At 41.1% G+C, this 72089-nt stretch overlaps 2 protein-coding genes across 12 annotated transcripts; one reads left to right on the plus strand and one right to left on the minus strand.

Annotated features, from left to right (window-relative positions):
• Window positions 1-838: 838 nt before the first annotated feature.
• On the minus strand, window positions 839-41328 carry LYRM7 (LYR motif containing 7). Of its 11 annotated transcripts, none has more exons than XM_080373177.1 (7): window positions 41202-41253; window positions 39441-39532; window positions 39252-39361; window positions 38115-38187; window positions 37416-37486; window positions 27030-27132; window positions 839-17676 (listed from the first exon to the last, which is right to left on the minus strand). In XM_080373177.1, exons 3-7 carry the CDS (start codon window positions 39288-39290, stop codon window positions 17510-17512), a joined length of 453 nt encoding a protein of 150 aa, XP_080229303.1. In that variant the 5' UTR covers window positions 39291-39361; window positions 39441-39532; window positions 41202-41253; the 3' UTR covers window positions 839-17509. The 11 variants fall into 11 exon arrangements, with proteins under 11 accessions (XP_080229303.1, XP_080229301.1, XP_080229302.1 ...); XM_080373175.1 differs by lacking the exon at window positions 41202-41253 and adding an exon at window positions 40718-41182; XM_080373181.1 differs by adding an exon at window positions 21843-21903 and having other exon boundaries at window positions 17539-17676; window positions 39252-39532.
• A 5377-nt stretch (window positions 41329-46705) lies between these two features.
• HINT1 (histidine triad nucleotide binding protein 1) lies at window positions 46706-51028 on the plus strand. The gene is made up of 3 exons (XM_080373183.1): window positions 46706-46867; window positions 49824-49928; window positions 50693-51028. Exons 1-3 carry the CDS (start codon window positions 46757-46759, stop codon window positions 50855-50857), a joined length of 381 nt encoding a protein of 126 aa, XP_080229309.1. The 5' UTR covers window positions 46706-46756; the 3' UTR covers window positions 50858-51028.
• Window positions 51029-72089: the final 21061 nt, after the last annotated feature.

The following is a 72089-nucleotide window of genomic DNA, read 5'->3' on the forward strand; positions in this document are numbered from 1 at the left end:
ATCAAGGCAGTCAGTCTTGGGAAGGACAGGAAACAAAGAATGATGAAACAAAGATGGTGAAAAGAACACTGTTATCTTAAGTTATGCAGAAAGAAGCTTCCAAGTGAGGAAGTTCTGTCTGCAAGAGGAGACAAGTTGATGAAGTGTTGCAATCCCCAGAAAGTTGGTTGAGAATAGGACAAAGGTAATTGTGGCATGTGGGAAATCATGGTCTTTGACTCAAATAGCCCCACTGAAAGAGGGCAAACCCTCTCTTGGGGAGCATGAGTAGTTAGTAAAAAGCTTCAGCAGTGCTGTTGGAGGATGCATACTAGTCTGCATTAGAAGCAAGAAACTTGTAACCAGTCCTATACACGAATGAAAATGGATATGTAATACACTATGAATGTACAAGTACTCTGCTGTATATAATGTGTATCCTTGAGTAACTTGGTGAGCACACTTGGAGGAAACATTTCCCCACGCTCTCAGCACGGTAATAACAAATGCCTGCCTTCTCAAACTTCAAAACCAGTCTTGAGAGTCTTCCTCCATGAACAAATTTTACGGCGTCACTAAAATAATGCCTTGGAAATCATGCTGGGGTGGTGGGTGTGTGGGTGTGTGTTTGAGTTCGCCTGTATAAATTAATTGGTAAATTGCATTCTAAAAGATTATCAAGTATGACTTTCTGAGAAGTGTCAGAAGAAGTGGTTTTAGAGGTATGAGCCCTCAGTGGAAGTAGCTTGCTGCCACACCTTCAGGGTTTTACCTGGCAGCCAGCATCAGGAGCAGTGTAGTAGGTTGGTACTAGTGTAATGAGGGTGAGATGGACAAAGCTTCGTTTCCACCACAGGCCTCTATGATAAACTGGACTTTGAGTGGCACCGAAAGAATATTTAACTAAGGTTTATCGCTCTGTGTTGTACTTCACATATTCCTAGGACCTCAATTTTTGTGGGACAGCCACAGTAGCACAGCAGGAGGCGACTGCAGTGCAGAGAATCATCTAAACATCTTCCTTTGCAATCATTCAGAGAAATCTTGGGCCATTCAGAATTCACCACTTGTACTCAAGTCTTGCCTCCATCATGTTAGGGAACTGTTTAAGGGAAATATTTGAGGTAAAAGTAATTAAACAACCACACTACTTCATACAAGTAAGTTCCATGAAAAATTGCAGGAGTATACACCTGATTTTCCTCTGTAAATAGAAGCATACACCGCTGCTAAACGGCATACCCATGTCCTGCAATTTTAGTACAGTTTGATGGATTCTGAGTAATGGCAAAGGAAAAGCTGGCACTGCATGACAAAACCAAGTGGACAAACTTAAAAACAATCCAGGCTTTAAATGGATACTAAATATAATTCAGGTTCCAGATTAGGAGCCAGGTCTTGGAGGTGCTCCTGATACTGAACTCCCATTGAAATTTACAGCAACTTCAGCAATATCTCCTATTAAAATGCCATAGGACTTTCATTGTACCTGAGTAGATTTCAGCTATTCATTCCAGAACAGTTTATTCTGTAAATACTCTAGTGTAGGTAGTATTAATAAGCAAAGCAAGCATGTTACCAGACCAGGTTCAGGAGTTTGACAGGATAGCCCTTGCTAAATAATATAACTCTTTCTTTTCTAACATCCCAAAAGTAGTCCAAGCAAAATGTCGATGAATTGTTTTCCACTTTGAAAATGCCTGACAAAGAGCCTGATTACAGCATGCATAAACTTTTTTTTAAATAAAATATATAGTGAAAACGTGAAGGATGGCAGCAGGGAACAACTAGATAAAATGTTCTGCCCATTTATACATTTAGGAAAACATTCTAAGGATTTGTATGCTGAATACCTCACTGAAACTCTAAAGGATCTTTTCCTGAAACAACCCACAGCTGAGCAGTACCTGGCAATGGTATGCCACGTCCTAAATAGGACTGTGCCCTGGAGGGTAAAAGGATGTATAATTTTGAAAAGTCAGTAGGTACTTCAGTGCTTTGTGTCCACCACGTGACTGCTTCCCTTTCGGTTTCTCTATTTTTAGCCCTGCTGGTCCAAATACACATTTGGAAGCAGGTCAATCACCACTGGTTTCACTGGGACCATGTGCAGCCTACCTGCGTGACAAAACCAGAACCAGCTGAGACGTCCTGGTTGTCAAAACACTGCATTGCCCTAATCAGGGAGTGAGGAATTCAAAACAGGGAGTAACGTTAAGTGTATCATACAGGCCATTGTTCATTTAATTTCAGTAGCTTTATTGGGTAGAAGAGGGTCTGCAGGACAGCAAAAGCAAGTGACTTGCTTTGGCACGCAGAGGATTGGGAACAACATTCTGCTTCATGATTGCCCCAAATGTTTACAGTTTTGTCATCATCTGGATATATACAGTAGTTCTATGTTGACACCCTGTCCCTAAGGCACTTCAAGTGTTGATAGCCAGATCTGGGCTTAAACCAAAATCTTGCTGGAAAACAGCTAGCAGAACTTACTCACGCAATGTGGGATCGTGTTTAAAAACATTCAAATCCACACAAGCACTAAGCTTTTGTTTAAAGGTATTTTTTAACCTACACATTTGCCAGTGCTAGGACAACTTCAGTGATGTTAATAACAGAGGGAACAACAGCAAAGACACGCTGCTGGCAACCAATGCTGCTCAAACCTGTTCCACATAGCTGTCAGAGTTTTCCCTGTAATGCTTCACCAGGAGATTCCCAACACTGAGGAATGGTCGGAAATTTTTGACAAAATACTTTTGGTAGCCTCTAGCAAAAGTTTACAGATTGGTATCATAAGATACTTAATCTACAAGGTATTTGTAATGGCAAACTGGTTTTAATATGTAGGCATATGTCAACAGGGATTTAAATAAAAAAAATTACTAAGTCATTTGGGTCATAGAACAGATCTGGAGTGGTCATCCATGTTCTTTCCTCAATCTATTCTAGATCTGGGAAAAAAAGAGACTTTCTGGGCAGTGAAACTCTATCTATATCCAATGCCACTCCTTTACGAATGCAGAGGTACTTAAGATGACATAATCTGACCAAACACACACACAGAGCCCAACCAACTAAATAATAATGCAAGGATGTATCCTAGAGGCCTATTCATGTTTGCAGTGAAATTCATTTAAAAATTCCAACTGACTTGAATGGAAGCTGGATTAAGCTTAGTTAGTTTTAAAGGAACTTTAGTAGGAGAATAGATGCCTGTCTTGGGCAAAAAGAGAATGAGGGACTGTCAAAGTATCAAATTAGAGACATGAGACTCATGTTCCATTTATTATGTCCAGACAATATAGTGTGGGAACAGAACAACTAAATATGCTCTGGTCTTCCTTTACAGATTTCCTACTACTACTTCTCTCAAATGAGACTCGAAAACTACACACACAGACAAAACCCAAACCCTCCTCTTGAAGCTATAAAATTCATCCCTTCCTCCCCAAAACTCCCTCTGTATCAAACAGTTCTTCCAAGCATGCAAATGTATAACTCAGGAACAGGCCACATTCTGTCTCAGAACTCAGCTTTGCTGAAAACGTCATCTTTACCTGGTACCATCAAATCACATGCATTTCACTATGTATTATTAATTGAATCGTGACTGTCTTTACAGTGTCTCAATCTAGGAGTGCACACTTATGCCAGGATAGAGTTGGGATACAGACAGGGATATGGGAACACACCATACTTGCCCCTTGCTCATGGCTTGCTTGTTACACAGAGCTAACCAGGATTAGCAGTCTACTGGGCATTTGCAATGCGCCCCAGCAGGTCCTATGTTCAGTGTGTTGGTGGACCACAACATGGGATGTGCCACAAAGCACACACCCCACAGTAAAGACACAGCCTATTTGTCCCATACTAATGTTAGAAAATCTCACAACTGTCAAATTTCAGTTCAAAATTTTTAACTACTGATATCAATGTGCCTGAATAAGATACTAGTTTCTCTAGCTATTCTGTCCATTTGGAGTTCACCCATGTATGACTGCTACAATGTTTACAAGCACAGCAAACCAAATCTACAGAAGCAGGAAACAGCTATGTATTCATGCATTTCCCAAGGTGGACAACTGCTTTGAAAACAGGGAGCAGGAGCAGGCTGCAAATGTAACAGAAGCTCAGGATATTAAATGAGATTACTGTTAGTTTTGGGTTTGTCTACTGTTTGCCTTGGGCCAGCATCCAAAAGCCCCCCTATGTCCTATTTAAAATGAAGACAAGAAGACAAGAAAGTTCTCACCTATGTGGAAATAGATTTTACCTTGAGGAGCTCACAGGCAAGATGAAAAACAAGAAAGAACAAATAAGAAACAATCATGAAGGAGAAGATGAGGATGGTTAAATGACCAGTTGGGTGGCTATGGTACCACTCTGACAGTTCCAGGCTATCCAATAAAAGACAAATCTTTCCCCCCACGTTTTTATCAAAATGTTCTGTTTCAATGCGATTTGACACCGAAATAAAAATGCCTCTGCTGGTGCTCAGTTCATGCAGAACTATAATCCAAAGGAAAAAAAAAAATTGGCCACAGGTATATTTTCCAGAAGTTTCTTTTTTCCAGCTGTCTCTTTCGTTTATAATTATTTTTCTTTTAAAATACTGAGGATTCAGGAATTTAAAATTACTTCACACCTGTATTTGTCTTCCAAAGCCTCAAAAATGTGTGCAGTGTAGACACTGGGTCCTGTGCACCGAGTGCTTTGGTCTACTGCACTGCTGCTGCTGCACTGTGCTACTTGCTCACATTGAAACTGCCTTTCTGAACTGTTTCAGATTTAGAGTAAGCACATCACGCAGCAGACTGTTGCAACCCATGGACAAAACCTGGCTGGAGCGTGTTAGGCTTTCTGTCTCTTTTAAGCAATGCGGACATAGTGTGTATGCTGTTATAATGCCTCAGTATGGATTTACAGATGTAACTTTGTCATCAGAATTTGAAAGTGACTTCTAATCTGGCTCAAAACTCAGGACCTTTGGCTTCCCAACCTATACTCACCACATCTTATGATCCCACCCTGCACGTAGGATATTTATTTATTTTCTGTTTTACTCATTTCAGAAAGATAACTGCTGGATCCTCAGTTGGAAATACAGAAAACAAAACTGCATTTGTATGTACTTGTTTAAGTTTCAGGTAAATCTATAGTGACAGAGACATCAAAATGTAGAAATGCCTTAAAAATAAACTTAGGCCATCTGAATTCACTGATGTACAACAAAAGATGTAAACTGAACAGCTGAGCATAGAATGTTTCACTCCCATATTGTTCAAAAATTAGACTGTTGGACCCTGGCCACTCAAGGACAGTTTGATTGTTGTACTTGTATTCTCTACAGGGAATTAATTAACATTTACATAAAATGCACGTGCATGCATGGTTGACAGAGAGAGACAACCAGTTCCATGAGGCTCCAACAACTGTAAACTCCTGTGGGGCTGTAATAAATTGAGAAGTGCCTTACAAACTGAGTCACTGGTGTGTACTAGCAAGGGCAGATTTGCAAATAACAGTGTATAAATATAAACTAATCATAAAAATAACTTTTGAAAACTGCCTATAACAGGGCAAGTGGTTCATTAAAAACATCACCATCATTTTTCCTTATTCCCTTTTGTATCGGTGGTTCTGCTGTAATTTGTTTTGTATTCTTGAGTCATTGCCAATGGTGCTATCTGGACAGAAACAACTGAAGCAGCTTTAGAGATGCTGTCTTTATATGGCCACAAGACACTAATACTGCAAGGCTGCTAATTCTGCAAGCTGACTGTCTTTTATTTCATGCTTCTGTTATCCCAGATAAATAACTATTGCAGAAAATGTTGTGCATAGGTCTATAATTTCTCTTCAGGCTGCAGAAAACTGTGTTCTTAGCTGCTTGCTACTCCTACACAACTTTCTCAGTTGTCTCTTCGCTCCGCTGCCAATGATGAAGTGGGTTTGCAGTCATGAACAGTTACAGACCTCCTGCAGGCATGCAGAACTGAAAGGAAAAGAGCTACTGACAAGGATGAGTGAAAGTACCCATAGAAGAAGGGGACCCTTCTTCGGTGTCCTCTTCCAGCAAGGAAGTAATCTCCTTGGCTTGTGCTTTTGGCTGGGCTAGACTGAATGAATACCTGTTCTTTGACAATAGAAAGGGTCCCTGTTAATCACAAAAAGGGAATAAAGACACATTCCCTAACTCATTTGAAACACACAGGGTGGTGGACAAACAAAATGCCCACCAAGCACTCCCCTGTGATTCAGGTCTGCAAGTAACCTCAAGAAGATGGCATAGCACATTGCTTATGTTTGGATCTCAGGAGACTTCCGTAGGATTTAGCTTTCTTTTTAATTTTCCCCTGAAGATACCACTGCAATAACTCTAATACATTATTAAGGCCTTAGCCCTTCACACACCCATGTCAAACTTCACACAGACAAGTTGTGTTATTCCTTTAGCATGTCTGAAACTGCAAAGCTACTGGTATCTGACACTGCCTGTCACAGTGCTCTGCCTTGTGCTGCTTGCTCTGCTGGGTGCCTGTTCTGCCGGGAGTGCAGGTACCCAGCAGTTAAACCCTGCCTACACGACTGGGCAGTCAGCCTCCAGAGATACAATTTCACCAAATATATGACCTGTGGATATCTCCAGAATGGCAATCTGCCACACCAGTAAAAAAGACAGATTCTTCTTCTTTATCCCCTTGTATGGCAACAATCCGATTGCCTTCAGCGAGACTATTCACAAAGTTGCATGTAGACTGAAGTCCTGCCGTGCATGGAGGAGAAAATGTGACATGCTGATACCGCTCTAAGTTGTTTCACTTCCCTGTCTGATAGAAGAATTCAGATGTATGGTTTAGGTTTCTGTTGTTAAAAGCTTCAGTGCAAGAAGAAAGTGTGGAAAGATGGAGCATTCATTCCATTCAGAGTTAAACTAGTGGACATGACAGGAGGCTCAGGACATTGCATATGTTTTAAGTCTTAAAATGTCTTATTTCTAGCCAGAAACTTTCATTAAGCAAAGAAATACCTTTCCTGCCTCATGTAATCTGATGTAGTTTATTGACAGTCTAAGTTTAACAAAGCTATTTTTATTTTCAGGAAGTCATAGTTTATACGGTTTAAAACATGAATGCATGGAAGACAGCCCTGGGGAAGCTACGCCCATATCTGGAAATGCAGCAGAGGATCCCTTGTGCTAATTGCCAATTTAACAATGTCTGTTTGCAAAACTCAGAACGAATAGTATTCATGCTCCCAACTTACTCAACATCATACTCCTCTGGGCAGTAAACATCCTCCTCTTTTGTTAGTGATTTTAGCCTTATACTCACAATTGACCATTTCTTATAGTTCTCCTTTCCTGTAATAGGGATTAAGTATCTCTATTATATAAAAAAAAGCAGATGTGAGTAATAGGATGCCTTCCAAAGAAAGTGTCACTCAGGTCAAGGTCATGAGACTTAGTCTTCTTGAACTACACTCTCAGCTCTGCCACCTACTTCCTCTAAGATCTTTGATAAAACACTTCACCTCTCTGCATCCATTTCTCCACCTCTAAAATGAAAATGGCAGTACTTTCCAAGCTAACATTTTACAAGTACCTTCACAACTTGTGAGGACAGGATATCTTGCAAGAACCTGGTGTTACTCCTCAGGCTGTGACAACCTCGGCACGGTAGAAGGGACAGACACAGCCCTGGGCTGACCTGGGTGATTACATAGCTGGCTGGCCATGACTGCTTTGCGTGTTGGTAATAGTAGAGGCCTATCATCACTTTATTGCAGAGCTTGCTTTGTAGGTTTGTAGACCTGGAGGTTACTTAAAACGTCATTTTGTTAGCAGATGTCATATACTAACCTGGCAGAGAACAGTTCAAAACCCCAAAGTCAAAATATAAGCAATGTCCAACCCCCCACCCCCCACCCCTAGGATTTAGTCTGTGAAAATTGTCTTAAACTCATTTTTTGGTGCATCTTGATAATGAACATAATTTTTAGGACATAGGCAATCTGACTATCAATTTGAAGATTTTCTGGATTGGAGAAACATATAGAGATTTTGGGGAAAGTTTAGGATTAAAAGTGGATACTGATGCTGAGAAGAAGTACTTGTCACTCTGCCAATCTCCCCTGTCCCCCTGGCTTCCTTGGCTTACTCTTGTCTTTCCTTTCCCTTTCCCTCCCCAACCTCTTTCCCAAGAGCCATCCAATTGATGTCTCTGTTCCCATGCTTCTGCTAAAGCACTGCCAGCCTTCCGGCACTAGCAGAGAATGGGTTTCAGTTGTTCATCTGCTGTATTGTACCACTCTGTTGTAACACTAGGGGTTAAACAGCTCGTTGGACAAAGGGTAGTCTTAAATTTCACCAATATTTTAAAACAAAAAACCAATGTTGGTTTATATCAGGGCTGTTTTATGAAAAGGGGTCAGGAAAGGCAGAACTCCCTGGAGTTCTTAGAGATCCAGTGAAAGACAGAAACCCACCTACCTGAGAGGAACAGACTAACCTTGGTACTTTTCCCTGTTTCTCACTTATGTAGTCCCATACTGAGAACTTTCTAATGATGGCCTTTACAAGACCCATTCCTTAGCACACAGCTCATCTCAAGCACTGAAGAAAAAGCCGAGGGTACAAACTCTGTTACACTACTAAATTAGGTATCAGAAATATAGGGGATACAACATTCAGCAGTGTAATGACTTTCTCCTTCTGTGGAGATGCCTTCTAGTCTTTTCTCAAGTGACAACAGCTGGAACATTTCCATCACACAACTTAGGTCTTCTTTAGGTACCTCACGGTAAGGAAGGGAGGCAAGTTAGGAAAAAAAAAGAGAATCAGGAATCAGTCACTAGAATAATAGCTTTCATTTTTATAATCTATTTATTTTATTGATATTTATTACCACCAACTTCTATATCTGGAGGCTGCCTCTAGTTCCTTTAATGGGCTTATTTCACTCCTCTGCCCACATACTTCCTTCTCATCAATCAAGTCCTGGCAGTATTGATTATGAGTCAGTTTACTTCTGACAACTATTCTGAGTGCAGCTTTTAGAAGGCCATGAAATCCCTTCTTTCCCAAGGTGTTTCAGGCATAAAGAAAAGCTAATAATACAAAACTTAATGTTTTCTACAAGCTCAGCTATAGCGAACAAAGTGAAACTGCTTCATACTGTAGCCAAGGCAGAGTTATTTTTGTCTGATGGCGTTCACTTCACCACGGGATAACTAAAGAAATCTATACATGATAGATGTCCATAATAACTCACTGGGACCAGGGAGGCACAAGTCACAGAACAAGACACCAGCTTCACAAAAATAGGTGCTAAGACAACTTTAAATGGAGGTGTAGGCTGTGAGGGCTGCTAGGAGGGGGTAGATCTAACGTTCATTTGTTTTCCCTTATTCATTTTCCCTCAATAATGAGGATTTAACTCTGTCTGTGGTGGTACCAGTTTAGCCAAATTTTCCATAAAGACTACTAGCACCTTCAGAGGACTTGAAGCCAGCTGGCAAATGTCCTTAGCTGTAGCTGAAAGAAAAACAAGTGAGATTCAATCAAGAAGAGTCACATCCAATTCACTTAGGAAACGCAGAGGCATATTATTTTACCTGTGGCTTCTTAAGACTTTTGCATCCTAAAAGACAGGTGCCTCCTGAGAGAGGTCAGGAGCTGGTTTTGCCAGGAGCTCTGTTATCACCCCAAGAGAGAGCAGCAGCACTGAGCTGAACCAGGGGGAGATGTATGATGTATGATGTATGAGGGTATGGTTTCACTGTCACCCTGAGCCAATGTTAGCCCATGTTGCTGTTAAAGGAGCAGTCCTGCTCCTTCCATGACATCCAGTTGCTCAAGCTTGCTATGTGTTTGCACCAGTTGTAGCGATCCCTCAGCCATGAGATATGTCAGCTCTCTGATCTCATTGAAGGCCAATATTTCTTTCTTGAAGGCACAGTTTTCAACCAGATTTACAAGCAGATCTGACTTGCCAAACAATTCCTAGCTTCAGTAGGAAAAATGTAGCAAGAACATGTATCTGGGAGCCAGGTGTAATTACCCTTTACAGTAGCACCTCCATCTCAGACCAGCTTAACCCAACAATTATATTATGCTGAAAAAAAGTCTTGAACACATGCTTTGCTCCACCAGAGCCACCTGGGTTTATGCCTTCAGTGTTCCCTTGTTTAACTTCCATTAGCATTACATTTGTTGAAATACATTTTTTGTCAAACACACCTTGATAGCATCAGTATGTGGTTAAGCCAGCTTCAAACACCATTACACTGACATGAGAAACTTGCATGTAGCAGCAGGAAGCCTTTGGGTCTGTCCTTATGCCCCAGCAAAAGCACCAGTTAGTTCTACACAGCTGAGGTAGGGGCTAGCGTGTGCTATGGAGAAAGAAGCCCATGGAGACAGAGTTCAGATCCTGACCCGAGATCCACACTGACAAGTGCAGCTACACAGTGCCAAAGCATCACAAGCTGTTATTTTGTGATCAGCTCCTCTAAGTCTCACCTGATGGCTCAAGACATTCAAGAATTACCCCTATATGAATACGCAAGCACACACAGAGCATGTACCATAACCTAGGCATTTTATTAACAACAGAACCGTAACTTTCAGGGCTGCTTCTTGGAAAAGCCAACGACGAACATGCTGTGTTTCTTCTTTATGTCTATGTTGTAGAAGACGACGTTTTCTTCAGACAGTACATGCAAAAGAATCAAACAGCACACTCCAAACCTATTAAAGTAATTTACAAACTTCCAGCATGAAGTTTTTCATATAGTCATTGCTATCCTGTTGTGGGCACAGCAAATTGTCCCCAGCTTTATTCTGGATAGTGCATGTCTGCCAAATGGTTATTGCTCAGAAAGTAATTTCCATGTGAAATATTTATTTTGTAGCATAGTAAGGATGTATGTAATTCACCAGAGAATTGTGGTACTGCACCATATCTCACTGAATCAAATTTAACGAGTGATTGCTAACAAAAATTCCTGCTGTGAAAAGCAGAAAAATTAGAACTGTTGGGTCCCTGCAGATGTATTCTTCAGCTCCCAGATTTGCTATTCCAGATACAAAGCCCTAAAAATACTACTGCTTCACTGCTAAAAAACCCTTGAAAATAACCTTGTCAAGCCTAATATATGACAAGATGACAACACTGCTAATATCAAGACTTTTTACGCATATGTTTGTGAGTACATACACACACATGCAAAACACATACATGGTTATCAGTCTCCTCACATGAGGAGGGTACTAAAACTGGGGATTACAAGACAAGGTACAGGTTTTGTACAAAACTGGACAAAACCAACAGGGACATGACCTCAAGCACTGAAGCCTAATGAGAAGTACGAGTAGGACATTTCTCTCCCAACAATATTGTTACATCCTTCTCATATACACACTGTGAAAAAGGACTTGACCTCTATCCCATTGTCCCGAGTCCCAGACCTGTGCCTTTCCTGCAAGACCTTTCAACCAGGTCTTAGATCTGCTGACATATCAGAGGAATACCAGGTAAAGAGACAAAGGCAGGCGTTTTCTTCTCACTGAACCAGTGGGAAAAACCCACATTTCATGCAGCTTTCTCTTTGTGAGCAAAATAATTTAAAGATGAGAAATGAGAACTGCCTCTGCAGATACAGCTCTCCATCAGCTGTGTGGAGCAGGCCATCCAGATGCATGAGCAACTCCTACAGTGCCTACTGAAAACCAGGGGTTTTAAACAGGTAGCCTTAACCCACTCCACCTGAGGGCCAAGCTCTTGATTACTTTAATGAGGAAGAGATACTCCCTCCTAAGGAAAGTCTGTAGTGCCACCATAACCGTTTTCTTTGTCCTGGTCCACTGTCACAGGTCTGCTTGTGGCCAGCTGTGAGCAGGTGCTATCCTGCTTCTTTGGCTACCCATGCTGCATATTCTGTTCCATTTTAAGTGTCCTCTTGTGTGTTGTGCTTATGTGCACAGCTGCTGATCACTCATATTCACTTCTTCCATGGACCTATTCCCACCTCACCCCTTTGCCCTGACATTGTGCAGGGTACTCTGGCAAATAACACAGCAATCTCCTCTTACTCTGTGCAGCCACTGTACTAAGTGCACACTCATCATCCTGCTCATGTGCTGTGGATGCAAATGCGCTCCCATCACCGCCAAGTTTTATAGTGGTCCCATTCCTGCAGCTAAATGCAGAAGACAAAAGAGAGAGGTAGTCACTCTAAAATGTATGCAGCTGTGGTATCACCCTGCCAGCACAACCTGACTGCGGTTCTCTGGCTACCAACCCGGCTTCCTCTGCCTTTGGGAACTATAATGTGCCCTAGTCCTTTCTGCTGATAGCATCATTTTTTTACCCTCAGCTGTCATTAATGCATGGGTCATTAACGGGCTGTGGATACATAGCCAACATTCATCCCATCTGGTAGCTCAGCGGCATCTGACCTCTCCTTCGTTCTGGACCAGGCAGCGTGGGCAGCGTTCAGTACACTCCCCACACTGCCACACAGATGGACCCTCCAGATCCTGACGTGGATACCTCACTCCCCTCTTGGCTCCAGACATTTTCTTCAGACAGTACATGCAACAGAATCAACAGCTAATTTCAAGAAGGGAGGGAGGGGAGTTACTGCTATGAAAACAATTTTGTGCTTGCAGGGAAAATACTTTGAATATAAGAACTCCAAAGTAGGATAAGGGTGGTAAGAAAGAGATCTCAATCAAAGATTAATTTCCTGTTTTCTATTCAAAATAGTCCAATGTCACAACCAGTGCAGTATTTCCACCCTAGCACGGCCAGAGAGATTTTATCCTAAACACTTACCCATTGCTATAAGCAGAATACGAAGAAATAACAAAATACAAAGTATTTTTTCTGTAAAATATTTGAAGACCTGCTCTCTTTCTATTGTTCTGGTATCCAAACTGTAAGTATAAATTCCCACAACCTACTACCATGATTACTGAAACTTCTTTCCCTTTGGTTTCCCACTGTCGTTTAATCTATAATGCAGATCTTAAAACAGTTCTCCTTGGCTATAAACTTGACCTTGTCAACCCTCTTCATTACCTTTAGCTCAAGGCTGGTGTTCTGACCTTCCAGACAAGTGCAAGCCAGCTCCACTCCAGCAATTCAGCCTCTGCTGCATCTCACCCTCCACGACGCTGGGCTGCTGCCCTCATGTCGCAGTTTTCTCTTCCTGCAGCTGCCCTCAGCTGACCTCTTTCTGACTGTCTCTGGGCTTTTACTCCATGAAAATCTCTCCTTAGTTCCTGTTTCTGTCATACCTCAACCTCAGTTTATGTGTCTCTGTTAACAAAATATCCATACATGTCCTGAAATAAAATTTTCTGGTGATAGGCTGAGCAGCTAGGTCAAGTTTTTGTTGTACCCAGCTCAATTTCTCCCTTTGTTGCATCACCTTTTAAAGTAATTTATAATCTCTTATTTGCATTTTAAGGCCTCCTCCCCCTGGCATTTGTTTTTACTAATGTTAAAAATAATAAATAATTGTAATTTTTATTAATTTATACTGCAACTTTTGTCTTTGCCAAGTTTGGTCTAAACCACTAAATTAATCTGTTTGGAGCCTGTGAAGAAGCAGTCAAATGTCACTGAGAAATTAATTTCAGCAGACTACCATTTTGGAGACATTACACAGTTTCTTGTTACTTAATTTGTCCATTTCATAACTATAGCTCTACCCTCAACACCTGGCCTACCAAACTGAGACTAGGATAAAAATCCTTCTTTGAAGTACCCAGTTTAATTAGTTTTGCAACTGTGACATGCATAAGGACTAACAGACACACAATTGCTTTTCCTTCACTTATTGGTATTTACATTCAAAGTACAATACAGAGAACTCCTTCAGGAGTTTGCCTCCAGCAAAAAAAAAAATCCTGAAAATGACCCCCCCGACACACACCCCCCCCAAACCTAAACCCAAATGCAAACCCAAACCCATGTCCCCTTCCCTAAAATAATTTCTAGCCTGGAGTACTGCTTCTATGAGGAAGGAATAATAAAGAAATCTTCAGGGAAATCTGTACCTCATCCTCAGCCTGTAAACTGGCTTCGAAATGCAGAGATAAATCTGGGCTTCCTGAATTGCATGTGGCTTGCAAACAGTCCAGCTCTGGGCAGTACCTGCTGCTAATAGGTAGTGCAATGAGATGGGGCTGCACGGGCCCAGAGGCTGTTGGATCACACCAAGTTCCTTGGCTAAAGGAGAAAAGAAACAAGGAAGAGTTTCTGTGGTCAGTATCATCAGGTAATACTCTTTTCCTAACTGATCCTCAGGTTGCTGAACTCACTTGGCTTAACGGACAAAGAAAATCCAAGCAGGAAGCTCTTGCGTGACTGAAGGTAATTACAAATCCACTGTGCATTGTGTATGGAGGGAGCTGTTGAGAAGAATTCTGATCTTTTCAGAAACCCTCTGCAATTTCACCTTACCCAACTCTTCATCTTGGGGTGACGTCTGTCTCCCACAACCCCCCTGTCATCTCCCATGCCTTCCCCAGTACCTCTCTGCCTCTGCTTGTGCTCAGACACTGAGAACAGCCACATCCAGGGCTAGTCATTGCTAACTACCCCTGTTTAACTGGGCTAGGGGCCAGCCTGCAGCCCCCTTACCCCTACAGTGCTCTGATGTCCAAGATGAGGCTGGGAGTCTCCTGTCCCGCCTGTTAGATTATGTGACAGGCTATCGAGGCAGCTGCAATATTCGGGATATTGAACTGTGACTAGTGTGGGGGCTGAGGATGACTGTGCAAGGAGGTTGGACACTGTGAAAAGCGCAGCACTGCCAGTTCCAGCACAGCACACTCTGAAGTGCCAGTAATAGCAGCTGTGGGCTGAGCACGGGTGCAACTAGCATTCCCCACTCCCATGCCATGTACTCCTCCCAGCAGTGTCCCAGGGACTGTCCCACTTGCAGGACCTATCCTCACCCAGTTTCATCCAAGGGACAGGAGACTGGGCTGGAAATTAGCCAGAATACTGTCTGTCATTTGGAGCTCTGAAAAAGCAATTCTAAAATATCAGATCAGGTTTTTAATTAGAATGCCAAGAATCAATTCTCCATTTGCATCTCTAGTTTTCCAGTCTTTCCTGCAAGGACACACTACTACACACAATAAACGAGCCCAGAGCACATAGGAAAGTCATAGAACACCTGCATGTTGGTGTTTGTGTTCACCTAAGGTTATCTGAAGATGTTCAGTTACACAGATGGACAGAAAACTAGAATACTTTATTATGTCAAACGTACTGTTCAAAAAATTAAACACATTGTTCAAATTATTCCATAAGTCAGGCAGTATCTGTTAAAGCATCAATGTACCATAGGTAAAGGCATAGAGATGAGCATTATAAACCAAGCAAACTAAAATGCTAGATGCAGCATGTAACTTGACTTTTTGAAGTAGCATGTTCACAGCTGCCCAGCTGTGCAGGCATCCAGTAGTGTGAAGCTTCGTTTTCTTTGGCAATTTTGTTGCTCCATACCAAAATGCCATGTGAAAGTGCAGGTTACAAGGCCTGAAGAAGGCTTTGCTGGAGCTCTCTGCAGCTGATTCTTTGACTGTATCTTTTTTGACTATTACCCTCCTATAAATATATATGTATGAAATTAACTGTACTAGATATACTTCTGAGATAACAGCCACATTGTCAGTGGAGATAGAACATGCAAGGTATGAGCCACAAAGCTACTTTCTTTGAAAAGAAATCCACCACCACGGTGAAGATCTATGCAGATATTCTCCAGGGTTAAAATTTAAAATGGCTCCAGAAATTAAATGAGTGGTTAAACAGTCTTTCTATTGATTTCTGTGTTGCTTTTAGGCTAATACTTACTGAAAGGCACCCAGTGCACACAAAAGCTTGGCACACTTTGAAGATTATGCCACATCCTGCTTGCTTTACACATCGAGGTGAATTCAATGAGATTGTTTCTGTGCACAAGGCAGGAAAGATTTACTCCCAAGTTCCTTATTACCTTGGCAAACTGTGGTTATAAAACATGCTGCCAGTTCTGCAAGCATTTAAACACTGCATTTAATTGGGCTGTTTATATAAGCAGGGGCATGTATTTAATCAAACACTGACCAGATCAAATTCTATGCCATAGCTGGAATTTTTGTATAAAGTCATGCTTTAAGGAGGTAAGGCACTCCTTATAGAAAGTGCCTTCCCATTGCTGCAGCAGTAATGGTGTGGGTGAGAGCTACACACCCAGGGGCTTTAAACATGTATTTCCATACAGCGCCTTGTTGTGAGACTGATGGTTAGAGATAAGGCAACAAGAAGCGCTGGCCTTTCTGGTTTTAATGGACTCAGGATATCTACAGTGATTTACATGTTGCATATACAGATATCTGGCACATAACAGGCTGCTGCTGTCAACTCTTCTTGCAGTTCAGCAGGAGCAGAAAAAACCATGAACCTCTCAAAAAGAATCATCTGAGATATCTGGCCTATGGTTGGCATCAGTCCCTGTATATGGGCAAAAAAGGAACATTTTGGTTCTCAGCCAGCAAGATAATAACAAAAGTCTTGAGAGAAGACAATCAAGACAGAGATGGCCAACAGAAAGTAAAGACTGAGAAAAAGACGTTTTCTGTACCTTGGCTGAGACTGCTCTGATTATTGTAGCCAAGTCAGAGTTTGCTTGAGCCAACACTGTGCAGGTAAACAGAACCAGAACTTCACACTTCCTAGACACTGCTCACAATCCTGGAATAGCTGTTAAAAGAACCCAAAACATGCGGAGCATTTCCACTGACTCAAGTGGGATTGAGTTTCTGCACATTTAACTTGGTGGAAATGTCAGCAGAGTCCCTTCAAATGATTTATAGATGATTCTTTTCAGGAGTAGAATATTCAGAATCCATCTTCTGGGTAAGCATTAAATAATACCCGTGCTAATACAGTGTTAACAGTTAGCACTTGACAACATCTGTCAAATTGGCTCTGCAGAGACTTCCTGAAGGGCACATCGTATTGGGTTTGTGTGGCACAGTTTTAGTAGCAAGGGGGCTACAGGGGTGGCTTCTGTGAGGAGATGCCAGAAGCTTCGCCCATGTCTGACAGAGCCAGTGCCAGCCGGCTCCAAGATGGACCCACCGCTGGCCAAGGCCGAGCCCATCAGTGATGGTGGTAGCGCCTCTGGGACAGCGTATTGAAGAAGGTGGAAAAACTGCTGCTGCACAACTGCAGCTGGAGGAGAGGAATCAGAATGTGTGAGTAAACTACTTCAAACATCCAGGTCAGTGCAGAAGGAGGGGAAGGAGGTGCTCCATGTGCTGGAGCAGAGATTCCCCTGCAGCCTGTGACGAAGACCATGGTGAGGCAGGCTGTCCCCCTGCAGCCCATGGAGGTTAATGGTGGAACAGATACCCCCTGCAGCCCATGCAGGATCCCTGGATGGAGCAGGAATGGAGCAGGTGGATGTGCCTGAAGGAAGCTGTGACCTGGTGGAGATCCCACGCTAGAGCAGGCTCCTGTCAGAACCTGTGGATCCATGGAGAGGGGAGCCCAGGCAGGAGCAGGTTTGCTGGCAGGACGTGTGACCCTGTTGAGAACCCACACTGGAGCACTCTGTTCCTGAAGGGCTGCACCTCGTGGGAGGGACCCATGTTGGAGCAGGGGATGAGTGTGAGGAACCCAGCCTCTGAGGAGAAAGAAGCAGCAGAGACAGTGTGTGATGAACTGACCAGAGCCCCCATTCCCTGTTGCTGCTGGGGGGGAGGAGGTAGAGAAATGAGGAGTGAAGTTGAGCCCAGGAAGAGAGAGACAGGGGGAAAGTGTTTTAAGATTTGGGTTTATTTCTCATTATCTCACTCTGATTTGACCGGTAAAAAAACTAATTTCCCCAGGCTGAGTCTGTTTTGCCCATGATGGTAACTGCTGAGTGATCTCCCTGTCCTTATCTTAATCCATAAGCCTTCTGTTATATTTTCTCTTCCCTGTCCAGCTGAAGAGGAGAGACAGAGCAGCTCTTGTGGGCACCCAGCTGTGGCCAGAGTCAATGCACCACACACAGGCAGGAGAAGTCAAATGCACAATGTTCATACATAAACTATTAAGACAAAAAAACCCCAACTAGCTGCTCACACAATTTTCATCTTAAGTGATCTAGCAGGAAGACTTTCTGCTGTACAGACCACCGAACCAAGCACAACACATCTTTTTTTGTACTCTCACCTTGTCTCCTAATTTTCTGTTAAGTGTAAGAATCTCGTTCCCTTTCAGCTTCCGCTGCCTTCGGTGTGGTTGAGCACATAGTTTCTAAATTACTTTAACATACATATAATACAGCTGGTACAACGCATTGTTTTCCCAGCACCCAGCGGAGTCCTCATTCCTACTCATTCTCATGTGTCTACTGCACATGCTTTAGCATTGTCAGAGGTGAGACTTCAAACATCTAATAAAAAGGGTGTCCTTTTCTGGAGGCAATACTTTGCTAAGAGAAGATCCTGGGCAGACCCTAAATGACATCAGTGAAAGTGGCACTTCATGCTCTTCTTGATATTCAGCCTATATTTTCTCCACTTCCTCTTAGCCCATTACAGGCTGTCAAACCATCCCAGCCTTACCTTAACTCCTGGGGGCATACATTTGAAAGACAGCCATATTGTTAAAGTACACTATTTTACACCAGCCAGAACTACAGCTCATTCCTCTTAATTTCCTTATGTATATAGGTACTTCCTTGGAGATTACCATTTAGCTAATCTTAGTTTCTCCTAACTTCACACTGGAATGAATACAAAACATTCTTTCTTTATCTGTTTCAATGGATATTGCTCTAACTTTTTCCACCTCTTTTTAGTAATGCCTAGTGATTTCCAGATATGAAACCGTCCTCTAAATAATCGATAAAAGAACAGAATTCGTAACACTTCTTTTCCTATTGCTAAAACGTACTGTCTCGTTACTTCCACAGAGGTTGCTCTTCTAGGATTCAACAGGATTTCAGTTTCAAAGCTGTGCCAGATGTTGCAGGCAGTTTAGTTCAGATGCATTTGTGCTTTTTTTTTTCTTTACTGTTTCAGTTTTCCATATTTATTTTCTTTCTTTGACATGGAGCAGAGGGAATAGCACTTAGGAGAAGTCCCTGAGAGATCATCTGACAGCTTCTGTGGTTTGAATTACTGTCTATTTGAATACATTATTCTAGGTAACTACCTAATCTGTCAGAAAATTATGTTTTAAATAAATGGAACTGTATAAAAGCAAGGTGATGAAATATGTAGCAAGATTTACTGGATGTCTTGATCACAGAAATAATGTTGCGTACTTCGTTCCCTGATTTGGGGTTGGGTTTTTTTTGCACTCCTTTTCCCTTGCATATTTGGGGTCGTCTGCCCTGAAATGATGACAGAATGTGTGTGCCAGCATTTGCATGGTTTTCCTCCTAGAAACATTTTAAGTGTTTCTAGTTTCAAACATTCATTGATATGTGGTTAAAGGACAGTGAAAAAAATCCCAGCATGCATCTTAAAGCAGAAATTCAAACTACAAATCTGTTGTAAAGGAAAGTACAGTAAACAGCATGCTGTGAAGTGGGATTCACCATTGGATGTAACTGGTGCATTGCAACATGTTTCCCATCTGACAAAGGCAGGTAATGCACCCTTTCCAACTCTGTCCCAGGTATTTTGTTCGTGGGAGTCATAAATCCCCAAAATTTTGTCTTTCACATAGTAGCTAAAGCAAAGCAGTGCTGAGGAATGTACTTGCCACAGTTCCACCTGCCTGAGGCCTTCCTCCATGGTTTCTTCTCTAAACACACACCAGAGGCATTGCAAAATGAACCTCACTATTTCTAGAGACCTTTTTTCTGTTCTTTTAAAAAAAGTATTTGTATTGTTACCTTGAATCGCTATGTTTCATTTTCTCGTACCTAACATGCTTATAATCTGTTTAATTCCATATTTTGATTAAATTGTGAGAAACTGTGAGCTTAACACCTCATGTGGGCATATCTACAACATTATCAGAAAGTAGTATGGGTATATTTGAAGTTCTTATATAATCCTCACTATAACATTTCATACTTTTACAGTTTCCTTATAGGGGCAATTATCTTCCTTCATTCTCTGTAAGGGATAAAAATACAGACAGAAAACTCTGCAAGTCATTGCAGCTGAGTACTTATTTAAGTCCCACTGAATACACTGAAATAAAGCAAAAACTTAGGCAGAATTATACAGAAAAATGGCTGCAAATCAGATAACTGATAAATCTTCCTGTTCAAAGAAGTTATTTTTGCATATGCTGCAGTCCTAATTATAACTACAATGAAGCATAATCAACTGCAAATTAAAAAAAAAATATTTGCCTTTATTATATCTGTATTCAATTTTCTGTTCCTCTTCAGTCCACATATCATCAGTCTTCCTTTCGCCTTCAGTCTGCACTGCAGACTATAAATAATGAAAATCTGACATTTATTTATACTGGGAAAATGTTTCAATAACCATTAAGTACATTGACATTTTTGTTCCACTAGTACAGAAGTTGTCCTTTATTTGATTCACTCTTCCTTCTATGAATTTAAAAGCTTTCCTCCTCATTCATATGCTCATTCATTTGATTTCATTTATCAGTTTGACAGGAGCCAGCCTCACCTCAGCTACTACTGGACAACACCGCAGGGTCCAGTGAGACCACTTGTCTGCTTTTATTTCCACAAAGCATATTCAGAGGAAATTTATTGAGAAAACCACAGGCACAATTAAATACTAGTGACCAAAAAAATCTGCCATGTTCTTAAAATTAAAGGGAAATTCCTTCAGGGACTATTTCCAGCTAGGTAACGGCTCCTTCTTTGCCCTTTCGCAGTGCTATGGTGTTATATAGGAGATTCTTCCCTGATGATCCAGTATAACGTGTTGGCCAAACTGCTACAGAAATTTTACTATGTATGTAGCCTTTGAAATCATATCCGAAGGGATCACAGTCTGAAAGCCATATTCTTTGTGTTGTGACATAGCTAGACACAGCTAACTGTGAAAAGTGCAGTTTTGCTCCTTCTCAGTAAAAGCACTTGTGGCTTTTAAAAACATGGGCCAAGTTTGTGCTGAGTGTCCAAAAATCCTCCAAGAAAACAGACTTCAGGCTGTACCTCTGCAAATGTCAGGAGGAAATCTGAAGCAGAGGACAGCAGCCCTTCCAAACAGAAAGTGTGTGAATGGACTGATAAAGATCTACACCGAAACATCAGTGCTGGCTCATCTGCAGGTGGACAGCAATGGACCAAAGATCTTAAATACACACTTGGAAAGGGAAGGAAGCTTTGCAATGACCTTTTAATTTTTTCCTTTACAAACTGACTGGGAAAAGTGCAGAACTGCACTTATGGGTCACTGCCTGTTTCCACTACTATAGCTGTACCGCACAGAGAACACAGTAACAAAATTCCCATGCTCAGCTACGGAGATGTCTTTCAGCTGTAAAGGGCAGTTCAGGAGTAACTAGATCAACATTTGCACATAGCTTCTGACCTCGGAGAGCAGGGCTGCTGCTACTACAGCAGCAGGTGAAACAGTAGAACAGTAGAACTGTTCCAATTTTTATGGCATGATGCAGAGAATGCCATCCTCCCTCCCAGTTCTACAGACCATTTATTTAATCCTGACTGATTTTGACATCAAGCCATAGCCTTCTGGGTAGATGAGAAGGAAAGCTGAAGCACATACTGCAAGAAAAAGGAAAACGTAATTTGAAAAGTAGATGCTTTTACTTCTGTGTTTGATGGAAACCGGATTAGTGAAGTGATAACTAAATGGAAATACTTACTTATAAAAAAAGGAAATTATTTAAACTTACTGCTATTTATCAAAGTATAAAGATGCATCCTTCCTCTCTTTTCCTCCCCTCTGGTTTATTCCTGCTAGCAGAAATAAAAAGTCACAGGAAAGCTAAATTTTTAAAAAACTGAATAAAGCTATCAGAAAAGCTTCAATAGTGAAGTCTTTCAACAGAATTAGAGAGATCTGTATGTCTACACCACAGATTGACCCCGTACAAACAACATGCACTGTACCTGCAAAGATTAACTGGACTTCTAGTAGAGTTCCTTTGTAGCTGTAAAATACCAGCCTTAATACTGAAATCATGTTGCAATTTGTGCTTTGTGTTCAATAATTAATTTCCCATAAAGCTAAAGATCAAAGAATTGACAGCCCACCAAACTCCAGAGTTTAGGATTAAATTGTTGCAAGTTGTTTGGAAAGAGTTATCTAAGGCAAGGAAGTACTAGGATTCAGCTCTTCCTGTAAGCTGGTCAGCCTTTATTTTTAGTTTTCAATTGTCAATATTTTTTTTCCCCTTTTGTAAAGGAAGTGTAAAGAACTGCCAGTACTGGAAGCTCAATTACTTTATGTACAGATCCAGTATCATACAAACAGGCCTGCTGATGCTATGCAGCATTCAGACTAGTTCAGCTCCTTCAGCTGGCATGACCTATAACAGAAAGAATAAATGCTAATACTACATTTAGTCACTGAAGTTGCCACAGGTTTGTTGATCTCGTATTACCATAAGACCTGCCCGAGAACTCGGCACCTTGGGGAAGGTACCAACCACTTTTCCAAATTAAACTTTTAATGCTACTTCCAGACCAACTCTTGTGGAGTCACTTTGTGGTGTACAACAGCACTTCCTATAAATATAGCAACTAAATGCTTCCTTTAACAAAGTGCACAGGAACAGCAAAGAGGATTAATTTGGCCCTGCTAAATTAGAAAAGCCACTTTGTTTCACCTGAAGACCAAAGATTTCAACACAAATCCTACCCACGCAAAGAAAATCAACTAGATGAAATCTATCACTTCTGTTTTATGTATGCCTATTGCGAAGGTACCAATACCATGCTTCAATCTTCTCCTCACCTATTATTTACATAAAAAACCTGAAGAAACCTTGTATTTGAAACCATTAAATCAGGAAGAGGGAAAGGTGTTTAGAACAAACCCAAAACTTAGTATTTAAACAGGAAATATTCCTTGGCTGTATTTAACGCTTTCATTAAAGCTACAGTGTACACAAAGTTAACACTTCATCCCCGGTAGATGCTGTCAAAAGCTGAAGTGTTTAGAATTTTCTTATGTGTAATCACAGACTTAACATCTGTTCTACCAAGTTCTGTGTAAGCATATAACTACCTCAAGTAGACCTGGAACTTGTCTTTTAAATACCAAACTACTAGCTGTTTCTGTATCTGTATCTGTACAGATCATGAAGACACCTCCAGAGAGCAACACACAGTGGTTACAGCATACTGATCTCAGCTATAGCAGCTGAATTGTAGTACATCTAAGCAATCAGTGAGCCCTTTTCAACAGAATTTCCTGCCTGCCCACAGAAGATTTCAACAGATTTTTTTGATGGAAGACATAGTCAAACTACAGTTCAGAGAACTATTACCTTTAAGGTTTATCTTTTTAGACTGATGATGTGTACTCTGGAAGAAAGGCATACTTGTCTGCTCTAAAATTCTGCAGTTTCAGTAAACCTGAAAAGTTTAAGGTGATTGAATCATGTTACTGTAAGCCTATTAAATTACCCTTTCTGTAATCAACATTTTCACCTCCCAAATAATTTTGTGAAAGCTCCTGTAATGTTTTCAACAGTTTCAGCTAACACTTCAAACTTTGCAGAAGGAATGCAACAACAGTTCCTGTCATTTAAACATTATTTATTATTAATTAATTAAAGATATATATATAAGCACAAAGCCATCAGTATCCAGAACAGATTCATACTCAGAGTAAAACGGAAATGGAAGCTGAGGAGATGAGTCGGTACTGGAACACAAACCAACAGGTATACATGGAATAAGGGGAAGAAGAACAGCCACTACCATCAACTAGCACAGCGTTCTGAGAAATCTTTAATTACCAGCTGCTCACTAAGCAGTTTTATGAGAGTCTTTCAAGGCTGGCAAGTTAAATTTACAGAAAGCAAACACCTGCTGGGCCCAGACAGTACCAACTCTGAGATACTCTTAGGCTCAATTCCCTATTTGGATTCCTGTTTATCCTGGATACCCTCCTGGATTTCTACTGAAGAACACATTGAAACAAGAGCAATGAACATGCCTGTCAGTCTCCTACATTAGTAGTCTTTTGCCTATCAACTTAATTTTCCTCATCTCAGCCCTGCAAAATTCAGTTTGTCTTTGCTGCCCTGGAATGCACACAGCTGGGACATGGAATGTTAGTGCACAGACCACAAACATACTGCACAGGAGTGTAACAGGAATTGTTTGGAAGGCTGTTAAATTCTACCAACATATTTTTATCAGGTCCTTTATTTTCAGCAGTTGTGTATGCTATTCAGGTGACTCATTCTATATTATCTGATTATTCTAAGTTATAGGTAAGATGAAGCTCACAAAATGCCTGACAAATCCCAAGCCTAATCCTGTAAATTGACATTTCCGCACTATCTGTCTCTTAACATGTTAATCCTTGTTAAAAATAAAAACCTAAAACACATGACAGCAGAATACCAAAGCAATAGTCACATGAAAATATTCCTCCACGTGTGGTTTCCTCAAACATCACACAAAAGACCGCCACCTACTGTTGACATTACTGTATCTTTCAGTATGTATTTTGCACAGTAACAGGCAATACTATTTTACATCACTACCAAGAGTGAAGACCCACTCGGCCTCAGTTCTACAAAAAACATCTGAAGGATAACATCACTAATACCCTAATCCCACTGCCTAAGGCAACGGGTCCACGGAGATGCATTGCCCCCAGTTCCAGCGTGCCGTGGGAATACCTTAATAGTTGTACAATTTGTCATTGCCAGACCTCTGTTTAAAGCAAAAATAATGAATCATTTTACTTGAGGTTATGTTTTCTCTTTACAGCTGCAACTACATTCTACTTTCTCACCCTTGCACACCCCTGTCTCATGCTCCTTATGGGAAAGAAGTCAATGTAGGCAGACTGCAGAGGGATGGGAAACCAGGCACAGAATATGCCTTGTCCTTGGGGAAGTAACCAACACAAAAGGCCTAAAACAGCCCAACCCCTACACGTTTGTTCTGTAGTGGAGCCACTAAGAGCGCCACAAACAGCAAGAACAGTACTTATTTCATTCCATTTCTCACCACCGGCTGGCTGCCTTCTAGCTACAACACAGAGAATGACTGCGATTGAAAGAGGCTTACCGACCATGGACTTGCTGCTGGCTGCCCTGCCCATGGCGGCCAGGAGCAATAGTTTTAAAGCAGTACTGGCTGCACTGACTTGCTGTGTGAGGAAAACTGGACGCAGGCGCTAGTTTTCCATTTTAATCAGTGACGCCATGTCAAAACCTACACAGATATGCAATATTGGTATCTTGGAGGCTTGTTAAAAATAAACAGGATCACTGGGACCTCGAGTAGAGCTGAAAGGTGCGACTGGGCTACCTCACTCCTGTGTGAGCTATTTAGATCCTTGTATGGCGCCTGTAACTGATCTCACTGAGAAGATTCTATGTATCACTGTCACTGTATCTGGTTCCCATTAAAATGGAAGTGAACAGATCATTGTGATGAATTCCTCAAGACACAAGTAAGTGTCCTTTAAAACAGTGCAAGTGATAAGGGCTTAGTAACCAAACTTACCACAAATTTACCCCAGGCAAGTCAGATTACTTGTAACTAAGCAACATGCCTCTTTTCTTTGTAGAACGCCTCAGTAAGTCACTCATATAATCACAAGATAAAACTAAAACCTGAAATTCATAAACCATACGATCTAAACCAGTGTCTTTAGGTTAGGTTATGGCTGGGTTGTCTTATTCTGCTGTCAACGAAGAACTCAAACCCTGCCGTTCCTGTTTGTTCAAAGGTGTGGAGAAGAAAAACACTACACTCACTCTACCATCATTAAAACCTGAATAATTTATTCATATAAACCTTAAGAACTCTCTCAATCACAGTATATTGGTGTACAATTATGAAAACTTCAGAAATCATGCTTTTGATTCAAAGCTTAAATTTAATGGTAGGTGCCACAAGATGTTTTTTAATTACTTCAAAGCAGCATATGATTGACAACACAAAAAATTATAAATAAATATTAACAGGATTAAGAACTGCATTTTAATTTGCATAGTTTTGAAAAACTCCAGACTGCTAGGTGTCACCGTTTAACCCCAGCTGACAAATAAGCACCACACAGCCGCTCTCTCACTGCCCCCACAGTAGGGTGGAAGAGAGGATCAGGAGAGTAAAAGGAAGAAAATCCTTGGGTTGAGGTAAAGACAGTTTAAAAGGTAAAGCAAAAGCCACACACACAAGCAAAGCAAAACAAGGAATTCATTCACTTCTTTCTATTGGCAGGCAGGTGTTCAGCCATCTCCAGGAAAGCCGGGCTCCATCACAGTTATTTGGGAAGACAAATGGCATCACTCTGAACATCCCCCCCTTCCTTCTTTTTCCCCCAGTTTATACACTCAGCATGATGTCATATGGTATGGAATATCCCATTGGCTACTTCAGGTCAGCTGTCCTGGCTGTGTCCCCTCCATATGTCCTGTGCCCCTCCAGCCCTCTCGCTGGCAGGGCCTGAGAAACTGAAAAGTCCTCGACTTGGTATAAACATCACCCAGCAACAACCAAAACCATCCCTGTGCTGTCAGCATTGTTCTCACATCAGATCCAAACCACCAAACTGCACCAGCTACTAAGAAAATTAACTCTATCCAGGACACTAGGAAACAAGCTCTGTCTGATGTCTGCCATAATTAAAAACATTTCTGGCTGAAGTAACACAATTCAGCAGTGTATTTTTAAAAGAACTTATTTTTAAGACTGTGCGTCTTGAGTTTCCATGGAAGTATTAGTTTCTTTGACAGAAGTGCACGATGGTATCACAGCATACAGTAAAATAGGTGACTTGGTTTCAGCCTCCGTTTTTCTGGTAACAATATTAAACTGTTCTTAAATTTAGCTTTAAAACAGGTATTCACTATTGGTTTTCAGAGATCTCATTACAGGATATTAACCTTCTGGGGAGAGTGGCATATTTTTCTCAGGATTCATGCTTTTTTGTTGGTTTATCAAAGTAAGGAGTGTTGTCTTGTAGCAGGTCTTTCCTGGGTACAAGCACTGTAAAAGAAAAAAAACAACTGAAGGAATATAATGTTATGGAAAATAGTATTTAAAATTCTAAAGTTGTTTTTACATCTACAAACAAAAAAGTCAGGTTACTAAAATGAGAATCTGAATTTCTGGTAAGCATACAAGCAGCAGTATGATACCTACCCAAGACAAAATTATATTAATATTTTAACTTTCTGTTTGTCAGAATATTGCCTTCTACTTTTTCCTTTTAAAAGCACTGAAAATAATAGCATTAAGAATCCATTAAAAATAGTAAAGTGTTGCAGTAACTTCTAGCAAGGGAGAGAATGCCAATTTTATCATGCCTGAGTCAGATTACGTTTACTTCAACATACAACAATAAATATTAAATGTGACTTAGTCCTCTCCCCCAGCATCCTGGAATATGATCTGTTAGATTCATCTTGTCAATTCTATTTTAAAGGCCAGCAGGAAAAGAAACTATCAAATGAAATTGGTAGCTGCTATTATCATCACAGAAGTGCAATGTGTTGGGATTTGTCTAATTATACACCATTTTAACCTATTCTTAACTCTTAAGTTCTTGCTATCTAGCTCTTCAGAAATCAGCTTGTCTTTTCTTCATGAAAGGAAGAAGCTGCAATGTGGTGGATTTGCTCCAGCTGCAAAAACTAAAGCACAACACCTGAAATCATAATGCTGCACTCTGACTAGGTCAGATAGCTGCAAAAGTTGAGGTAAACCTGTAAAACTGTGTGTTTGTGTGCATATGTGTGCAATGAGTAACATTCTGTCCAAAATGCACTGATAGCCCGTATCTTATAATAAAGAAAACGCATTTCTTTCTAGGTGTGTTCCTTCTGCATCTCGGTACTGATACTGATGAATTTAGTAAATTTCTAAGGGCTTTAAGTGAAATTTCAATTGCATTTCTCTTAGATAAAATACTTGGGAGTAAATTTATGGCAGAACATGTTAATCTACACACCTGTAATAGGTACACGAAATAGAAATACCAAAGAAAAACAAAACTGGATATAAACCATTAAAAATCAGAAGTCCAAACAAAGAAAGATTGAAAGAATTTTTAACCTTCCTTTTCAAAGCTAAGTTTTTAACATACACTGCCAACACATCAAATCAAAATAATCAGAACATAACTGCATGTGTGGTTTATTATTGAAATGTAGGCTCTACTTCTACCAGCTTAATCTGAAATTAAAGTGAAAAGAACCAAGATATTTGTATACTACTGAGTAACGTACCTCAGACTGAAACATTTATGGAAATAAAAAAAAAAAATCAGAAAGACTGTCTAATGTGACTAACAAGCTCCTAATTGAAATTTTCTTCTCTTTAGTAAGAAACCCTCTGCCTAATTTCTTTTTTTAAATATTTACCAGTGAATCCCAACATGACTATACACCACTGAATCTCAAATTCCTTTTAGAGAATAACATTGCCCTGTGCAGTGTTTCTATAACAGCACAGAATAATTTCATTTGATTAGGGAAAATGTTCCCCTTACCAATATCTGTTCTCACTAAGACAAGTCTTTGGCTTTTTCTTTTCAGTTACTAAATAGTTATTTTAGAGATTCAGGATTGAGAAAAAAGAAAAACACACCAGGTGTAGCTACATTGTATAGTCAGCTATAATACAAAAAGTTAAGAGTCAAAAGATTCTGATACTAACTCACTTAAGAAAACTAGCTGCAGCAATATATTTCTGAAACATTTCACATAGTTTCTCCTCACCCCACCCTTGCTCTTCTTTCATACAACCAAGCAACTGATCACATCAATTTCATTATTTTTTTTTTTTTGGGGGGGGGGGAAGGGAGGGGCAGAGGAGTGGGGCAATGGCTTGGAATGAAAATTTAAATACAGGCCAATGTAAGTATTTTACAACTCTTTTCAAAATAGGTCAGTATACCTTCTATGAAAGCAAAGAAAACCTTTACCTAACCAAGTTTCCAAAACAAACACATAGCACCTAAGATGAAGCAACTATGAAAAGTAAACTCTTCAACTTGAGGTGCTTATTTTTTATTTGCCAACAAACAGCAACTCAAGCAGCCACCTTAGGGCTGCACTTCCACTGCCACTTTTTTTTTTTTTTTTTAAATAGATCTGTCCTAAGCCTCTCATTTAACGTAAGATGATACCATAAAAGTAACAAGGGAGCTAATGGTAATTCTATTAGCACTGTAAATTACCACAGAGCATAAAAATTAAGGATCAAAAAGGTTGATTTGCTCTGCTAAACTTCCTTAATCAAAGCTGTACTGGAATTGAATACCCATTCAATGTGCTACCTAAGCAGATCATATACCTATACAGGTATTTCCTGCAACACACTTCCCACCAGAAACTGGCTGCTAGGTGCTAATCATATACATGCACAAGACGTTTGGAGGGGACACAGATGGGACAGCTGACCCCAACTGACCAAAAGGATATTCCATACCATTTGACATGGTGCTCAGCAATAAAAGCTAGGAGAAAGAAGGGGGGACATTTGCAGGGGTGGTATTTATCTTCCCAAGTAACTGTTAGATGTGATGGAGCCCTGCTTTCCTGAGGATGGCTCTAACACCTGCCTGCCAACAGGGAGTAATGAATGAATTCCTTACTTTGCTTTGCCTGCACACACAGCTTTTGCTTTATTGTTAAACTGGCTTTATCTCAACCCATGAGTTTTCTCTCTTTTACCCTTCCCACTTCCTCCATCTCACTGTGGTGGGAGTGAGCAAGTGGGCTGTGTGAGGCCGTCGCCAGCTAGGGCTAAATCACACCACCACCTAGCCATAGATTCATTCAACTCAAGTTGAAGTCCCACTTCCAACATTTTTCCCCTTTCCAATCTCAGACAACTTTTCTGTACAACAAGGTAAGATGGAAACAGTAGGGCAAGACTCAACAAAATGGAGCAGCAGTGGAAACCACACCCATATAGGTACAATTTCACACGGTGCACTGACCATGCTATTCAGCACAAGCTACTATCAAAACACGGTGACAATTATTTCAATTCCCTAAAAACTTTATTTCTGGTTTCAGGAATTTTTGAGTGGCATACCCTGTGCTACCAGTGACAATAATACAGTAAGAGCTATATCAGATTTGCCTATCCAGAGTGCCACCTGACTAAACAAAGCTGGATTCTCAGGAAGACACACACACTAGAAGCCTGCTCAAACAACAGCACTTAGGAATAATGTTCTGTTACTAATCAATTTACCATGGTATAAAGGTCTGTATATTCCTTCTGTACGGAGATTTGCTTTTACTCTTTCAGGCTAAGCATTAAGTTTGTTCTGCTTTTTTGTATTTTGAGTAAGACCATGCTCCCAGCCACAAAGATTATTCATTGCCATGACCTTTAAGGATTACTTGTTGTGTAAAATAAAAGTGCATTTTTTTGGTGCTAGCTTTGAGTGAAAATTCCAACTTCACTAAACGTTCCTTATATTTTCATTATATCAGGACAAGTAAGAATATCTATCCATTCTATATGTTTTTTATACTGCTCTTTCTTATTCTGTGAGCTTCTATCATGATGCTCTGGTTTTCTTTTCTAATAATTCCTTCTCTTTTAACTGGTGATTCCCTACATTATCAAAACTAAGTGTTTCTCACTTCAATATATATTCCAAATACATACACAAAACAGACAGCTCTTAACTGTCATGGCTGTTTCAAGATTATTGTGTTATTCTTACTGCAGTAAAATCAGAGTGAGAAGCAAGGCTTAGACGTATCCACAACAGATGCAGAAAAAAAAAAAGAAAAACAAAGAATGGGCAAAAGACTGTGTAATGACATCCTTCGCATTCATAAGCATTCAAACGCGCCCTGAATACACTCCAGATTTTTGCTGCAGGACAAAAGTTTTCCTGGCCAATACTAGACTCTAGATACACAAACCTCAAAGACACCACTTCTCTTAGAAGTCTGTAAAATTAGGTGAGGGCAATTCTATCACTTTTTGTTTATGGATATTTTAAAGCCCTAAAGCTCTGCTACAGTTAAAACAATCACTACTACTCTCCCCTTGTTCGCTGAGTCAAGTCACTTCACTAAGAGTAGCAGATTGGTCAGAGAAGATCTCCCCTTCGCAAATTCTTGCTGACTGTTCTCAGTCCCCATTCTGTTCTTACAACATTTGGAAACAGCTTCCAGCATTGGGTCACCCATCTTCCCATGGATCACAGTGAGGCTCTCTTGCCCTTCTTGAAAAGAGGAGTGACATTTGCTTTCTTCCAGTCCTCACACAACTCCCCTAATCAACATGACATTTCAAAGATAATTGAGAGTGGCCTTGCAATGACATCAGCCAGCTTCCTCACCACCCACAAGTGCATCACATCAGGTCCCAATGATTTGTGTATTCCCCATCATCAAACCCCCATTTGAACATCTGTTCAAATGTTCCCTAGCCTTTTCTTCTCCTCTACCAAGTCTGTCATCCTCGTTCCAGACATTCCCAATGGTGTGAGACCCAGAATTCCTGAAGGCAAACCTTAGCAGTGAAGACTGAGGTACCAAGAAGAAAGTACCAAGTGCCTCAGACTCTTCGGAGTCCTTTGCTACCAGGTCCACCGCCCTACTCAGCTGTGGGCCCACATTTTCCCTCCTCTTCCTTCAGCTGCTGATATGCCTATAGAAATAGTTCTTGCTGTCCTTCACATTCCTTGCCAAGATCAACCCCAGGTGGGCTTTGGCTGTCCTAAACCCATCCCTACACACCCACAGAATAATAGAATACAAATTAGTATTTGAACATGAATTCACATGGCCTTTGCAAGGGATGTTCTGACTCACAGTCCCTGCTGGAGTTCTCTGAATAGCTCCTGGGGGGGCTGCCACAACATGCTTACATTCCCAAAAGCCCCTCAGCAAAAGCTTTTAAGAAAATAACAACCTTATTATGACAGAAGTTCTTGCGTGGGTAAGTCACTGGTTAAAATGAAGGAAGTGAAAAATGAATGAACAGGTCTCCCAATGGAGGGATGTCAAAAGTAGAGCTCTACGGGTATTTTTGTTGGCATCTGTGTTGTTCAACATACTTATAAGTAACACAGAAAAGAACATTTTTTTAATGATACCATCCTGAACAGGTTCTTTAAGAAAACAGCTTACTATCAAAATTGTAGGACAAGCTTAAGATTTGACTAAGTAACCAGTAAAATTACATGTAGAGATGTGCAATACACATAAGTAAAAAAAAAATACTAGCTTCACAAAGAATATGACAGGTTCTAAACTGACTAGGACCATTCAGATGAGTTTAATGAATACAACACAATTTTGTAAAAATAAATGTATGTACACACAGCAGTCAAAAATGAAATTTAGAATGAGGAATGACAAGGAAATCAATGGAGAATGAAAAAGAAAACTGTGGGTAACTGGCTAGCTGAAAAAGTTCACATAGACATAGTCCAGCTGGCTGGACAAAAATACACATCGCTCTCAGCTGATCTGAAGTAAAGCAAAAATACACTGTCTTTGGCTGTTCTTGTTACACAATAACAGCAAGATCGCGGTGGGAAAAGAATGTTGCAGGGGGAACAGATAATTACAGAAGAGAAACAAGGGGCGGACTTGGTATTTAGGCAACTAACCACAATAATGAGCTTAACTTTTGTAATATGTATGAGCTAATTATAACAAGGCATAAAAGGTGACTGTAAGGGACAATAAATGAAGTCTGCTGATCACTCATATTGAGTGACTGTGTCTTCCCTCCGTCGCGACAGAAAACATCGCTGTGCCATTATTTTGCGTATAAATGCCTGGCTGCCCATAGGTTGGTGACTTCTATCAGCTCTGATTGAGCAAGTTCTTAATCATCTTAAAAGAGATAATAGTAGAATTGAAAAAGATGTAAAGAATAGCAACAGAATGATCACAGGCACTCACCTGTTGTTTCACAGAAAAGCTGTTCCATAAGGGGGGGGAAGGGGGGGGATGGTGCAAATAAGGGACTTAAAAACTCATCAAGAGCTTGGTGAAAATGGATAGTAATTGAAGAGTAGAACTAGATTCAAAACTACGGTATGTGATTCTTCATAAAAACCAGAATAAATTATTTGTCGAAGGTTTTTAGATGCAAGACATTTGCACTGCTTGACAGGAACAATTTCATGAAAGAGAAACACACTGAGGACAACAAAACCAGAAACTTTCCCTAGCACAGGAAGCAGGTGTGAACAGCTGGAAGGTGTGAAAGTTCACTTGTTCTATTCCTACCCTTCTGCTGTCATCTGCCTAGGATCACTGTGGAAGACTTGACACTAGTCTAGACCTATCTTTGGCCTTGATTATAACAGCTGTTCTAAAGTTAAGTGTTTTACCTAATCTAAAACTGAAAACAGCTACAAAACTTTACAGACACCAATAAACAGAAGTGAAAGGAAATAATATACATTGCTGAAGATTTCTCCTATCCTCTACCACACAGTTGTATGCTGAACTTACTATAGCTCTTGTGTTAGACTGTAAGACAAAAGCACTTCTAAATTGAGAACCAAAATTCCAGAATTGATAGGCTTTGCATCAAGGTCATCATTGTGTCACAAATCTTCCAAGGCATAATCTGAAACTTAAAATTGTCAGAACAAGGTTTTGGAAAAGAACATTCAATTCGCAAAGAAAAAGCTATTCTACGGACAGCACACATACTGCATTTGCTGGTTCTCCTCTACCTATTTGGTAGAGCAAGCATGTACAGATACTGTTGGCTACTACATTTAGACATACACTGACTGAGTAGCCAGTACATGCACGCTGATTTGCTACCAAATTGCTGTTAGTTCTAATAGTTACGGTATCAAATTGTAACTTCTTTCTCTCAACGAGGGCACTAAATGCAGGTGCTGCCTCTTTCCTACCAGCCTCCATATTTCAAAATATTTACATAGAAACTTCATACCTTTGAAACCTCCACCTCTCCTAGGCAGTGACATTAGTCAACAGGCTTAAATTAAGTGTCTGGGCAGAGAAATGACACATAGACTTTTGGCCTCTCTACTCCTTTACTCCTTTCAAGTCCTACATTTATTTACTGAACTACAACATTTTTAAACCTCTTTTAGCATGCAGCTTTACTCACCTATTCTGTCAGAATCCGTGTGAACTGCCTGAATAACAGAAGTTCTGAGAATCACTTCAACATCTGAAGCTATTTTCAGAAGCTAGTAAAAGGGGTAAAAAAAAACACCAACAACACAGAGTAATTCAAATTAATATGTAATTATTCCTGAAAGTATTCTCCATACTAGACAGGCATTCAAATAACAAGGTCAGTCAGTTCTATTATTCAGTTAGTAACGCACTATCTATACATACCTTTTCTTTGGGGGATCCTGGCGTAAGTTACAGGTTGATATATAAGCTACCTTGACATACAGCATGAGGAAGGAAACTTCTGTTCATAATACACAGCAATGTGAAGTCTATAAACCCAATTATAAACCCAATTAAAACTGTAAACAAATGAGGTAAAATGCAACTAGCAAAACAAGTAACTAGTTCCCAATGATCAGACACTGGTGAATGCATCCGTAACATCTGACAACCCTTAGGAAAAGGGCAATCTGGTTGTTTTCACATTCCTGCTCTTGAAATAAGGAGATAAAAATGAAGGCAAAACATGACAAGAATATAGAATACTGAGGTATTACAGAAAAGCAGTACAGGAAGAAGGCACTACCTGAAGATTAGCAGAGGTATTAATATTTGAAAAAGGCCTAGAATTCCTTCCCTTATTAAGAGGATAAGCAGAAGCACTCATTGCTAGTTTTGCTGAGCAGTTAAGAGAAGCCTAATACTTCTTTGCGTGATACTGATCTAAGAATTAATTACTTTAAAGAAAGAAAAAAATTATGTAAATATCTATAATGAAAAACAAGAAAGAATTTGATAAACAGAGGATGTTAGTTAATCCTTGCAAACAGTTAACAAGACATGGCCTTGGGAAAAATAATCTATGTCAAACTAAGAACTAACAAAGTAAGCTCAAGAAGAACCAAATGGTTAATGAGACCAAACAGAAAATCACAAGAGCTATGTGTGAACTATCCTAATGAGCATACTAAAAGATCCATCCCAGAGCAAAGAAAGCCCCCTACTAACAAAGCCCCCTCCTCACAGCAAATGCCGGTAAAAAAAAAATAAAAATGCTGTACCTTTAAATGGAGAGGAGGCTCATAAGAACCAAAGAATATGAATTTGTGAATAAACCTAATTGTAAAAAATTGTTCAAAGCATATAAAATGTTCAACTATATATAAAGATGTGTGGTAGCTCTGTGGATTTACCACCAAGCACCTATTCTGCACAGACATGCCATAAACAAGTATCTCGAGTCTTTGCATGGATTGTCTCTCACATACTGGTGAAGAACCTAGATTAGGGATAACAATACCTGTGTCAGAAATAAATTATTTTGCACAAGTGAGACACTTCAGGAGACAGGCTTACACTAGGAAATAGTGTGTACAAGCAGAAGTGGATCTTTGCAAGAGTTAAAGCTCAAGACTTGACATCTACACTGGATTTCTCCTCCCTTTCCCTTTTAAGAATCTGGACTAGGTATTCTCCAGTTTCCCCTACTGAATTCCCACTAGCAGCTAGGCTGCACGCTCCTGAAGCACACCTTCCACTTCATATTCATCTTATAGGAATCCTGCCGTTTGCTCTGAGGTTGCTTCACAAAACAAGCCAGACTACAGAAGTGAAGATAACCAAGGTAACTTCAGAAGCGCACTCCTGATCTGAACCAAAATGCCACAGTAGATTTACGTGCCACATCATGTATTATAATACTGCAGATAGTCACTCCTACCTCCTTAGGTTACTACGTAACTAAGTTCCTTGATGTCATATTAGAAGACACTGCAGCTTTCTATTCTGACAAAGTAATGCACATTTGGTTGGTGAATATCCATCTTTTAGCTGCTGTCCAAAGCAGAACACTAACATCCCCACGTTTATGCAAGCAAGTACCTGAATTCTCACAGGTCCTGCATATCACATGATTCAGTTCCCCTGCATACAAGACTTTTCAGTATATGTATATGTGTAATATAATAAATATGACAGCTTCTATGGTGTTCTAGGATTCTGTAGTTGTGATGGAAGTCTAGAATTTCTTCCACTGACACATTTCATCAAGATATCAACTAACCAGGATTAAAAAGCTGTATGTGTATTTTGTAGGTTGCCATTTCCAAACAAGTGTAGATTTAAAAATATATGACAAGTATTCTTCCTGTACATCTCTATAACAAAAAGAACATACAATTTAACAGATCAGACACTGGAAACACAAACACAGAAATATTACTATAGGGGCCTGATAACAAGCAGAAATGCTAGAAAGTCCTAACTAAAGGCTCAGAACTATTTATTTCACTGTCCAGTGAAAGGTATGATGCAAAGGTTTAGATGTATTTCTATAAAGGACAGATGGAGGCACTTTCTTCCAACTAGTGCCCAATGACAACATAAAGACAGTCTGTTAAAAGGCTGAATGACAAGGACTGAATTATTAACTCTGTATGGATGTTAAGAACTAAAACCACCAAAAATACAGAAGTTTCATTTCAGGCCTCAGTAAGTTTTAGAAAAATGTCTCAGTAAAAAGTCTTAAAATGACAACTGAGCAAAGGTAACTTACACAGTGAGTTAACAGAGTGTTTCTACTCCTTTTAATGCAGCACGAGGGAAGAAGCAGCAAAAAACCCCAGTAGTATAATTCATATCTCTATATTCCAATAGTCATGATCATTTGACTGTTTTTTGCCTCCCGCAAAAGATGCTGCTTCATTTGCCATCAGGAATCAAAATAACTTCTCAAGTCTGCGAGTTACTGAGCAGATTGTTTAATTACTCTGTATCTTTCTGTGCTCATCTATACAACAAAGACCAGGTAAACTTAACCACAGATCAGACAGGCATTATGGGCAAAGTATACAAAATATTTACGTAAGAATAGCAACGTAAAACTTTTTTTCCCATAATTTTATTATGTTTCAACATAAGCACACTGAACTAACAGAAGACACTTCCTCCCTGTGTATTTTTGTACATGCAAAATTCTATAGCATACTATTAATACCAATGAAAGTATCAATATATTTATAAAGAAAGATCCATTTAAAAGCCTTTTCAAACTCACCTGGCCCTCACAATGTCTCAATAAGTACTTACATTGGTTTACGAATCCTTTAAGTAAAAAAGCTCCTATACAAGTTTTCTTACGCAAAGTGGGAAAAAAACAGTGAAAACAAGAAGTACCTCTTTTATCTTCTCTTCAGACGTCTCATCTTGGTTATTTTTGAATTCTTCGTTTATCTTTTGCCTTGCAGCTAAATAAAAAAAAAAAAAGAAGTGTGGACAAAAAACCTGCATGTCTTTGTCACTGCCTTAAAGCTCAGAATTCTAAGTCCTTTATAGCACCCTCCTAGTTCACCCTGTCTGAAGTATTTTAATATAAGATTTCTATGGAATTCAGGTGATGTCATATTTTAAGTTGACTGATACAGGAATAAAATGTAATTACCTATCTAGCAGTCTGAGCTTTAAAAATAACATACAGAGGCCACTATTAAAAGTTTGTTTACTAAAAAAGCAGTATTTACTCCCTGAGGAGCAGTTGTACATGAAGAGAATCAACTCACATGCTCAGTACAGTTAAACATGCTTTGGCTGGACTGAAGTTAAAAAAAAAGCAGGAGGCGGGACAAAAAAATTCCCAGAAGAGATGTTTTCTTATGAAATATGTCTTGAATCTCCTTGAGTCCAACAACCATTTTTTTCTTTCAAATTAAAGGATGTCTGTTTATGGACACACAAGTTTTCCCAATGACTATTTTTAAAATGTGGAAAAGAATAATTTAAAGGAAGATTATGTTAAGAATTCTCCTTCTGTGTATTCAGAGAAGAAAGTCCCACAGAAAGATAGGCAAGCATGCATTACACAGAAAAGTATCTCACCTTCAAGAGCTCTGGTATCATGTTTAAAAACTTCTTGCCGGGTTCTGTGTAGTAATTTAAAAAGCTTCAAAACCTGTCAATACAACATCAATAGAATTACCTTGTTTGCTACCAGGATTCTTAGTTAAAATGAACGTGTTACTATTAAAAATGTTCTGGTTGATCTTTCATGTTCTTTCCATTCAGTACAGAACTTGGTACAGAATCAGTATCTAAGCTACGCTACCTCAATTCCCAGTCAAGTAACCTGCAACCAAATCAGATGTAAGGAAATCAAAATCCTAGACAGTTCTAGATGTTTAAAATTAATCTAAGATGCTAGAGAGTACTAGCACTACACTCCTAAATCATCATTTGCCATGACAGGAATATAATCCTGAAAAACATATTGATGCAAACATACTTATTGTGCCAATACCAAATAAACCCAACAGAACAGGAATCACTCTAAAAGTCAAGCCAACTGAAGGGACTATTCAAGGGTAGATCACTGGATGTTCTCCAATTATGAAAAAACCATGGAAATATAAATGGCTAAAATATTCTTATACTTGTGTAAGAATGTGTGTAAGCCAGTGTGAGAAAAGTTAATTTCAGAAGGATCTCAGACTGTGTATTAGCTAATTCAACAATTATTTTTCATGTCTCTGTATAATACCTGGGCATAACCTTCTACAGGCAATGTGGCAAAACCAACACAAAGCAAAGTCCTTCCCTAAATATAACTGCCAGATCAGCAAATAAAAACTTCAGTAAAGCCCAACATTCAAAAAATTAAGATTTACAGTGTAGCGATGACACACCCAAGGATGTACGTGAAGCAAAATTCCTAAGAATCACAACTCACAGTCATATGGTTTTGGCTGTTTATTCATACAGACTATAATGAATTACAAAAATCCTCAAGTCCTTATCACACTTCTTTGGTGTTTGTCAGAAAGCGACAAGAATATCTGAGAAGCACCAAAAAAAAAATAATCTTGGAAACAAGAGACCTTTTCAAGTTATTTCTAGTACTTTCTAGTGTGTTTTGGCATCTCTGGAAGGCACAAGTCCAGGTACTCCATGATAACTGTAAATTGTTTTCTCATAGTTAATAATAAAATTCTTGGACACAGAGGAAACAGAAGGCTGTACCTGAGAGATAACCACCTTCTTTATCAGCATGCTCTGCATCTGTGAGCTAGAGATATAAACAAGCCTGTCCCCTAGAAGCAAAAGACCATTTAAAATGTCCTGGCAGGGCCCTGAAAAAAATGTTGCCTTTGCTTTAAATCTGACGGTGGTAGAGAGAGAAAAACAGCAAGCTTCTCTGAAAGCTATTACTTCCAACAGTTGTCAACACAATTTTAGATTTTCAAGCTGAACTCTCAACCTCCATTCAGCTGGTCATCTGGCCACACCTTGAGATAATTCATCTAGAAGTGCACACACACAAAAAGACAGTTTTTAGGATGAGGAGTAAGACATAGAACAGTAGGAACAGGCAACTTTCCAGTTCAGTACTGCTTCTTTAAAGGACAACTTACAAACATAAAAAAATTGAAATCTCACTTCATCACATGGATTAGACCACATCATAACTTCTAATGTAATCTATAATCCAGCATCCTGTTGAGTATATGTTACTGCATTACAGATCTTTCTCAACAGAGGACAAACTAGTGCATTCCTGACTGTGTAAGAGGCTCATATTGTTCAACTAAAAAACTTCTGTCACTTTTACAAGAATTTGTATGCAACTTGACAGTTAAATCAATCTAAGCAGAGACATATAAAAGAGAACATGGACTATGGTAACTCCTTTGGAGTGTCTGTGTCCTTAATAATTAGCAACTGAACAGAACCCTGTTGCCTTCAACTGCTGTATTCTCCAGATGGCTGAATCTGTGGGAAGTTAACAGACAGAACTGAAGACTAGCAAAAAAATGTTTTCTGCAGATGTATTTTAAAGGATTTGACTAAATTATTTGGATGGGGCATCCTGAAATATGTCTATCCTGTAATATTTTTTGCCATCTTGGCAAATAGTCAAGTTAATATAAATGGTTTTGAATCAGACATGCATCGTGAAACTTGAAGAAGTGTTTTACAGTTCTTCTGAACTCTTTGATCAACAATTTTCAGTCATCTTCCCCTGCTATTTGCCTACTTCTAAAAGCCCTCCTGGAAAGTGCTTCACTACACTAACCACTGAGTAGCTGTATTAGATGACTTTGAAGCAAGATACATTAATGCACAGATTTCTTCGAGCTCTACAGTCACCTAATAAAACACAGAATTCCCTTAATACCTCAGAGTACTAGTACCCCTAACACCAGGCTTCAGAACACTTCTGAAACAGGGCTGTAATGATGAAAGGTTTAAATAATTCTTTTGTCTTTGCTTGCCTTCATCTCCCATCACAATCTACTATCTTGATTTAATCTCTGACTGTCAACTCTCAGTTTCTTTTTTCCACAACGGCCTTTGCATGCAAACCCCCACTTTCTGTTAGCTAGTTTTGTGTCCTTCCTGCCCTGAAAGCCTCTGCCTGCTGATGCTAAACAGGCTACCTAGGAAAAAAGTTCCTACCCTCCAGCGACATATAAGGGAAAACTCACTTTTAAGTCTGTAATTTGTGTTTGCCTGCTATTTACAGCCGAAGGCCGCAAACCGATGGGGGCACACGGCACGCTCCCTTGGTGCCACCGATGCTAGCGCGCCGGGCACCGAGCGGCACGAGGGACCGCGAACCCCGCGGCGGCGGGCACGGCGGTAACGGCCCACAGCCGGCGGCCTCTCCCTCGCCGCCTACGGGGCTCCAGTAGCGCACCAGCGACTCCGGGCCTTAAGCGGGGCGCAGGCCACCCGGGGGAAGGACAGGGAGGCCTCTCCCTCCGCCGCCGCCTCACACCGGCCCGACCCCACGGGCCCTCCCCGACCCTTCCCACCAGCCCCGGCTCCAGTTCACTCGAGGCTACCCCCGGGTACGGGGGAGACCCCTACCCCGCCGCGCCAGCCTCAGGCCAGGATGGGGCCGCAGCAGCCAAGCGCCCCCTCGGAGGCAGCGGCGGCCGCTGGCGCCCTCTCCCCACCGGCGCTCACCCGCGCGCGGCTCGCCATGGCGACCGCCGTCCTTTTCCGGTCCGGCGGAGGGGGGTAGTGGCGGAGGGGGAAGTGACGACGGGAAGCGGTCCGCGCCCTCGCCGGCTGCGCGGTGCTGCCGGGTGCGCTTGGCAATGTTGCTCCCCCGAGCGGGACTCGCCGTGGCCGGTTGTTCCAGGAAGCCTTTGCTCCCCCTCCGCCCCTGCCGGCCCGTGAGCGGCGTGCGGCCTCCCGCGGGGTGCCCCCCGGAGCCGCTCCGGGTCGGCCAGCCGAACCGCTGCTGCCTTCACTGGCGTGGCCGACGCCAGCCGTCCGGACAGCGCCGCCCCTCAGAATGCCGAGACCGAGCCGACTCCTGTTAACCTCCGGCGGAGCGGCAGGGGTCCGCAAACAGCGGGGCGGGCGGCCCTGCCGTGCCCTCCGGCGCCGGCCTGGGCTTGCCGAGGGGAGCCGTGATGTGGTGAGGGGCAGCTTCACCCCCAGCACCCTGCCAGGCGGGATCGCCGCGCCGCAGCGCTGCTGGCGAGCTGTGCCGGTGTTTTGCTGACAGACTGGATACCAAGCGAAAATGAATTCCAAATCAAATATAAGAATAAGTGCAGTTTATTATATTACACTATAATATATGGAAATAGCATGCAATATGATAAAAGGAAACAGTACCACTTACGCACAATAGGGTAAGAGAGCAATAGGAGTGAAGCATCAAATCGTAACTGGAAAGCATTACAGAGACTAAGAAACATCACCAATTACCACCTTAACATCACCCAGGCCCACACTTTGGCTAGGAACCCCTACTGCCGCCAGTGCCAGGAGTCTCTCGGTAACTGGGAAAATTCCTACATGGTGCATCCACCTAGGTGAGCTGGCCCAGTCCCTGAGTTTGCCTGCCTTTATACTCCATGAAAAACAAAAATAATCTACATACGTTGCATATGTAAGTTCACACATATCAGCAACATTGGCCAGCCACCCAAGTGTGGTAGTTACTGTCACCATACAGCTGCACGCAGTATTATAGTCTGGAGGTTCCCGCTCGTATCTTGCTTGTTCAGGGAGCTCAGGACAAACACTACCTGCTCATAAAGTTGTCCTTGAGCTCCCTGAGCTCCCTGTCCCAAGTTAAACAATTCCTAATTAAAGACAAAGACTTTTCCATGAAGCAGTCATCAATTTAATAAATTGTCACCACAGCATGGCATAAAAACTGATGCATCTTGCCCATTTTCTTCTGAAGGAAAATCTCGCTGTTTCAAAGAAGTAATGGGAAAGCCATCTATTTGTGCCCAATGCATTATTTTACACTGCTGCTGGCTGCTTTCCAGGAGTGCTTTATTGCATTTAAGCTCTTAATTCCTTATTTTTTTTAAGTGCTGATACTGAGGTAATCAAGGATTACTTATCAGAACTGATCTTTCACATTTTGTTTGAACATCTTTTCTGTTACAGAGAATATTTTGATTAGAGCTAAAAAACAACTACAAAATTGAGACAGTCACTTTATTTTTACCCCTTCTAAGGCTGGTAGACATGAATCCAGCCTAACTTTGGGAAAAAAAAACCAGACATGGTCCTTTAGGTGACCTAGGGAGAAATTACAGGTTTTGACACCAGAATCGCCTTTGATGGCAGATGCCAGGGACCTAAGTGCACTAACACGCCTTAATGGCCTGACCAGCCCATGGCCCAGGACCCCATGTCAACCCCCCCAACCTGCAATGCTGCACCAGGGACAGTCTCCAGCCCTGCCATGGCCTGAAGGGAGACCTGGCCTGCACGTGACGGAGATTGCAACCAAAGGTTCACAGGATTCTGCAATACATAAGGACATGGGAGGCTTCATCCTCTAAATTTCTCTACTCTGTTATGGATTACCACAAAATAATCACCACTAGCAAGTGTACCTATGGTTAATAAAGCAAATATGTATCTATCTCAAGCTATTGCAAATTACTATCAGTGATCAATAATAGCAGCAAACAATTGTACAGCAACAATCAACATTACAGTATCAACCAGTAACAGCAACAATACTATTGCAGGTTACTACAAACTTACCATTAGTGAAGCAACTTATTAACAATACAAGAGCAGATAAATTACGATGAACTACTTGTTTGGCTATATAATATCAGCATCAAGTGAATCAGATTTCAGAAGGGGCCAAACCATCCCAGAGCGGAGGACACACCAATCCCAGAGGACCATCCAGAGACGGGAGGACAGATCGAGCCAAACCCCACAGTGGTCTCAGCAGGAGAACATGAAATAAGTCTCACTTCAAAGATGATCCATGGCACAGCATCTGGAGTCAGCCAGACATCCCTTGTGGGAGTCCAAGATCTCACAGAAAGTCTGTGCAGAGAATTCAGCCTGTTTAGGAAAGGAGATGGGATGTTGTCAGACAGGCTCAATTCTGGAAAAAAATTAAGTCACTGAGGCATAAAAGGGCATAGGACACCACCACTGTGAGCAGCCAATGGGTGCTGTTAATTTCTGTTTTCTGCCTAGAACAGCCAAGAAATAACAATGTCTGCTGTTCTTTCAGACCAATTTTTATTTTGCCAGACTGTTTTCCTGCTCTTGCAGTTAGAACAGCCAATGGCAGTTAGGAATTCTTACTTTCTCAGGGTATTTTCCTCTTTTCACCTTTTCAGATGAAAAGTTCTGTTGCAGTTCCTTGTTCCTGCACTTACTGATGGTATCTCAGGATATCTCCAGTTTGTAGGTACCCAGCTGTACTTAAAAAAGCCCAGCTATACTTTTTCTCAAGGATGCTTCTGGTTCCCAGGCTGGCAGGTATTTTCTCTGCTGGTGTTTTTCAACCGGTATTTTCTTCTGTTCAGTCATTTTCCCTTTCTAACCAAGTCACCTTTTTGGCTGTTCACATTGAGCTCCCCACAGCCCTGCCTTGCCTTGCCCACAGCCTGACTGACCAGCCCAGACTCAGCGTGGCCATCCCACAGCTGTATCTGGTACTTTAAAACTCAATTGCCATTTTCTAGAAAACCAAACAAACAAACTTATACTTAGTAACACACCATCCAGCACTAGCTAAAGGCAGCATAAGGATTTTAAATGTAATCATTTACTGCTTCTGCCTCTACCTTCAATATATAGCCTATGTCATTGTTTCATTGCAATTATGTGCAAAGCTAACTGAAGTCTGGGAACACTAAACTATTACTAAATATTTTTAATATTTCATGTTTCCTTAATGCACTTATTTTAGGCTATGTACCTCATAAAGAAACTTGATCCTTGGCAGAGGAAATGATCCTTATTCATAGATCTATTTTATTGCGGCTGTGAATGAATGAATTAAATCGGTTGAAAAGGCCTTGTTATATTCAAAATAATATAATACTTGCCATTTACATGGTGTGACAAAAATATATATTGAAGTCAAATATATGAAAAAAAAATGCTTTTACCTTTTCAGAGAAACTTCTTAAATTGTCTCTTTATGTTTTCTTTTAACATAGAGATATGTTATCTAGACTAACTCCACAGCAACCCATGGAACTACTTGAAGTACACAAACATGTACAAATGGATCCTGAATATGTACTTTTATGTTAAATTGTTTCTGAGTCTGTCTAGCTAGTAGTATCAACTCTTCAACTCTTTCACAAAATATGTTTAATTCCTGAGAAAACAGGAGAATAAAGTAATCCGTATCTTTGCTTTATAATCACAGTTAGACATAAATTCTTTGCTATATGTTATATATATATATATACATCATTATTATTTGAAGCACCAATTCCATCCTTGCTTCAGCCAGATGTAGACATGTAGATGTCAAATACTTGCATACACTACCATCAAGTAAGGAACATGCTTCATCAGAGCTTTGTTTAGGGTATCTCAAGATACATAATTTCAGAGTTATTACCAGATATGTATGACAAATTCTGCTCTTCTGTAACAAGTTCAGGTAACCAAATATGGAACCATTTTGGGTTTAAACCACTTAGCAGTATTCCCTGCCTCCCTCCAGAATTATCTTTCCCATGAGATTTTTGTCATAAGCCAAATATATATAAATGTCTACATTAAAATGTTCCTAGACAAAGCTTGAGGGAAATTGGGGTCAATGTATTTTAACTGTGACATTTAGAAAATGAAGCCTCATTGTTACTTCTTTGGGTTTTGTTTTGGTTTTCTGCTTTTTCATTTATCTTGAATAGTGAATACTGTACCACTTATCTAAAGGACGACACACCTATGTTTAGTTAAAAGTCAGGAAATGTCCAAGGACCCTTATTGCCACATGATGGATGTACAGACTGCTAAGTCCTTGGGTTGATTATCTTTAGAAGGGACATTTTGTCTTAGATTCCTGTTGTACATGCAACATGGTGAAGATGGAGGCTTTAAACTTGGCCGCTAAGGAATAGAGTCTGCGTAGAGAGAACTCCTCAAGGACATTGCGCAGGCACGAGGTATGTAAATGAATTCCCAGAATTGTAATGAATATGTAAACAATTTCTTGGAAAACTAATGAATAGGTATGAGCAGCTTGTATAAAGGGGGGACTGAAAAGTCCCCTCGGTGTGCATGACTTTGGTGGAGCGATCCCCCATGCACCCAGCGCTGCCGAATAAAGATAACCTCTGCTCGCTTGCATATTGCTGACTGATTCTTCAAATCACTCTCATTTCATGACTGGTGTCACACATAGGAAAAAAACCCAACACATTTATGACTAGATATGTATATTTGTAATACAGTGTTGCCCTCAGGGAATGTTGCCTGGTCACGTTGATTGATCCATTTTATAGTTAGGAAATTACTTATGTGTAGAAGGGCTGATACATTAAACAGCCCGTAATTTCCCTCTCTGGAAGAGCCTAACCTCGATCAAGGGGTTGTGTATTTGTGTATTTTATGACTTTACTCCCCCAGGTTTGGGGGCAGTGCTGATGTTTATAAAGACCCCTGCCTAGTGACAGCCCAAGCCCTATCTTGATGGGCCCCTGCGGTTCCAAAAGGCCTTGACACTGGTGCAGTCTGTCTGTCATGTGCTGTGCCAGAGGCCACATAGCTGCCAACTTGCAGCCCCCAGCCAAGGCAGTAGGGCCGCCAGGACAGTATTCACAGCAGCTTGTGTTATACGGAACAGCTAAGGCAACCCTGCCAGAAGCAGTCATTTGGCTACCAAGAAGTCACGCTGATATTTGCCTTGGATTTGATGCGGCAATATATAGCATTTCTGGCTGCAACAGTCCCTCCTGAGAACCCGCCATTAGCTACATCAGCACAGCATACCGCAGCGCCCCACCAGCACTGTTAATCCCTGCGGGGATCACGGCACCGCAGCGCCCATCGCGGCCCTCCGCGCCGGCCTGAACCACAGCACACCGGGTCAGCGAGGTCGCGACAGATGAGTGGGCGGGGACAAACGAAAAAGACAGGGAAAAAATACCAATCGCGAGGTGGGCACTGCCGGGCGTGTCCTGTGGACCCAATGAGCGCCTGAGGGGGCGTGGCCGCGGGAGGAAGAGCGGGGGGTGACGGGAGGCGAGCGGCGCGCGCGGACGGCCGCCATGGCTGATGAGATCAGCAAGGCGCAGGCTGCCCGCCCCGGAGGCGACACCATCTTCGGGAAGATCATCCGCAAGGAGATCCCCGCCAACATCATCTATGAGGACGAGCAGGTGCGGGCGGCGTGCGGCCGCCCCCTGCCCGCAGCTGTCTCCAGCCCGCAGCTGCCCGGGGCGAGGGTGCCGTTGAGGTGGTCGGGAGTGGGGCTGGCGGGACGGACGGGGCCTCCCCGCTACCGGCTGCGGCCTCCCTGGCGTCCGTCTCCTCCGGTGCGCGGCGCGGCGGGCGCCGGGGCGGGTACAGGGCGGCGGGTGCTGCCCGGCCGGCCTCGGCCTCAGCGTCGTTGTGTCACCGGCTAGCGGGTGGAGGAGGGCCTCTGGCGTTCGGCGTGTCGCAGCGGTGCGGCGTGGTCGCCCGTCCAGACTTCATTGCCGAGGGATGGGGGCTCTCGCCTCTGGTGTGGGAGGGCAGTCGTGAACCATTAGATTAGCCACCCGCAGGGAGGTCTCCATGTGGATTCCGGGCATGTATGGCTAAACAGTGCACCATAATTATGTGCTTTTGCACGTCAGAAATGCAGGTCTTAAATGTTCCTCTCGAGCATTATGGAGGTGATACAGCTGTGCCTGCTAGGCTTTGGTTATGAACCTCTGAGAGGGATTTTTAAAGCAAAAAATTAGAGTTCCAGCTTTTTCTGCTCTTCACAAAAGTAATCTTGCAGGCTGCCAAAACCGGTTTCTGTGGTGAGGTGAGACTGGTAGCGTTCAGTGATGTTGGTGCACCACAGCATGCTAGGAGCTAAGTGAAATGGTTTAGCTTATGAAAAAATGCAGCTCCTGTTTCCAAGATGTAAGCTAAAGTAGTATTCAGTATAAGCCTTTTTTTTGGTGTAATTGAAATACTGAACATTAACAGGGGCTTTTGCTTTTGAAATAGGATTATCTGCAGTGTAGAATACAGACTAAAGATGGTGTTTGTCTGATTTGTCTGCTTAAAAATTAGGCGTAGCTTGGAGCAGTGTTTTCTTAATATAGAAATGTTGCAGCTGCCGTCTGCTTTCAGGAATCTTAGGAATTTTCACCGCTTTCCAAATAATCATACTTACGTCACTGCTCTGTATTTATGTGAGCGTGTGCATCCTTTCTTTACTAGGGTCAAGGCTACAAGAGCTTTTTCCTCAGCTCTAAGGGCTACAGCAATGTAACCGGAGCACTGCACTTGGTTGAGAATCAGACCATTGACTTTGAGTGACTTAAGAACATGCAACCTACTCTGACTGCGTTAGTTCACAGTATTTTCTAGGAGACTAGTTACCTGCAGTATCTCAGTTGATTTTTACCGTAAACTTTGAAGAAATGTAGAACTGCTTTTAGAGTTTAGTTGACTACAGTGGATGATCGTTTAATTAATTTTGTTGACTCTATGAAGGTGGTCTTTGAAGTGACTGGAAATGTTACAAGGAGAAATGTGAGGAGGGCTTTTAATCATTAATGGACTTGCAGAGAAAAGGAGATACTGAAAAGTACAAGGTCTTTGGAATTAAGTCTTATCGACCTTGTTCTAGTTGAATCTAAACTTCCTGAAGTTAAGGTTGTTTTACTATATAGTCATGGGCTTTCTGTGGCTGTGCTTTTGTTCAATACTACTTCTCCTCTCTGCCCCATAGAAAAATGTTTGCTACCAGTTTCTGCTCCCGTTTGCATTCTGCATTTATTTGGACCACACAGAATAGAGAAACTGTTTACAAAATGGTCAACTGAAAGCAAGACTTAATTGGCTGCAAATTGGTTTTTATTCATCCATTCTTTGCTTACCGCCGTTATCTGGGAGAAACAAGCAGTTCATCAGAGATCGCAAACTGGACGTTACCTTCTTTGAAATAGGCCGGATTGGAGGAGTACAAGATAAGACATTGCTAGTGTGTGTAAAGTTCCGGCTTTTCACTACCTTTACTTTTGACAAAGGCCTCGGTTGTTCTCAGTAGAATTAAAAAGCAGTATATTCGCATAGAAAAATGACTTTATTGACTCACAAGTTACTGAAAGCGTCTAGGAAATACATTCTTCAACATATGTAAGGTATATGTTTATAAGTACATACTCTTTGTGACGTAACTCAGCCAGTAACTACCAGATGTTTTGTTGTTAAATGTGATGGGTAAGTCAGAGATGCCCTTTGGTTAGCAATGGCAGAGTGCATGCTCAGCGTGGGCATCTGCAGATTGTGGTGGTTGCAGTAGCAAGTCCTGGTTTGTGGTTGGCCATTTGCAGGAAGAGGCATAGCTTCCTTTTCTCTTCCTTTGTCTTCTATTTCCCTCATTTATTCAAAGTGCCTGATTTGAGATTTATTTAATGTAGTTAGGTGCTGCATACAGTTTCTCATTGATAATAATTTTGGTACTTGCATAAAATTAGTTGGGAGTCAACTACTTAGTGCAGGTAGGTGTTCATATTTCAGAAGTGATGCTTGTTTGAGAATGTCTGAAGTAGAGCCAGCTGTAATACATTATTTTGAAATAATCTTGTTCTGAAATACTTGGTGCTAATGAGAATGGAAATGTAATTCGGCCTCAATTGCATAACTTCATGTTCTTTGAAGTTGCCTTGTTATCTTTGACCAAAGCAACTTCCAGACGTAACTGAAGATGATTAGCAACTGTTTGCTATTTGATTTGTTAAAAAAGTGTTAATAAAAAAGTGAAATAAGCATAAATGTACATTTTATAGACACGTGTTGCATCAGCTCTCTTAGTTGTTATGCATATGTGGAAAAAGTAATCATGAACCAAATTGCATATTAACTTGCTGAGAAGGCTGTAGCTTTTAAATAATATGTAACACAGAATAATCATTGTTTTTTTTATACCAGCAGGTCTTGGTAAGTAGGTGTTTTCTGTTTAGAAATTAAAGAAATTGGAATAATATGTCACTCAAGAAAAATAAGCATCTCTGTTTATGTTTGGGGTATCTAATAATCTGCTTAAGTATGTGTTGAGGGGCATATTGATTTGCTTAAACTCTTGCCTTTCTCTGAAGTAAATTATGTTTTAATTGTTTGCTCTTCCTCCAGTGCCTTGCGTTCCATGATATTTCACCCCAAGCTCCAACACATTTCCTAGTGATTCCTAAGAAGCCAATTGTGAGGTTATCTGAAGCAGAAGATTCTGATGAATCTGTAAGTACTCTAAAAGCTTTCTGTACACCAAACTGTACCTCTAATCATAATTTACTAGATTCTCCCCCTCTTCCTCTTGACATTTCAAAGTGGCAAAGTAGTTTTCCGATACTATAATCCTTTTCCTGTAGCTCAGAATGGGAGTGGAGTTAAGGTTTTCCAGCAAAGGTAGTGATATAAAGCAAAATGTAACTGCAGTGCAGAACGCATTGTTACTTTGCAGTACAGTCTTCATGCTTGTTTTCATGGTTTACAGCAGTAATACTTATTCTAATCCGGGCTTGGGGGTTTTTGGTGGGTCAGAGATGAAGAAAGTGAAGGTTAGCTGAGAGGTACTAGGTTATTTCATTTGTAACTTTAAGCATCAGGTTCAAAGATACTTTATTTTATCATGTAAAGGTTTAAGAAAAAGTTTCTTTCCTACCAGAATGATGTCTGAAGAAGTAACAGGGCATTAACAAAGAGAAATTTAGCTTCTCTGACACTTTTGTAGTTTCTTACTCTCTAGCTTGAAAAAAATCTATAGCTTCCCCTCCCGCCCCTCCCCCCCCCCCCCCCCCAGTATTATGTATAGTCAATATAATTTTCTTGGAAAGTGTCAGTTGCAGGCAGACAAAAATTTGAAGAGCAGTGACTGAATTTCTAAGAATTAGCTTACTGCTGGCTTATCTGAATGGTTTTCTGCTCTCATTCCTTCCCTTCCTGCCCTTTCCCCTTTTTTGTGTTTTCTGTTTTGTTTTTTGTTTTTTTCTTTTCACCTCCAGCTTCTTGGGCATTTAATGATTGTTGGCAAGAAGTGTGCTGCTAACCTGGGCCTGACCAATGGATTCCGGATGGTTGTGAATGAAGGGCCTGAGGGTGGGCAGTCTGTCTATCACGTACATCTCCATGTTCTGGGTGGTCGTCAGTTGGGCTGGCCTCCTGGCTAAGATTTTTACACCACAGGAGTTAACTGCATGCATTCAAATTACCACCAAATAGATGTAAGATGTCCATCAATCTAGCCACTATTAATGTTGGGTTTTTTTGAATGTGTGTCTATGAAGGGTAATAAACACTCTGAACAACATTTCGCACAATAAAGATTTAGCATGCAGGAATTGTCTCTGTCTGGTGTGCCTTACTAATGAAAACAATTCTGCACATTAAAATGGTGTTCTCCAGAGTTTAAGTATGTAGTGTGTTTCAGTCTGCTGTTAATTATCTTCTGTGGATAGTGATTTGCTGAGGCATTTTAAACCTGAAGAGGCAGCTGCTTAGCAGTCTTTCATGTCTTTTGGGAAGAAAACTTATAAGCTTTTTGAATGTGATATGTAAATATTCATAAAGCTGGTAGGCTGCTGCTAAAACTTTTTCCAGAAGTGTTTTAAGTGAAGTTCTGAATGTGTTGTGCAAACGTTGTGTCAATATAGTGCAGTGTGTTGGAAGCGTACAGCTCCTGATGGAGTCCTCTGTCAGTGGCTGCATTACAAGGCCCCATCTTTCTGAGAGAAGAGATAGAACAATAGGCTTAATGGCATCTGTGGTAGTTTCACAGAACACTGGTATATTTACTTCTACATTGCCATTTTGATGGAATTGAAGACTTGAAATTACTGAACTGTGGCTGTAGGGCCTTGTAAGGTGCTCAAGGCATTTCATCTTGGCCTATAAGCAGCATGATGTAATACGTATACATTTTAGATTCCAGATTTTATTGGGCAGACTTCGTCCTTCAGTGACTAGTAGTTTCTTTATGTTGCTGTATACGGTTGTTTATGCAACACATGTCATCAAATCTCCAAGACAATGAATTTTCCTCAAGTTAGGGTTACAGATGTGTCTGCCAGTGTAAATGTAAAGCAACTGTTTTTTCTGTTAAAATTGAGAAGTCTCAGCTAATCAGTTTTTATGATGGAAGATACTTGGAAGTCTTTAGGCCAATGCCTGAAGAAAAACAGGTTATTTGTGTGCACCAGAGGAGCTTAGAGAAGAAATGTGGGGGTTGCAATTTCTATTCAGATAAAAACTTGGGCATTTGGTGAAGACACTTGAATTCATTTAACTTGAAAGTATTTTATAAGTCTGTCAGAAGGTTCTGAACCTTTTACCCTAAGACATGACTTCAACTGGAAAAGCTAACGCTTCTGAAGGCGGCTGGTCACTGAGTTTGGAATAAAAAGGTGGCCTTGTAGTGATAACATGACAGCTGTCCTGGGTGGCCTGCACAGAATTGAAGAAGAAAACCACCCAAGCCTCAGAGGTACAGCATCCCTGAGTAGACAGCTGAATGTGTATCACAAGAATGAGGTAGCACTAGCAGGTACAGCGGGGCTACAATAAAGGTTTATGGCTGGGAAATGTGCTATTAGAACAAGTTCATGAAAGGCACTTCAGGATATTGAGATTACCCATTGGCACCCAATGTGGCAGAGAGCATGTGATGTGTATACTACCACTCTTCTGATTTCTTTTCTCCCTGTGTGTATGCTTTATACCAACACTGCCATTTGTGAATTAAAGCTTGACTGGTGAAGTTAATTGCATCACTGCTGAACCCTGTATGAAAGTAACGTGGTAAAGCTTTTGTTGTTTTACTTGGAATCTGACTTGCAGATGTACATGTTCCAGGAAGGTAAGAAGACTTCCCAGTGAGGGGGGAACTATGGAATTTTTGTAAGGGTATCCACGAGGTGAGCTTGCTAACCAGTTAATTGTGGTTCAGTTTCAGATTACTTCTGCAGTACCTTGAAAACCATGAGAGGAGAAGTAGTACTGAGCTTAAGACACCTGTCAGACAATGGTGAACCCAATGTGGGGAAAAATATAATTGAAGGAAAACTTTTCCCAGATTTGTGGCTCTTGGGAGATCACTGAACCTTCAGGAAATGGGAGAACTGGATATTAGTTGCCCTCTTCTACTCTTCTAGCTCTTAAGAGCACTGTCAGTTGCTAAAAGGTGGACTTCAGGCTCCCTGCCATCAATTTCCTTCTGCTTGAGTTGCAGTCTGTTACTGTACAGCTGCTCTGTCCTATAGTTTCTAAGACCAGTGACAAAGTGAGGTATGTTAGCTGCATCACGGGGAGATGGCAAACTTCATCTTAGATATAAAAAAACCTCAGGGAGATGGATATGGGAAAGTAGGGCTATCCTATGTAGCCCTTCAACTCTACGTTACTGATAGATCTGAGACACCAACTGGAAGATGTCTTAGTCAATTCTATTTGACCAAGTAATCAAAGGTAGGTAGATGACAAAAGCCTGTAAGCAACCCAAGGACTTCACCTTTATTTAATCTTCATGGGCAGAAGGTGGAAATGATTTGCCTGAAGTAGATGGAAACTGCAATGCTCTAGTGTTTGTGTCTGCCTAACTGAATGATTGAGCTAGACAACATCTGTTGTGTCTCTAAACTCCCTGATGTATCTGGAAGATGTTCCTGCTTTGCAGAGGTAGGGATGGTGTGGGGAGTATGTTGGGAAGCAATAAGGGGAATTTTGAAGAAACTAGGTAAGGCTTATAAATTCAGGAAGACTGGATTGTTACTCTTAAGTTTTAGTGGCCTCGGGATTATGTCTTGCGAATAGTACCACTGATACTCAACTTGGACAACAAATGGATATTAAACAATAATCCACTGAGAAAGCATGGAAAATTACTGCTAGAGAAATGTTACGGATCCTGTATTTATTTATTTATTTAATTTTTGAGGATTTAAAAAGCAGTAATGAAGAGGTATGTACAATTCAGTATTTTAATTTGGATCAGAACTGTTCTTTTAAAGTGAGTTTGGCTGTGTTTTTGGTGTTGTCTTGGGCTGTGTGGATTGGATTCTTCTTGAATGAGCTGGAAGATGCATGCCAGGACAGACCAAATTACTCCAGCCACAAATAGGCATTTGGTCTGTGTGTCCAAAGTAGAGCTTGACCAAAATGCTGAAACGTGTGTAGTATGGCTGCATTAGGATTCTCACATTAACTTTACAGATGGACTCCTACTGATCTGTACTGCTTACTAATGTTTTTCTAGTAAAGGTACATCCACAGTGATGGCAATTGAGGGTATGAAAAAAAGGCAAAGCTTACACAGAAGGTACGGTATGAAACTGGGAAGACTGTGGACTGAGAAGGACTCGGGTTTTATGAAGGAATTGCACATAGAGGATGAGCTTTGTCTAAGAATACTTCACTGTCCTCAGCACAGTTGAAAAATGCAAAGAGTAAACTGACTACTTAAAAGGATGTCTCCAGCAACATGGAATACTTGAGCATTCAAGACAGTGAAATGTTATGCAATGTTTGTTTTTGTTTGGCTTAAAGTAATGGTTACTCTTAACAAGAGCATGGCTGTGTTCAAACCCTCTGTGTATTTAGGTTCTGTTTGTATCTGCTGCATGTTCCTTAAGAATTAAACGAGGTAAAAAGCTTGATATCTTCAGGAATGATTAACAAGGATGCGTTTGAAAGAGACATGGAAGACTTTGAAGGGTCCACTTTTTAAAAAAGTGTATATGAAATTCTGACCATCCTGTGCAAGGGCTGTGTCAATACAGTGCAAGGTCAGGTGCCAATTAGTCTTCTATAACTGAGATTTCAGTAACAGAGGAGACTCACAGCTGGAGCTGTACTCCAGAACAGTTTGGTATTTTTATTTTGTTGTAATGGTAGTTGTGTGTTGTCATTTAACACCAGCAACGAAGTATGATGCAGCTCCTTGTGTGTGTACACACAGATACCACCCACACTCACCCTCTTGTGGGATGGGGGAGGAGAATCAGAAAAAGGTAAAACCCACAGTTTGAGTTAAGAACAGTTTAATAAAGTAAATAATAATAATAATGATAACAGTAATAATAATTGTAGTGAAGAGGGAAGGGAGAGAAATGGATAAAATCCAAGGAGGGCAAAAAAATGCGAAAGACCCAAGTGATACACAATACAATTGCTTGCCAACTGCTGACTGATGCCCAGCCAGTTCCTGAGCAGCACTTGGCAGCTTCTGGCCACCCCCCCAGTTTATACACTGAGCATGACATTCTGTGGCATGGAATATCCGTTTGGCTAGTTCAGGTTAGCTGTCCTGGCTGTGCTCCCTCCTGGCTTCTTTGCACCTCCTCAGTGGTAGAGCATGGGAGACTTGAAAAGTCTTTGAGTTTTCAAGTGCTAGGTGCCCATCTCTGTGAAATATCCCAGTGCAAGCCAAGGGAGGCTTAGTGCCTCGATTTGCGTCAGCTCATCCACCTCTCTGTAGCGTTTCCATAATGCAGGGGTGTGTGTGTGTATGTCTGTCCAATAAGCTGTGGCGACAAATAGCATCACAGCACTTGTGTAGGTCTTCCTTTCTGTAGTCTGTTGATTAGAATGCATTCAACGATTAGGTTGAAAATTACACTGCTTTTTATTGATAGTGTGCCGCCTTTTTTCTTTACAATAATTTCTGCAAAAGGATTTAACTTGATTTAATTTTTAGTCCAAAGCCTTTACCCCATAAATTACATATCCCATAAATTGGATCTTAGCTTAGTGAGGACACTTGGTTTTATGCTGGATACAATAAATTGGCTCATTGCTGCCTTTTTTGTAGTTACAAACCCCTCATTTGATTCTTACTGTTGTGGGTTTTTTACTGTTTAACAGCTCAGCAGTATCCACAAAATAGCTTCTGATTTTATTCACAGTAGAGCAGACAACATGCATTTGCTTTTCCAGCTGTGACATAGTTTTGGATCAAAAGATGCGTATTAAGTGGGAGGCATGGTACAATTCTTCACCCTGAGGCACCTCTGTGGATTACATCTCTGCCTCTGTGGAGACTCTGGTTATCATTAAGTCATAGGCTAGCCTAGGGCCTTCCTCTGTTATTTCTGTGCAAACAGAACAATTTCAGCTTTGTGGCCAGACAAGATGTGTCATGACTATAGTCCAGTGATGAGGACGCCTGTTTATATCCAGTGAAACTTATCGTGGAGAATTGTGGAAAACACTGTCATCCTGGTCCCAGAAGAGATGCTGCACACCAGTGTGAGGGTCAGGCTGATGTGGTGATTTTGCAGAGGAACCTGGGAACAACAAGAGTGTAGAATTATATTTGTGTACACGCTTAGCCTCTTTCAAAAATTGTGGATAAAAGCAGAGCTTTCTGGAGATAACCTGGTAAAACAAATGGGTTCCTTGCACGTTTAAGCACTTTCAGTGTAAGGATGGTTTATTTTGGACATTGGTAAGCTATGTATCTGTATTATCTTTGGTATCGTTATCTTCAGAGTTGAATGAAAGGCCATGTGTGTTACAGAAACCATCTGCATAATTTGAAGAATGTCGTATCTGTTGCAGGGACATTATGAAACTAAGACCTTCACGTGGGTATGTTTACCTTTGTAAGAGGTTTTGGTTTGGGCTGTATTGATGACTAGTAGTAGCACTTCATCAGTATATTAGGAAAGTGATTTCCTGAGTTCATCCCATGTATTACTGCGGGGAAGGAGAAAGTGTGTAGCAGAGCAATAACCCTCATCTTCAGAAGAATGGACTTCAGCTTCTTGGGTGAGCTTGCAGGTGAGAACCCATGGGAGGCAGCTGTGGGGAGTAAAGAGGCCCTAGACAGCTTTTTGATTGTCAAGAACAGCCTCCTTTAGGCATAGGGGCTGCACGTCCTGAAGTTCACAGAATGTGGGTTGTGGCTGGAAATCCATGTGGCTGGACAGGGAGCTCTGGCTGGACTGAAGTGCAGAAAGCACTTGTGCATAGGTGGAAGTGGGGATGGTTTCATGGAAGAAATAAATGTTGCTCAGGTGGAGTAGAAGAGCCAAGCTTAGCTGGAACAGAAATTTGTGGTGGGTGAGGAGGGAAAAAAGAAGGGCTGTTACAGCTGCCTGAGCAACAAGAGTGGACTAAAATGTGTAGGCTTGCTGAAGAACAAGGTGGTAGGCCTAATGACAAAGGAAGTAGAAGAGGCTGAGTTACTCAACAGCTTTTTTTGCTCTTTACTGGCAAGGTCTGCTGTCAGGTTTAGTTCTGTGTGCCTGGAGGCCAGGGTAAGGGAAGATTGAGTTAGGGACTTCTGAAGCAATCTAGACATACACAGATGTTGATGGGCCTGAGTGGGATGTACGGCTGAGGGAACTAGTCAGTGTCATTGGGAAGCCTTTCTGTGGTATTTGAAAGGGCATGAGGACTGGGTGATCACAGCTATCCTGAAGGAAGATATGGTGGGTTTGAGCAACTTCAAGCCAGGCAGCCTAATCAATGTCTCCGGGAAGATCATGGAGGCAGTTTTCCTGGAAGCCATTCCCAGGTGCCCATCAGGATAAGGTGATGGGTAACAGCAAGCACAGAATTACCTAGGCAAGTCGTGCCTGACCAATCTGATTGCCCTGTATAATGGTGTGATTACAGTGAGGGTGTGGGGCCGGCAAAACTTTTGACATAGCCTCTTTTTATCTGAAATGGAGAAACACACACGGGATTGGCAGACTACCAGGTAAGTGGAAAACTGGCTGGACCGGTGGGCTCAAAATGTAGGGGTTTAAATAGTGGCATGGCGTTCCTCAGGGGTTCATGTTAAGGGTGCTAAACATTTAATGTCTTTATCAGTCACATAGAAAATGGGATGGAGTATACCCTTGGGAAGTGCACAGGTGACACCATATTGGGCAGGGGAATGACTGATAAACTGGAGGTCGGGGCTGGTATTCAGAGGCACATCAAAAGGTTGTAGAAGTGGACTGATGGGGACCTTTTGAAGCTCAGCGGAGTCGGGTGCAGAGTCCTGTGCTTGGAAGAGACCAGCCTCAGGCAACAGGTACACTGGGGGCTGGCTGGCTAGAAAGCTGCCTTGCGAAGCAGGGTCTGGGAATTTTGGTGGACAAGTTGAACAAAAATCAATGGCATGCCTTTGCAGCAATGAAGGCCAAGCCCACCCTGGGTAGCATTGGCAGCAGCTTAATTGAGGGAATTTATTAATTTTGGGGTCACCAGTACAAGGAAGATGCAGACATGCTAGTAGTAGTAGGCCACTGAGAAGGGCTGGAGCCCACAATATACAAAAAGAATCTGAGAACTGGGTTCTGTTTTGAAGAAGGAGTGGCTTGGAGGGGGCTTTCTGTTTTCAGCTATCTAATGGGTGGTTGTAGAGAAGACAGACCTCTGGAGGTGCAGAAGGAAAAGGTGAGAAGCAATGGGCTGATGTTGCAGCAGGAGAAATTCTGAACAGGTATTAGTGAAAAAATTGTCACAGTGAGGAAAAGCAAATGCTGGAGCAGGTTGTTGAGAGGCTGTGGCATCTTCATCCTTGGAGATGCTCAAAGCTTGACTAGACAAGGTCCTGAGCAATGTGGATTTGACTTCAAAGTTGGTTGTCATCTGAGCTGGAAAGTGGACTAGACAGTCTTCAAAGGTCCCTTCCAACATTGCTCTGTGGTTCCATTAACAGCAGCATAAACATCTTCAAAGAAAGTGCAAAATGAAGTGATGGAAACAACAAGAAAGTCACAAGGCAAAAAAGCAAAAAGCCCAAATTGCTGAACTCAAAAAACGTGAGAGAAGAGTTGGTGCATTTGAAATCCTGTAATACTGAAAGTATGAATTTGCATTTGTAAGACTTTGTATATTTGTGTAGAAATTATGACATATCTTACTCTTTGTTTTGAGAGTGGCAGAAAAGCCATATTAAGCTGCTCATTGTTAACCACCATTAATTAGAAATCACTGGCTGGAAACTGTTAATCAGAATGTGGAACACATTTCTTTCAAACACCAAAGTAAAAGAAATGGAACAAAAGAGAATCAGAGCTGTTATGAACAGACTGAATTTTCAGCCCTGAAAAATGCGTGATTGGTTCTTGCTTTACAGAATATAAATGGTAAGAGAAGTGTGGATGATGTCCTCTGCCCCCCTTTTATCCCCTGGTGGACTACAACTGTCTTAGGGTGTTGGTCAGCCACTTTTAATCCTTGTGTAAACTCAAGACAGATGCGCAATTTTCAACCCTGTTACATGGAAATGAGCTTGCTTCCATTTTCTCAGCTGATAGACCTTGATATGTGAAAATGTTGACACTAATAATGTTCATGGGCTCAGATAAATTAGTGATGGTGACTGAAAAAACAAAACCCAAACCTAAAATGGTGCAACATGTAGTATACCTAAAGTTTTAATTTTATAGGAGAGTGTTTATAGAGGAAGTTTAATTCTGAGACTTGTGTGAGCTGGTGCCTGTCTCAGATGGTTGCCTGGTTTAAAATTATGTGTAAAATGTACATGTGTTACTTAAGAAGTAAAGCAGAATGTAATGTATATGAGTTCTTGTTTGCCTTTATACAGTAGTGTCTGGACTTTCAACTGCTGCACAGCAGTCCCACCTGTTTAGATAGCAAGAGGCCAGTACTGCGCTGCTGCCAGATTGCCTGCATTGAAGAGAACCTCAACGTTCCTGCTGCCAAGTCAGGTCAAATTTTCTGGCTGACATGAGAAGCAGATCTTGAAGGAAAAGCTTTTAGTCAGATTTATATGTTTGATTTTTGAGATGTTCTACTTGGTGTTCTCATTTGTTGTGTTTTTTTCAGCCTCTCATTTTATATAGCTGCACATATTTCAACATTATGACTTATCAAAATGGTATTTTTTTTTAATTGGAAAAAATGAGTGAATGGCTACATGGAGTTAAGAGGGTAGAGTCTTACATAGTTTTGTTTCTTCTATAATAAACTTCCACAAAATGTGCATGATGAGATGTCAGTATGTATACTTAATTTGACTGTTAAAAGATACAAAGCAGATTAATTTGATGTTATATTAATGATAAGCTGTCTGGGATTGGTTACAGCTGATCAAAAAGCTGTTCTATTGGTATTGGAGTCTGAAACTCCAACCCCCAAACTTCAGGTTGAACCTTAGTCCTCTTGTGTTGTCTTAAATCTAGACTTTAGAAAAGCTAGCTCCTATTTTACTTATGTTTAGGAAAAAGTGGAAACAAAGGTGTACATGTGATGTAAATATACTTGCCAATATTGTAAATCATGCTACAAAGACATACAAAGTTAATTTGATTAGTTGGTATTGTGATGTAATCAAACATTAAAAAGTACTATTTCCTCTGTCACCTGTATTTTTCTGTCTTTTGAAGTTCTGATTCAGGAGACCACATAGTTTACCTGCATTAAGGAGTTAAAAACTGATAATATTTGGTGGGTGCAGGTGTTTAAAACTTTTTTCGCTGTCCTGAAGGAACTGACCTGTGGCAGTTCCTTGGCTACTCCAGACACTGGTGGCCAGCTGTTAAAATTCATCCTCTTTTGTTCCCCCTAAAAAATAAGTTATTGTTGGCTACCGCTACATTTTTCTAACTCATTGTGATCAATCTGAACTTTCTTGCAGTTCCCATTTTGAAAAAAAATTTGGGATAGATTAAAAGTAATTTTAAATCAACCTTTCCTGAGGGAATATTTTATTAGTTCATAGAATCACAGAATCATTTAGGTTGGAAAAGACCTTTGAGATCAAGAGCAACTGTTAACCCAGGACTGCCAAATCCATCACTAAACCCTGTCCCTTAGCACCGCACCTATGAGTTTGTTAAACACCTCCAGGTATGGTGATTCCTCCAACCTCCCTGGGCAGCCTGTTCCAATGCTTGATAACCTTTCAGGGAAGAAATTTTTCCTAATATCTAATCTAAACTTCTTCTGGCATTAATTTGAGGTCATTTTCTTTTGTCCTGTTGCCTGTTATCTGGGAGAAGAGACCGACCCCCACCTGCCCACAGCCTCCTGTCAGGCAGTTGTAGAGAGCAGTAAGGTCCCCCCTGAGTATCCTCCTCTCCAGACTGAACAACCCCAGCTCCCGCAGCCACTTCTCAGAAGACTTGTTCTCTAGACCCTTCACCAGCTTCGTTGCCCTTCCCTGGACACGCTCCAGCACCTCTACGTCCTTCCTGCAGTGAGGGGCCCAAAACTGAGCACAGGATTTGAGGTGCGGCTGCTGGCCACGCTGTTTTGGATACAAGCCAGGATGCTGTTGGGCTTCTTGGCCACCTGGGCACACTGCTGGCTCATGTTCAGCTGGGTGTTGACCAGCACCCCCAGGTACTTTTTCGACCAGGCACTTTCCAGCGACTCTTACCCAAGCCTGTAGCTCTGTGTGGGGTTGCTGTGGCCCAAGGGCAGGACCCAGCACTGACACTGCTCCTTGTTGAACCTCATACAACTGGCCTTGGCCCATTGGTCCACCCTCTCCAGACTCCTCTGCAGAGCCTCCTGCCCTCAGGCAGATCAACACTCCCACCCAGCTTGGTGTCATCTGCAAACTTACTGAGGGCACACTCGATCTTCCTGTCCAGATCATTGATAAAGATATTAAACAGGACAGGCCCTGATACTGAGCCCAGGGAACACCACTTGTAAATGGCTGCCAACTATATGTGACTCCATTCACCACAACTCTTTAGGCCTGGCTGTCCAGCCAGCTTATAACTCCATGAAGAGTACACCTGTCCAAGCCATGGGCAGCCAGTTTCTCCAGGAGGATGCTGTGGGAGATGGTGTCAAAGGCTTTACTAAAGTCTAGATAGACAAAATCCATGGCCTTTCCCTCATCTGCTAGGTGGGTCACCTTGTCACAGAAGGAGATCATGTTAGTGAAGCAGGACCTGCCTTTTGTGAAACCGTGCTGGCTGGGCCTGAGCACATGCTTGTCCTGTATGTGCTGTGTGATGATGTTCAGGATGATCTGCTCCATGACCTTCCCCAGTACCAAGGTCAGGGTGACATGTCTGTAGGTTCCCGGATCCTCCTTGCTGCCCTTCTTGTAGATGGGAGTCACACTGGCTAACCTCCAGTCTTCTGGGACCTTCCCAGTTAGCCAGGATTGTTGATAAATGATGGAGAGCAGCTTGTTTATCTTGAGCTGCTAGCACTTCTGACATGAACTGCATCAGATTTTTTCAAAAGTAATGTTATGATAAAATAAGGTAAAAAAAAAAATTAGAAAAAAATAATTCATTGTAAATGGAACAAAGTATAACTGAACAAAATAGAAAAAGACAGACTAGGATAATCACAAGTTAATAATCATGTATGTAACAAAAAGGAAGAAGGTGAATTTCAAGACAGATAATGGGATGGTGGTAATTTGAGACCGAGAAATAGGAGATTAAACAAATATGGCTTACTAAACTTCACTTCCAGTCCAGATGTTAAAGTATTGCATTAAATACAATTTTTACATATATCTTACCATATATTTTTCAAATGTTTTTCAAATTTTTGCCTTTGAACCTCACACTGGTTTCAGCGGGAACCCCATTCAGCCCTCCCTGAGCACTTCTGGCAATTGCTTATGTCCTGTCTGGCCACACCAGGGCATATTAAAATACAAAATTCTTGTGGCAGTGAAAAACATACTGGTACCCCATGAAGGACCTCCCGATTCTAGCATGTGTGCTCTAACTGAAATCACATGTACTTTATAAGTGGGTAAAGTGAAAAATGCCACACCCAGGTATCCACGGTGAGATGTTCTGGTCTCCTTGTTACAAATCAGCATTCTGTCTTTTCAGCTAAAGAATCATCCCTTAGAACGGCAGATAAAATTTCTGAACGAATTTTCCTAAATGTACTTCTGAGGCCCGGCCACGAGAGGGCAGCTGAAGACTGTTGTTAAATCAGCCTCTGGGTTTCAGCCGGGGTGTCTTGGCTTTGCACTTCGTTGTAACAAAATGTGAATGCTAATACCGATAGTTGTAAAGGTAAGTGGTTCAACTTTCAAAATGGCTGCTTCACTGATGCACAGCATTTCATTTTTTTTTTCAGGATGGTTAATATGGGTAGATAGGCTTTTTCAGAGTTTCAGCTTTTAATGATATAATCTTAAGAGCTGTTGTATGATTGTTCAGAAGAAAATCTTGCTCGTGTGGTTGTGCATCATGCATTGGTTGTCCTTGAGAACTTATTACATACACTTATGTTTTTATGAACTTGGTCTTCTGGAGGTTGTTTCCAAGAATTATCAGTGCAAGTGGTACCAACATTATATACTTAGGTTCATGTTTTGGAGGTGGAATGTGTAGAACCTTATCTTCACATCTAATAAATTGCCACTGCGGACACATGAAACATAGGTGATTACCTAGCACTTTCCCATAGAAACCCTGCCATTGCTGCCTTACTGTTCAGAGAAGTACTGGATTATTGCAGTCTATCATTATATTCCTAAAACAGTATTCAGAACATTCAGAAGGAAAGGGTCATAAAAAATCTTTGAGTAATAAACAGAAGTAGACTAACAACCACTTAACTGTAGTTTTCTTCTTAACTGTAATGGTGTATCAATGTAATCTTTCTTTCAGAAATGCTTTGGAATTATGCATAATATTGTAAAATGTCCTACTGAATAATGCTGTCAGTTGCTTAACATTGATCAAGTTTATTCAAAGTGCTTTTTAGGTGGAGGGTTGCATTTCAATTAGGAGCAGCATTAAAATATAAGATGAGGGACTGAACGCCACATAATGCCAAGGGAATTCTGAATTTCACTGGCTCTTTTTATTTCCTGCCCCCCCCCGGTAAGTGGGCTTCTTGTATCTGATTCACTAGCTGCTTCCATATGTTTTGATTTAAACTGCTTGTGGTTCCATGCATGCCTCAGTACCTTACTGAAGCAGGAACCAATCCTGTGTATTTCATGGGCAAACCCTGCAATTAACTCAGGAAAGAAATAATTTAACTTACAGTATCTGCTAAGCAGTGATGACTGTATGGAAAGGCCTTGGATTACAAGGTTTGAACAAGAAAAAACTTTAGAAAGCTGCTGCTTGAAAGTAGTTTTTATTTTGAGAGAGAATGAGAAAGTGAAAACAAATAAATCTTGTAGTCTAAAGCAGGATTAGGAATATGACTCTAGAACAAGATGAGGGTTGGGTTTGACTGAAATTCCTGTTATTTTGCCATGTTACTAGGGTTTAGTGACTTTCAAATAAGCAGCGACTATTTTATCTCTTAAGAAGTTTGATTGTCTTGGGGTACTATGGCTTAGAGTAAACCAGACCATATTCTGGCTCCTTGCTTCTGAAGTTACACTATAACTAACTAACTTTCTAAGATATAAATGTTAAATAAAATTGTTCCCTGAACTCTGTGGTGCATGGGCTGGGCCTTAACTTCGGTGAATGGGATAAACATCTGCCTGAATACTGTCAGATCCTATCTGACCCAGCTGGGTAGGAGCTTTATTGTGACTATTGGTGATGATCATTTGCTACCTACCTACCCACCCACCTGTTGCTGGCCAGTGAAGTTTTGGAGCTAACAGTCTGCTCTTCTCAGTAAGTTTCATGTTTGTGTTGAGATCTGCAAGTATGGGGCAGCTCGCAAGATGAGGTCCTCGAGTTGTATATTCTTCTAAGCAGAGAAACCTGCTTGTTTGCCAAAGCATCATGAGTATATGTGGTGCTAAATTATTCCAGATTAAGGGAAAGAAAATAATGCAGGAGGGCTATGTTTAGGTTAGCTGCAAACCTGTGTTCGAGTAGAAAGCATTGTAAATGTTTGTGTAATTCTGAAGTTGAAAGCTATAAAAATAAGTAATGGAAACTAGTGAAAGATTGGGATTTCGGCCTACACTGCTTCATCATCTATAAATGTCCTTCTCAGTCTATAAGAAAAATATATTCTGTTTTCTTTGTGCTTTTTCCTAGTTGCCGCATATGTGTGCATGTCTGTACATTGCTGCTGTTAAAACAGCAAAGCCAACAACAAAATACTTATTAATGGAATCATAAACTGGATGAGACTTCTAACACAACACGTATCTCATTTCTGGCTTTAGGATGCCAATGATTTGAAAAGGTAAGAATGAAGCAGAGAAGGATATATTTTCTGAATCTTAATATTCAATTCAAAATACCTTAGGAATTCTCCTTTCAACATGTAAATTGGTTTAAGGGTTTTGTTATTAAAAAAAAAAAGAAAAAAAATGTAGTGAAGCCTGATAGGTACAGTTTGGCTCTATAAAATCAGGACTGACTTCTCCTGTGGCTTCCCCTCCCTCACTGTGGGAATCTGTTGACTCCTTGAGACTCTTTCAGAAACTGAATTGCAGAGGTCTTCAGGGATTTCTGTTTGCTTTATGTATGTGTCCTGCACTTGACAAAACTCCTAACAGTTTGAAAGAAAATATATTGCTTTAAATACCCTAATTCACTCCATTCTCTGTAGTCCAGGTGCTTTCAGAATGTCAGAAAGTGGTAGGTGACAAGCAAGGAAGACTTGGGAAACAGGTGAATTGGAAGGCGTTTAATTTTTAGGTGTAACAGCAGCTGAGGAAAAATATTTCCAGTTAGGTTTTATAATTCTTGTAAACCATTACAAGTTTTTGGTGATGAAGCTCACATCTGATTGCAGTTGCGTTTCCTACTTGTGCATGACTGGTGCAGTAGGAACTAAAGGTGAAATCTTAATTGTATTTGGGCCTCAAAGATCTTACAATATGAATTTTACCAACTTATTAAAAAATAGCCTGTGCCTCTTTACAAAGTAGTGTAGTTAATAGAATACGAAGAGTTGTATGGAAATTTTAGTATTTATTTAAAGCAGCTGATATGGGGAAGAAACAGACCAGCTTTTGTTCACAGAAGGTCTCTTCATGTTTGGTGTAAAAGCTGTAGAAACGTGCATGTTCTGCTATGTAATTACTTGCATTAACAACCTAATCCAGATGACAGAAAACCCAACCAGAGGAGATGCATTATTGGACCTGTTGCTCACCAACGCAGAGGAACTTATTGGAGGGGTCTAGGCTGGTGGTAGCCTGAGCTGCAGTGATTGTGCCTTGGTGGAATTCATGATCTCAAGGTATATGGGCCAGGTGAAAAGTATAGTCAAGACCCTACACCTTAGGAAAGTGGATTTTAAGTTGTTTAAGGAACTAGTGTCTGGGGGCCCTGAGAAACTGCATATCCTCAGGAATAAAGGAACAGAAGATTGCTGGCACCTATTTACAGACTTTTTTTCTTAGAGCACAAGAAGTCTCAATTCCTATGTGCAACAAATCAGGCAAGGAAGGCAGGAGACCATCATGGCTGAATAAGGACCTCCTGGTCAAACTGAAACACAAGAGAAATACATAGGCAGTGGAAGCAGGGATGTACATCCTAGGAAGAATTACAGGGATACTGCTGGGAGTGTAGGGATGGGATGAGGAAACCAAAGGCACAGCTGAAACTAAGTTTGGCAAGGGATGTGAAGAATAATAAGGGCTTATGCAGGTATGTTAGCCAGAAAAAGAAGACAAAGAAATTGTAAACTCCGCCCCGCCCCCCACTTTCCTGCCCTGCCCCTGATAAATGAGACAAGAGATCTCATGACAACTGACATGTAGAAGGCTGAGGTATTCAGCAACTTCTTTGCCTGAGTTTTTACTGTCAGTTGCTCTTCCTACAGCTCTTGCATCCCTGCATGTCAAGGCATGGAAGAGGGGAATGAAGTCCCACCTACTGCGGGAGAAGATCAGCGTCAAGACTGTCTGAGGAAGCTGAATGTATACACATGCCCATAGAACCCAGTGAGATGCATCCCAGGGTCCTGAGGGAATTGGCAGATGATGGTAGTTGCTAGTTCGATGGCTCAATGTCCAAATGGAAATGAGTAATGAGTGGTGTTCTTCAGGGGTCCATACTGGGACCAGTACTGTTCATTATCTTTGTTAATAACACAGCAGGAGGGAGTGCAGCCTCAGCAGGTTTGCAGATGACACCAAGCTAAGTGGTGCAGATTATATGCTAGACAGAAGAGATGCCGTCCAGAAGGACCTTGACAGGCTGGAGAAGTGGGCCAATGTGAACACTGTGAAGTTCAACAAGGCTAGGTGCAAGGTCCTGCACCTGGGTTGGCACAGTCACCAGTATCAGTACAGGCTGAGTGGTGAATGGATTGAGAGCAGCCCTGTAGAGAGACACTTGGCGATATTAGTTCATTAAAAATTAGATATGAGCTAGCAATTTGTGCTTGCAACCTAGAAAGCTAATCATATCCAGGGCTACCTTAAAAGAAGCATGGCCAGCAGGTCAAGGGAGGTGACCGTCCTCTACTCTGCTCTTGTGTGACCCTACCTGCAGTACTGCATCCAGATCTGGGGTTCCCAGTGCAAGAGAGACATGGACCTGTTGGATTGAGTCCAGAGGAGGGCCAGGACAATGATCAGAGGGATGGAACACCTCTCCTATGGGGAAAAGCTGAGGGTTGGGGCTGTTCAGCCTGGAGAAGAGAAGGCTCCAAGGAGACCTTTTTATAGCCTTTTAGTACACAAGGGGAGCAATTTACCAGCAAGATGGAGGGAGACTTTCTGAAACTGAAAGAGGTTAGGTTTAGATTGGCTATAAGGAAGACATTTTTTTATGATGAGAGTAGTGAGACACAGGAACAGGCTGCCCAGAGAAGCTGTGGACGCCCCACCCCTGGCAGTGTTCAAGGGCAGGCTGGATGGGGCTTTGAGCAACCTGGTCTAGTGGAAGGTGTCCCTGCCCATGGCAGGGAGGCTGGACTAGATGATCATTTCAGATCCCTTCTAATGCAACCCGTTCTATGATTCTGTGTTATTTTCTGGGAGCAACTCCGGTTTCCTACTTGTACTTTGTGACTAGCCAGCTGAAAATGTACAGTATTGTGCTTGCTTTTTCTGGTTGGAATAAGCAAGCTGGTGACTGGGCTTCAGCAGATAAGTGCAGTTTTTTCATGGGTTGCTTGCTAGCATGATTTTATCTCACCCATACACCAAGGATCTGCATTCTATGAACATTTATGGGAGCAGAGTTTAATCCCTGAATTAATATATGTGAAAAGTAAACATGACAGAATAGAACATGAGTCAGAATTAGCAAAAATGTTAACTGAGTCATATTCCCACCATTTTGCTCAGTACATCTGGGCTGTGATTGCCTTAGCTGGAACAGTGTAGACTCTGAGGTTTTCTCAGCTTTGTAATAGCACTAGCAGGAAGCGAATGTATTTTAAGTACTCTCTGTGGCTGTGACTAAAGAACATATTTTGAAATAAGCTGTTTAATGAACTGCAAATACAAAATGGTTGTATTTTCTTCTCTAGATTGACTAAATGCAAGCTGCAGAACAAAAAAACTCCCCACTGGTTTAGCTTTGACACTTTTGACCACTACAATAGGGAAAATTAGTGTTCAGCTGCAGCTAAGTTTATTTTTATGTTTTCACAGAGAATAGATATGGATGAGGGATGGAAAGTGGAAAATTAATTTTGGAACAGTCACTTTTCATTTGCCTAGAACTCTAAATGCATTATGAAGGCACTGGACCCCTAGGGTGAATACAACGCAGCCTTGAAATGCCTGGCAATCCAGGAAGGAGGATAGCTGTGAGAAGCTGTGCCTCTGTATGCTGACCTGAAGAAGGATTGCTCAAACTTCCGGCTTCTCTCCCATGAAAAATTTAGTCAGAAAGCCACAGCTCTATTTCACATCTTTCTGGAAGGTGTGAGTTTCCACATTGCTGCTCCTTTCTGCCTCATTTTTGAAAAGCACTGACTTTGTGCTACAGTGGTTCTAAGTGCTCATATCTAAATACTTAAAGGTAATGCACTCCCTTTTCTTCCCCCAGTGATGTGGGTCTGAGCCAGACTGCTACCACCACTTGCCGTTCTTTTAGGTATGCTCTGAATCAAACAGGAGCTTGGACTGTACCAAGCATTACTCTCTTATAGGAAATGGGTTTTGGAGTAGCCCAGCTGACTAAAACTATTTTATAGTGGAGGTACTTTTGGTGGGCTCTTACCACTGACTGAGAAGTTCAGGAATCAATTGTCCACTAGGCAGCCTTTGTATAGTCTTTGCATTCAGTTTATCTTGTGAAATACAAAATACTTTTTCTTATCCTCACTTGAGGTTATTTTGATACTAAGCTATTAGCTGTCTCCTAAGTTTTGTATTTGGATACAGCAGATTGCCTGTGTGGGAAAACAGGATTTATTCTTCCTTTGTATCCTGTTGCCAGCTTTCATGGGGCTACATTTTTAGGAGTGTCAAAAAAAAAATACACACTTATAGGTAAGAAGCAAGTTGAGCTTACAAGAATTCTTTTTAAGATATTCAGGATGCAGCTCTGCTAATAAATGAAAATAACCAGCATGCTATTAATACCAGGTCCTGGCAGGGAAATGAGCAGAGCACTACTTGAGATCAGAAAGGAGACAATTACCTTAATAAGAACTTTGTCTTGCCTCTAAGTGGAAGCTAAAGCACTTGCAATAAAGAGGCTGTAAGCAGGGTTAACAGCATTTCACATCTTACAGCTATTGCTGCTTTTTCCAGAAAACAGCAGGTAGCTATTGTAAACAGGACTTCTACACACACATGAAAGCTACAGGTTATTTTCTGTTTATTTTATGCCACTTTTAATGTGGGCATTGATATATCTGTACCCATGAAAGTATCAGGTGTTACTACGAAAGTGAGTTTACTATGAAAGTGTGTGATTTAGTAGTAGGTGTTTCTCTGCTAATTTCTTTTTATGTAATTGGAATTAGTTTGGAGTATTTCAAAGACGCTGGCCAGAATGCTGAGCCTACTGAAAGGTTTTGGTTAGCTATATGTAAAGAAGTATGTTAGTGTAGGCTTCCCTACCCTGCTTCCCAATATACCTGATCATTAAGAGTGAATCGTTAATGAATGCTTCAGTTATTGACCTGTCTGCCACCACTGGCAATGTAGTGTCAATGATAAAGTTTACCAGTCTGTTTGATATAGGTGAATTATTTTTGGCTATCTGTTCAGGGATATGGTCACTAAAAAAGTATGGAAAGAAAGATTCTTCTGGGCTTGAATGTGCTTATCAGAAGGCTCAGGGCAGCATGGAGGAGCCTGTGTCAGACTGTCAGATGTCCTTGAAAGGCAGTTTATGGGGGGACCCCATCCAGCAGTATTTGGGGTGAGCCAGAGGTGGTGTTGGAAACTGGGAAGGTATGTCAAAAGCAGGCTGTGCTCTGATCTGACAGCCTTCAGTTAGAGCAGCTTGGGGGTGTTGCTGTGATTAGATAAGCGGGACTGCCTAATGTACAACAAGTCATTGTTAGTCCCTGGAGAACAGCAGAGAATCAGAAGGTTGCAAAATTCTCTCAAGTCATTTTAACATCCTTTCCCAGGGTATTTGTTGCTTTTGGGCAGCTCATTCTGCATCATGCCTGATAAAGGAGCTGCGCTGCATCTTTCTCAGTTTCTAAGGCCTGTATCTCTGTATCTGCCTGTGTTATCACCACTTGTTTTGACAGTAACTTTCTGATAGCAAGTTTCTGTAAATGAAGACCAGTGGTAGTGAGGAAAGAAACTGTGGCTGAGATTCTCCCAGTAAGACTAATGGGAACTACATTTTCTAATCTGGGGAAGAACTTACCCCCTTGTTATGCCAGCAGAAATGAAGGAATTTCATAATGTAGGGAAATATTCTTTTTTACAGTCTGTATGATAGACCGTGGCTGGCGCTTTTCTACAGACACATTGAAAGCTCTAAGTGAGGATGATAAATAAAACATTAAAGCTAAGATTTATTGTATGGTTGTGATATGAAAATTTGTTCGTAGTATTTCCTGAAAATTAATTAACGCACAGGAAGCACAGCTGATTCCTGATCAGTCATACATAGTGCAATCGTCAAGGTGGAAATAAACAAAATAATTAAACAAGCTTCAGTGTTACAGGAATGGGACTAACATTTGTTTACTGTATTTCAGCTATACTACTGTGCTGCGACTGAAATTCACTGTTCAACAAGAGCTGATCTCATCCCTCTAACATGGTATTTGACTGGGGTGTGCTGTAAGCCTTGAATAGTTCCTAGCATAAGAGCTGCTTGGACCACAGTGTTTGTTTGTTTGTATTGAACCCACTGTAATGAACTGCCTTGTTTTTGTGATCCAGTGCTGCAAACAATATATATTGGACTTCGCCAAACATTTTTTTGGTATTGTTTCCTTCTGTTGGTTAAGCCACTGAAGCCATCCATCTGGCTTGTGATGTAAGAAAGAATTGTGTTTATTGTGCAAAATATATTTGATGCTCTGACTGTTGTTTTGTTAGCTGGGATCTACTGTCTCTTTGTAAGGCTGAGTATCATTATCTCAGCACCAGAAATAGAGACAGCCTCCACTGACAGAAGGTAATTTCAGCTCCCATCCTAGGTTTCTTCTAAGGAAAATTTTGCATCCTTTCCAGACAAGTGATAACCTTAAGCTGAGTTCTATAGTTTGCATCTTTAAAGTACTTTTAAAATGAAAACAAGTGATTCGGATAGGTAGAATTTAATTGGGTTATGTAAGCATCTTGCCAAGGGGCTAAATGTTACCATAACTCACCTATCCAAACTGTCAGATCTTCCTTTCAGTGGATTATTCTTTTTATAAACACAAGAGTTTAAATTAATTCCATTTTTCGTATCTCTATTTTACTTCTGTGGAGACAGTCTTTCTGCTTTCCATTAGGAGACCAAATCCAAAAGTAATTTTTTTTTTTCGGTTACTGTTGGTTTTTTTTGACATCGTCAACAGCGGTCCAACACACAGTGACACATTTTATATTGTTTTAAATCCTCTTAACATGGAACACCCTAAAATGGGCATAAATAATAGAATATCTTACTAAGATTTGAATGTGTCTCCTGTACCTATGTATAAACTGAGTTCTAAATGTGTGTTTAGATTTTTTTTAAAAATTATATTCTTTTTGTTAACTGTTGCACTTTTTTTCCAATTTAGGAAAATTTGGTGTGTCATGAAAAGTTGTATGATTATCCGGTCAACACAAAATGTAAATGAGAGTCTTTTAGGCAATAGAATTACGCAGAAGAAAGCAAGGGATGCTGGAGAATTGTGTTGAGGAGTGACTCTTTTTACAATTAGTCTGGTTCTACTCAAATTAATGAGATTTTGAGGTGCATCTTTAATATCCAGCAGCTTTTTCATACAAGCAGAAATGAATTCTCACTCAGAACACCATCACTTTAGGAGTAAGCTTTTGTGTTACTCTTCCATATCTCTTCAATGAGCATACTTCTGCTCTGTGATCCTCCAGTCAAATGTAGGGGTGTGACTTATTTTTGAAAAATATCAGTCAGAAATGTGAGGAGTTTGGGCAAGGTAATGTTCATGCTTACTCCAACATGGTGTTGCAACACA

The sequence above is a fragment of the Falco punctatus genome (assembly GCF_963210335.1).
Source record: "Falco punctatus genome assembly, chromosome: Z".
Lineage (NCBI taxonomy): Eukaryota > Metazoa > Chordata > Aves > Falconiformes > Falconidae > Falco > Falco punctatus.

Bases quoted from the DNA above. Each gene is read 5' to 3' on its own strand.
- HINT1 (XM_080373183.1), top strand. From the start codon at position 46,757: ATGGCTGATGAGATCAGCAAGGCGCAGGCTGCCCGCCCCGGAGGCGAC. The intron at 46,868-49,823 runs GTGCGGGCGGCG...CTCTTCCTCCAG, and splicing joins TCATCTATGAGGACGAGCAG to TGCCTTGCGTTCCATGATAT. The intron at 49,929-50,692 runs GTAAGTACTCTA...TTTCACCTCCAG, and splicing joins CAGAAGATTCTGATGAATCT to CTTCTTGGGCATTTAATGAT.
- LYRM7 (XM_080373176.1), bottom strand. From the start codon at position 39,290: ATGCAGAGCATGCTGATAAAGAAGGTGGTTATCTCTCAG. The intron at 37,487-38,114 runs GTGAGATACTTT...TTTTTTATTTAG, and splicing joins TGATACCAGAGCTCTTGAAG to CTGCAAGGCAAAAGATAAAC. The intron at 27,133-37,415 runs GTACTTCTTGTT...TTTCTTTTACAG, and splicing joins CTGAAGAGAAGATAAAAGAG to TGCTTGTACCCAGGAAAGAC.